Source organism: Trichosurus vulpecula, chromosome 5 (genome assembly GCF_011100635.1).
Source record: "Trichosurus vulpecula isolate mTriVul1 chromosome 5, mTriVul1.pri, whole genome shotgun sequence".
In the NCBI taxonomy this organism is placed as follows: domain Eukaryota; kingdom Metazoa; phylum Chordata; class Mammalia; order Diprotodontia; family Phalangeridae; genus Trichosurus; species Trichosurus vulpecula.
This window is the reverse complement of record NC_050577.1, coordinates 66921430-66988091: the sequence shown is the minus strand read 5'-3', so window position 1 is coordinate 66988091 and position 66662 is coordinate 66921430. Positions and strand designations below refer to the sequence as shown.

Genomic DNA, 66662 nt, shown 5'->3' with positions numbered 1-66662 from the left:
TTGCCGTACTCAACAACGTGACATATCATCTGAAAAGCTAATGCCATCCTAAGCTAAATCAAAAGGCATAATGCTTAGAACAATGCTGAGCATTGCCTTTATCAGACCACACGTAGAGAGTGTTTTCAGGTCTGGGGGGTCACATTTTAGCAAGGCATATCCAGAAGATGATGATCATGATGGCCAAAGATGAGAGAATTTGCCACACAAGACTGAAAGATGGATGTAGGAACATTTAGTCCAGAGATGTAAAGACTTAGGGAGAAATGACAGCTATCATTGTGTCTTTGGAAGATCTATCATGCAGTAAAGTGATTAGACTTTTAAAATTTAGCTCCAGCAGGTAGACGTAGACAGAAAATGGGGGTGGTATTTGCAAAGAGGGAGACTTTGGTTTGATGTAAAGAAGTTGCTGACAATCAAGGTTGTTGAAAAGTGGAATGGCCTGCCTTGGGAAGTAGAGCTTTTCCTGTCATTAAATGTCTTGAAGCAGTGACTGGATGAATATTTCTCAGAGGTAAATTGCAGGGGATTCTCTGTTAGGTTCAGATTGCCAAGATGGCCAACCAGCTTTTAGATTGTTTGATTCTATGACTTAAGCTTTCTAAAAAGTCAATGTCAAAGAACATCATGCGACTTAAAATTCAGACTACTACATTTGCAGGAAGCTATTGCCATAAATAAGAGGTACTTCCAACTGAAATCTTGAGTCTCTTTTCCTTAACCTGAATAAAATCTTATTAACTATTACAATGGCATACTCCTTGGATTATAGCCACATAAGCCATAGCTAAGCTGTATCCTGTCTCCAGGTAAGCATTCAACCATCTCTATACCTTGTCCTTTCAGTTTCAGTTTTGCCCAAAGTCCAAGAGATAGTCCAGTGATTGCAGGATGGACATAAGAGCCTCCCAGACTGTGTCCTGTCCCTTCCCACTTACATGGTCCAAGAAAGAGCAGAAGAAGCAAATGGCCTCTTGTAACCAAAGCTATTGAGCTAGAGTCATAAAATATGGGGATCAAAATTTCAGTAGTTTGGATTTGTTTGGCTTTTTTCTGAAAAAACAAAAAAACAAATGAAAATTCAGTCACTTTTATTTCAAAATTTGAAAAATTAAATTCTTTGTTTTCAAATTTTAAAAAGGACAACTTAAACATTACTTTTCAAATTCCGATGAACTATGATAGTCCTTCCATGCTGTTCCCTTTTTTCTTCTAAACAACCCCAATTGTCTATATCCTTTTCCATTGAGTTACATGGCTTGGGATTCAGTACCTGCAGCACACATATAAGGATGGGCAGTGGCATCGTGGTGCAGTGGAATGAACCTGGGTATGGAACCAGAAGGTCTGGGTTCAAATTCCAATGCTGCAAAAGATGACCAATATCAGACTGATCATTTAGCCTTTGTGCTTTCCATTGTTTTATTTTTAAAACCAAGTGATTGAACTAAATGATCTTTAGTGTCTCTTCTAGTTCTAAATCTAAATTTTAGTTCTCTGTTCATTGAAGGTTTTTAAGAATCTTCATGGATTTTTTTAAAACTGCGCATATACTAAAAACTAACCACCAGGATGGCCACAGATGACACATTTTGCAGCCGTAAGAACTCTGGAAGACCTTCTTCTACGTCTTCCAAGCTATAGAGGAATGGTGGTCTCTGCTGGTGCAGGGACTATGCATGGACAACCAAACCCCTGGTCCCTGAACAAACGGTGACTTAGGTGCAGTGCTATATAGAATTCAAAGGGGACACATGTTTAAAATTAAATAAGATAACTCATGAAGTATAACTGGAGAGGATTTAAAAAAAAAAAGACAGCTGCCTTTAAAAAAAAATAATGCTTTCAAAAGGATAAATTCAATGTAAATCTAAGAAGGAAGCTTACAACGACGCACCTTAGAAAAAAAAAATGGAACCTAAAGAAAGCTTATTGAGAAGAGGAGGAAAATTGAACTGGCAAAAAAGGGTTAACACTTTTACCAACTCGTAGATTTTTTGATTCTGTGACTTAAGCTTTCTAAAAAGTCAACGTCAAAGAACATCTTGCTGAAATTGTAAAAACAAGCACGGCCCCAAAGAAGAGAAATGACCCTTCCTCCCTCCACACACAACTCTGAAGAGGTGAGAGGTCCGCAGGTATGGAATATTAGATCTATTTTCAGATTCTTTCAACATACTGATTGGGCTTGCTGATTTTTTTTTCTTTTCTTCCTCTTTAAAAAAAATTATTTGTTTTTGGGATGGCTCTCTGGAAGGGAGGAAAATGTATTTGCTAGAATATCAGAAAGGAAAACAATCTCTCCCAACGCTTCTGAGAAATTACTTTTCCCACAACCTTTGAAGGTTTCTCCTAATATTATGACTTTCATTGGTGATGGAGGAGGGGAGGATAGAGAATTTGGTTTTGGTTTAATGAGATATTAAATTCTAGAGTTATAAGGAACCTCAGAGGCCATCTAGATCAAAATGTTGATTTTACAGATGAGGAAACAGGCCAAGGATATATTACTAAATGTTTAACAACCAGATTTCTGGAAGGGAAAATGTATGCATGACACACTTAATCTTCATTATTAACATTTTCTCCATCACTTAAGTCTAGACAATTAACAATACAACAAATCAAGCCCTGACTTATAGCCTTTGCTGATTTCTGAAGTGTAAATGCTCACACTGAAAGTTTAACAATCATCAGCTCTGGAAAGCTGGTTTGAGCTGGCTCCAGCAGATTCCTGAAATACACCTAGAAAGGTCAGCCTAAGGTCACATAAGGAAGCTAAGAAAGAAAGCCAGGATTAAAATTTAGTCCTTTAGATTCCTCCTCTACTGTCCTTTCCCTCACATCACTATCTATCCTAGTTCTACGTGTGTGTGAAATATACGATTGTATAGGATATTCAAATATTTGAATTGCATATTGAAAATTCTTTCTTGGGAAGAGTACAAAATCTGTGATTTCATCAGTGTAGACACCCCCTTTAACCTCTTGACTTTAACTTACAGTCTTAGAGAGTTGCTCAGGGGTACTTTTTTAAAATCTTTTTTGTTTGTTTTTGTTGTTGTTGGAGCAAGGAAGGCAGGACAATTGGAGTTAAGTGACTTGCCCAAGGTCACACAGCTAGTAAGTGTGTCAAGTGTCTGAGGCTGGATTTGAACTCAGGTCTTGCAGACTCCAGGACCAGTGCTCTGCTCACTGCTCCACCTAGCTGCCCCGGGGCATACTTTTTGGTTAAATGACTTGCTCATGATGATATAACTAATATGCATGTGAGGCGGAGATTGAATCCAGATCTTCCTGGCTCCAAAGCTAGCCCTTTATCCATCATGCTGTACCAGATGTTGTTACTAAAATGTTGCCCAAGCATCAGACTGGTCATAGGATACCCAATCACAGAAAACAAAACCTTTCTGCCATCCAACAATACATTCCTTGAAGTCTCATCACCCTGGGAGAGTGGGTGGGAAAGAGCAGGAAGCTGTTAATATAGGATGTGATCAAATTGGGGGAAACTGAAAATGACTCACAAAAGTACATTTACACATATTCCTATGGAAAAGAGATCATGGAAGAGGAAATGCCATACACCTACATATTCCCAATGATTTTTCCTGTTTTTCTCTATTATCCAAATGTCCTCAGAGTCAATATCACCTTCTATGGGTCTCCATAGACAGTACTCCGCTGAATTGCAAATGATGTTTTCTAAGGAATGAGAATGAATGGGCAAATAGAGAATACTGAAGACTATTTCGAGGGAGTGACTGAAAAACCATCCTGATATTTTTTGCATTGAAATACGTTCATTGAAATATAAATAACAAGTTCAGCTCATTGTGATGATGTTCAATATTTTTAATAAGAGAATTAAGAAATGATGAGCAGGATGATTTTTAGAAAAACACAGAAAAACTTGCATGAAATAATGAAGATTGAAATGAGCAAAATGAAGAGAACATTGTATACAGTAACAGCAATATTGTTTGAAGAACAACTGTGAATGACTAAGCTATTCAAAGTATTATAAATATTCAAATCAATTACAAAGGACCTATGAAGGAAGATGCTATCCACCTCCAGAGAAAGAACTGAAAGATAGAAGTATGCATAGTATGGTTTTAAGCACACACATGGATACACACATGTGCATCTGCATGCACATGAGCGATGAGCGTGTGTGCGTGTGTGTGTGCGTGTGTGTGTGAAATGGTAGACTTCTCTAGTCCGGAATAGGGAGGGAGGAAGGGAGGGAGGGAGACAGGTCAGAACTTAAAATGTAACAAAAAAGTAAGTTAAATTAAATGTTTAATAATCACTAAAAAAAAGATGTAGGGGTGCCCCTATATAAGGCTGAGAACTAGAGGGGAGTAAAGTATCAGAAAAGGAATCTATTGAAATATTTCCCTAGTTCTACCATATTAATTTTATATCAGTCAATTAACAGGCATTTATTGTTGCCTTTGTCCTTCGTTTTCAAAGAGGACCATGACATCAAGAAAATGATGACACGACTGGCAGATGACTTTGATTTGAATGAGGGAGGGCTGTACAAGGTCACCAGCCTCACAGACATTTATTAAGTACATTCCATATGCCAGGTATTGTTCTACACAGAGATACAAAAAGAAGGGAAAACAGTTACCTCTCATCAAGGATCTCCTATTCTAATGGGAGAGACGATGTGGAAATAAGTACGTACATACAAGATATATACAGCATAGATGGGAGGTGATCTCAGATGGAAGGGACTCACAGTGAAGGTTGGGGGATGGCTGAGGAGCTGAGAAAAGACTCTTGCAAAAGGTGGTATTTGAGCTGTCTTGAGGTAAGCTTTGGGAAGCTACATGTTGCAGGTAAGAAGGCAGAATATCCAGGCATGGAGGACACCCAGTGCAAATTCATGGAGTTAGAAGATGGAGTATGATATATGAGGAGCAACAAAAGACAAGCTACTGGACTATACGTGAATGGAAGGGAGTAAAATTCAAGACCAGAAAGGCAGGAGAGAGCCAAGTTGTGTTGTTGTTTCTGTTGAGTCATTTCATGTTTGTGACCCCATTTGGGATTTTCTTGGCACAGATACTGGAGTGGCTTGCCATTTCCTTCTCCAGTTCATTTTGCAGATGAGGAAATGGAGGCAAACAGGGTTAAGTGACTTGCCCAGAGCCACCCAGCTAGTAAGTATCTGAGGCCAGATTTGAACTCGCAAAGTTGAGTTTTCCTGACTCCAGGCCTGGCACCCTATCCACTGTACCACCAGGTTGTAGAGGGCTTTAGATGCCAAACAAATGCTTTATATGTGACTTAGCATGATGAACCCAGTAAGCACTTTTAAAAAGGCTTATTTACTGACTGACTTATTCTGGAGGTAATAGGGAGCCACTGGAGTTTATTGAGTGGTGTTGGGATGTAATGTAATCAGACCTGTGCTTTAGGAAAATCTCTTTGGCAGCTTTTAAAAGTTTTAAGTTTAAAACTTCAATAAGACTTTAGAGACAGCCTTTATTTCAGGTGAAAGGTGATGAGTGCCCGAATGGTCTGGTAATAAAGTTTTTGACAATGGTGGGGAGGCTGTGGGAAGGAAGCCTGCTATTTTCTAGTTGTTTCAAAGCCTCCTGAAGGACTTTCATCTTGTGCTCATTCAAAAAAAGCAAAATCCACTTTTTCAGGACTCAAGGTAACTGCATACAGAATAGCTATCCAAGGGAAACTTCCCAATGACTGGTTCCTTCTTCCCGGCCTTGTCCTGGCAAAAGTCTCCAAATATCAGGAGTGCTCCACTTCAGTAAGCCATGCCTGTCAGCGGACTTCAGGATGTTTGAAGGATCCCAACATGGAGTTTTTAGCAGTTGTTGGTGCCATTTTAGTGAAACTCCTCCTTTCCAACTCATAGAAAGAAGAGAGAAAAAAAGAATCCCATGATAAGACACTAGCTAGAAATGTTATGGAGGCATGGGAAGATTTTCCAAGCCTCACCATAGCACTTGGCCCTAAATGTTCTCTCAAAGTTTGACAGAATCAGTGACATGCCAGGCACTCAAAAAACCATAATATTAGACAGGCCTTTAATCCAGAATTTAAAATGAGGCAAATGAAGAGATCTTGGGAGAACACAGGCATGCACTCCACTCCAAACATGTGCCCGCTCTGGCCCTGGGCTCAGTGCCGAGGACACAAAAGCAAAAATGCCAAATAGCACCCCTGCACTCAAGTAACTTAGAGCAGACAATCATATCTTCCAGAGGCATCCAATTGTCCTAAAGCCTTCTTAGGGATCTTTACTGGAAACACAAGGTTTGGGTTTCACTCACCCTAGGGAAATTCCAAATGGCATGCTAATGATGCCAAACCCACAAGCTTTAAGCTTAAGGTAAGGCAAACCTAGGTGACAATCCAGGACCCCAACAATAAATAGTCCAGATAGCACATGCAGGGAACTTGCCAACAGCCTAATTGAAAAGAAAATGGAATAGAAGGCAAAAAAAAATTCTCTCCCCCTCCAACACAAACACACACACACACACACACACACATACACACACACACACACACACAATATTCCAGGTGTTAGACTGTTAGTAGAACCCATAAAAGCTAGTGGTCAATCGGAAAAACATACATATCATCAACAAGAACCCTGAGCCAACTCTGTTTGAGCCAAGAATCTCTTGAAGATCATGATTAAGCTGTGGAGGCATGCCTTTTTTATCCCTCATTGTAAAAACAGACATTTGAAATAGGACTCTTCAAGCCCAGGAAAACTCAGTTCCTACTCAACTTTAAAAGTTCAACCCTAGCAAACCTGCATACTTTTTTTGAAACCATGTTTCATTACCATTGGAGATAGCAGCAAAAAAAAAAAAAATGCAACTCTGTCATTCTTAAAAAAAAAAGGAATGAAAGAAAAAAAATATTATGACCCCAAACTAGATTCCCAGAATTAACAAATACTTTGAGGCTTTACTTTCCATTTTTCTTTCTTTTCTGTAACAGGGGTTTTGCAATCCCCATCTTCCATTCAGATATTATATTTCTCCTAATTAGGCAGTCTAATGAAAAAAAAAAACTTTTTTCCCCTTACCTCGGCCTCTGTCCCACACCCATTCTGAATCATTTCCTTCAAGCGGTCTTTCATAGCATTACTCAAAATAACAGGCCACCAGATATTGTCTCCTTTGGAAGAGCACCTGCAACTTTCATCAGGCTTAATGGGAATTACGTGCAAAAGTACTTCTCCCATTAGATTCAACACTCACGGAGTGGATAGGTGTTATGAATCTGTCAAATTGCTGACCAAAGAACATAGTTCAGGTCATTAATTACCAAAATTATGGACAATGGAAGGCACGCTTTCCATAACAGAAGCATGTGCGTGTGTGTGTGTGTGTGTGTGTGTGTGTGAGAGAGAGAGAGAGAGAGAGAGAGAGAGAGAGAGAGAGAGAGGGAGAGAAGAGAGAGAGAGAGAGAGAGAGGGAGAGAGAGAGAGAGAGAGAGAGAGAGAGAGAGAGAGAGAGAGAGAGAGAGGCTGCTGAAGCTGACTACATGGCATCAGTTGGAGGGTTTTTTTTTTAATTGCACTGCTACAGAGTTCTTGCCAACAATCCAGAAATAAAAAGAAAAAAGTTAGTGCATTACCAGGTTCCTTTGCCAGTAAGTAGTGAATAAGTATAATCCATCAATTTTGATGCCCATTTCAATAATGTCCTCACCCTTTCAAATCATTTAACCAACACAACTGACAGTCTAATTCATCCCTACCCCAGCCAAAATGTTTTCAAGACTTAACCGTTTTCCAACTACACTTTGGAGATTCCTTACTGAAATGCCATTAAATGAGCACAGTTTAGGGTCAATGTCAAGAATGTTGGATAAGGCTGGAAAAGTCATCTTTCCTTTTTGGATCCCTAAGAAAAATCTCCACAACATTTCTTTCATATTTATTCCGTTCACAATCAATCCGCCTTTGGAGTCAATTCTGGAACCTGAAAGCTTTTAGGGAAATGTTTTTTCCAGGGGTCAGCTACTGAGTATCGCACAGTGGATTTTCCTTATTCTTCAGGTCATGCCAACCATTAGAGAATAAGGAGGATTTTCGCTAATAACAATCCAAGCAATATTTACTTCATGCTTCAGGTAAGAGTTGGACTAGATGACCACTGAGGTCTCTTCCAGCTCCAGGATGTTATGATTTACCAATTAATTCACTTGGCCACTTACTTCAAATTTGATTATGAAATGTCAAGCCAAGATAACAAGTCAACAAGCACTTATTAAGTGTGTGCTATGTGCTGGACACTGTACTAAGTGCTAGGGATATAAATAATAGCACAGAGAAAGCCAGTCCCTGCCCTCAAGGAGTTTCATTCTAACAGAAGAAGACAACATATAAAGGGAAACAGAAAAGGGGATGAGGAGGAAGAGATGAAGGCGCACTTCCCCCCACCCCCAAGGGAGAATGACAAAGTCCTGTGGAGAATCCGAAGTACTGCTTAGAGAGGAGTAAAGATGGGACTAGCCTAGGACTCCTCCCTCAAACTGAGATTCTGTGTGGAACCATTCAAGTATTTGAGTAACTCAAAAAAAAAAGAAAATTTAACATTCCTGTAAATGGGATGAAATTAGATTATCTTGCCTGGGACCAGTTGGTCCATGAAGAGTCCACAAAGAGAGAGGGGACCTGATGAAAAGAGCTGAAGGACAATGCTCCTTAATCCTTCCCCTAAGGAAGAAGGAGCAGAAGAGGATTATCGTATTTTTGAGCTCATTAATGAAACACATAAATCAGCAACACAATGATTGACCATATGAAAATTAAAGAAACTCTAAAGAAACAGAGATATCAGTCCACAAGCATTTAGTAAACATTTACTATGTTCCAGGTATGGTCTCCAGTGCTGGGGATACAAAGAAAGGAAAAACGAGGGAGACATGACATAGAGATGTATTTGTGAGATACATGCAAGGTGGATGGCAGGTAATCTCAGAGGGAAGACATGAGCATTAAGGGGAATTGAGAAAGGCTCCAAAAAGAGCCACATGTCTTCTTGGGACAGATGGAGAGAAGGGAGAGGAGGGGAGTGAAACCTCACCAATACTGGTCTCAGAAGTCTGAAAGGTTCCAGCAACCCAGTATTTGTTCCAAGTCTCCTATACATGACACAGAGACACAGTCCCTATTTGGTGTTCTGCACACCAAAAAGAAAAATTAGTGCATTACCAGGCTCCCCTGCAGATGATCTCTTGACTGGCACCCTCCCGCCATTGTTAGCCAGGTTGCTCCTCTTGGTATTTGTCACACAACTGCCTCTCCAAGGGTACCTTGTTCCCCTCATGTTTGTCATTAATGCCATGGAGCTTTAGCTGCTCACGAACTCTCTGAAGCAGAAGGCGATGGCTTGTCAAAGTCTGGTCATGTCAGTCCGGGGTCAAGACAAACCCTAGGGGTCAACGAGGGAAACACTGGGAGATTTCTGTCCTAGCAAGCAGATGTCCATCTCCAGTGGCTATATTTCCTGGGCACTACACTAGGATCATATTAAAAGTTTCCTAGATTGTGACCTACCACAGAGGAGAGTGGGATTTACCTCTTTTGTACAGACACTTTGCCTCTCTGAAAGTAGCTTAAGACAGCATGAGCTACTAGGGAAGCTAGGTGGTGCATGGATAGCACACTGGCCCTGGAGTCAGGAAGACCTGAGTTCAAATGCTACTCAGATACTTCCCAGCTGTGTGACCCTGGACAAGTCAGTTAACCTCAGTTTCTTCACCTGAAAAATGGGGATAATAACAGCACCTACCTCCCAGGGTTGTTGTGAGAATCACATGAGACAATAATTACAAAGCTCTTAGTACACTGGCACATAGTAAGTGCTATATTAATGTTAGCTATTGCTATCTTTTGCTACCATGTCATACTTTTGAGACACTGTTGTACACTAAAACCCCAATAATATCACTTGGACAAGGTCTTGTCTAGCCAAGTTTCCTCCCTCTTGTACTTACTTAATTGATTGTTAAAATAATCATCATCATAACTAATATTTGTAGAGTATTTTATGAAAAAGTTCTTTACACATATTATCAAATTTGACCCTTGAAACAACCCAGTGAGGTAGATGCTTTTGTGATCCCCATTTTACAGATGCAGAAACTGAGGCTGTCCTGCCCATAAGGATCTGAGCCAAGATTCAAATCCAGGTCAAAGTCCAGGTCTTCTTGGCTCTGAGTCCAGGGCTCCATCCATGGACCAAGCTGTGGAATCGTACATTTATCCATATTCAAATATTCAGTTCAACCCATCTTTCCAGCCTGGTGAAAGCATTTCAGATTTGAACTGTGTCATCCAATTTGTTAGCTATCCTGTTCCACCTCTGTATCATCTGCAAATTTAATAAGCACGTCACCTTTACCCTAATCCAAATCAATGATAAAGAATGTTGAATAGCCCAAAGCCAAGGACAGATTCCAGAGGCATTCCACTAGAGGATATCCTTCAAGTCGACATTGATGCATTAATAAGTAATCTTTGGGTCAAGCCATGCAGCCAATTCCAAAGCCACCTAACTCTCCTATCGCACAGCCCATATCTTTCCATCTTGCTTACAAAGACATCACGAGGGACTTTGTCAAATAATAAATAGAGAGTAATTCCATTTGAGGTTCTTACCTTTAGGGATATGGAAGCAAAAGGATAGATGCAGGTAGTAATCAATCCATGGACCAACCAAAGGAAGAACCATGTTTCTCTATCTCTTCATCAATAATGACGTTAGTGGTACTTTTTTATGTAGAACAATAAGGACATGAAGACAGAGAGGCAAGACAATGTGCTGTGGTAATGATAATAATTGTAATGTCTAACATTTATATAGTGCTTTAAGGTTGGTACCAGGCATGGTGCTAAGTTGTGAGGATACAAAGAAAGACAAAAAACATTAGAGCCCCTGCCTTCGAAGAGCACACATTCTAATTGGGAGACAACATGCAAACAACTAGGTAGTTATAAAATACATACAAGGTAGATGGAGAGAAATCTCAGAGGGAAGGCGTGAGAGGTAAGGGACTGAGAAAGGCTTCAGAAAGAAGCACGTGTTTTCTTGGGATAGACACAGGGAAGAGAGAGGAAGAGTGCAGCCCCTCACCAGTCTTGGTCTCAGAAGTCTGAAGGGTTCCAGCGACTCATTGTCCCTTCAAGTCTCTTGTGCATGACTTACTCATATAGCCCCTATTTGGGGGTCTGGTGCAGAAGATCTCTGAGCTGGTATTCTTCCACCACTGTTAGCCAGGGTGCTCCTCTTGAAGGCCATTGCAGCCATCTGTCACCACAGCTGCCTCTCCAAGGGTATCCTGATCCTCTTATGCATAATGCTAATACCATGGAGCTTTAGCTGCTCACACACTTCCTTAAATGGGAGGGGATGGTTCACCAATTAAAGTCCATTTATACATTTATATGGTGCTCTAAGGTTGGTGAAACATTTTACACATATTATCTTATCCGCACAACAGCCCTGAGAGGTAGGTTCTACTATAATTCCAGAAAGGAAACTGAGGCACAGAGAGGTTAAGTGACTTGCCCAGGGTCATAGGCTATTAAGTGACTAAAGCAGAATACAAACTCAAGTCTTCCTGACTCCAGGACTAGAGCTCTAGACACCATGCCACCAAACTCGATTTGGTGGTTAGAGCCCTGGAATGCCACCTTGTGATCTTGGATAAAGCACTCTCTGGGGCTTACTTTTCTTATCTGTAAAATGAAGTGGTTGGGCTAGATGATTTCTAAGGACTCTGCTAGCTCTACGATTCTATAATTCTATCTGTTATTCATGAACTTTGTTTATAGGGAAAAGGGCTTCTCCTCAAATCTGCCTTAATGGTGCCAAATTTATGATTTCTTTGAGCTATGATTGATATTTAATACATTTGTGGTAAAGCAATTAAGGTCAGGGGCATTCTTTAATATTTAATGCTTGTCTTTCTACAAAGGAAAAAAAAGATAAATAGGGAGGTCTTCTGGGAGTTTTGGAGTAAATTTGCCTTTTCTCTCAATTGTTTATGCTTGTGGTAGCTATTTTGTGTCTGATAATGCCATTAGAACTATGGAACCTCCTATGAATTTTAGTCTCCATGGCTCAAGATAGCAGTGACCTTAAGAGACTAGAAATTAGTTTGGAAGCGAAGATGCTCCTTTTCCCTTTAGCACTTCATATGACTGCCCATCCTCAACGGTGTATAGGGAATGATATTATCTCCTTTGATGCTTGGCCAATTCAAGTCAGTTGAAGACCTTCTACAAAGCTATCCCTTTAGATGGAAGTCCCAAGGTCAGTATGGGGAGCTCCTCCTAACTCATCCCAATGCTATTAGCTACCCTGAAGCTGGGTAGAGAAAGAAGATAGAAATAACAGCTCGTTTCTTTAGAGGAATCAAGCAATTGTATCCCTACAATGTCCTGCTACCTTAACTTGTTTGTACATTAGAATATCTAAAGGACCGCTAGGTGGTGCAGTGGTTAGAGTGCTGAGCCTGGAGTCAGGAAGACCCACCTCTCTGAGTTCAAACCCAGCCTCAGATACTTACTAGCTGTGTGACCCTGGGCAAGTCACTTATCCCTGTTTGCCTCAGTTTCATCATCTGTAAAATGAGCAGGACAAGGAAATGGTAAACCACTCCAGTCTCCTTGCCAAGAAAAACCCAAATGGGGTCACAAAGAATCAAACAAAACTGAAAACAACCAAACAACAACAGACCATCTAAGCTTCAAGGTGAGTAGCCCCTGAATATGGACAGCAAAAATAAAACAGTTTAGAGAAACATGGATTGGAAAACAATATACCTAATATTTTTACCCATACTCAATCACAATTTTTTGTATATTATAAATAAAATTTTTGTTGCTATTATTATTACTAGCTAACATATGTAGATGTAGATGTAGAGGTATGTATATGTGTATATGTATGTGCATATGCATGTTTATGTGCGTATGTATATGTATGTGTACATGCATGTGTATGTGTATATGTATGTGTGCACGTGTATATGTATATGCTCATGTATGTGCATATGTATGTGTATATGTATATGCATGTATATGTGTATGTGTACATGTGTGTATGTGTATGTGTATATGGTAGCTTAAGGTTTAGAATGAGCTTTACCAATATTTGCTCATTCGATCCTCACAACAACCCCATCAAGCGGGTGCTGTTATTATTCCCATTTTAAGGTTAGTGACTTGACCAGGATCACACAGCTCATAAGTACCTGAAACAAGATTCGACTTCAGGCGCTCTTTACTCCAAGTCTAGCACTCTAGCCTTACGTCACCTAAAAGCTCTCTTTTTCCAGTATCTCAATATGCATTTAGAGGATAAAGAGCTCACCTTTTTTGCTACCTATTGCGCATCTGTTTACATACACGTCATCTCCCCGCTGAAACACATGTTTCACAAAGACAGGGACTGTTTCTTGCTTTTCCTTTGTATCCCCAGTGCCCAGAACAGTGCCTGGCAATCAATCCGTCTCTATTAAGCACTTACTGTGTGCCAGGCCCTGCCCCAAGCACTGGGGATACAAAGAGGTGAAAGACAATCCCTACCCTCCTCTCAAGGAGGTTACAATCTAAGAGGGAAGACAAAATACCAACAAATAGATGTTTATATATGTATGATTAACAGAGAGAAGGCACCAGGATTTAAACGGGTTGGGGAAGATGGGATTTTAGTTGGGACTTGAAGTCAGAGCAGAGTGTTCCAGGTATGAGATACTGCTACATTAAACCCATAGTGAGTGCTTAATAAATAAATACTTGTTCATTGCCCAATCAACTGATTGCTCAATCTAACTGTGGGAATAGGGAGCATATACTCTAGTGAGTTAGGTATATCTGCAAGCTCCCTACCTCTACCCCAGCTAAGTGACAGGTGTGCTTCTTGTCTCTTCAGCTCTCAAAGGGTCTTGGGATATTGCCTTAGAAGGTCTAGAGTGGCAAAAATCGTGGCCTTCTCCCTGAGCCCAGGCTGAGAAAATCTTTTCTTCCTTTTGTTCCCATTACCTAGCGGGACTGTAAAATAAGGAAAAGAACAGTGAGGAGTTGTCCCAATTGGGGGAGTCAGTGACAAAGGGACCTTTGAAACCACGACTGGATTTTTCCCATTGTTAAAGTGCAGGACTCACATCTCTGCCACACTCTGTGTGTGTGTGTGTGTGTGTGTATGTGAAAGAGAGAGACAGAGACACAGAGAGAGGAAGAGATAGAAGAGAGAGGGGAGAGAGAGGGAGGGAGAGAAAGAGAGAGAGACAGAGACAGAGAGACAGAGACAGAGAGACAGAAACAGAGACAGAGACAGACAAGAGAGAAACATAGAGACAGAGAGAGTGTGAGAACCCAAATACTAAGCAGTCTGTCTGAACCCAACTCTTTCCACAGAAGAACAATTACCAGGGCAGATGCCAAGGGTTAGAGGCTCTGGACAATTCTCATAAGTAGTACTGGAAAGTGTGGGCCGACTAGTAAATTTTCTGGCCTCCTGGTGCACTTTATAGCTACTTCCAAAAACCAGTCTCTATTATTTACACGATGGAACAATACTCATAAGCTGTTCTGCTTTGTTTGAAAGGAGCCATCTTTCCAGAAACTCTGCTCAATACAGGAAAAGAGAAGGTCACTGAATTCCAGAAGAAGGAACAAAATGAAGGTCAGGAGTAAAAGTGCTGCTTCAATAGCTTTCACTTTCAGCCTTACCCTGCCCTGCCTGCCCCACGGGAGAGGAGAGGCAGAGGCGGAGGCTTTGGTTCTGAGATGAATGACTTTGGAGGTGATTTTTCCAGTCCCCTCATTTTACAGGTAAGGCCCAGACAGAGATTGCTGTGTCTCAGCATCCCTTCTTCTCCAGGCTTCACTCTGGACTTTCTCTTCTCCTGGAAGCTCACTTCAGCTGGAGAATTCACAACGTGGTAATGCCCTAGGCTCCTTTGGTCACTCCCTCTGATTGGATGACTCTCCCCAGAACCTCCATTTGAGGAGGATACCCAGATAAATCATGTCTCATTCCTCTCCAGACCGCACTCCAGATTTCTTCTACCATGCCCTGGGGTACTTCTTTTCCCCCTCCCCCTTCCCCTAGTCTTTTCAGCTTGCTTTAGTTAGAAACTTAGAGAGCTATTGGCTTAGTGGATAGAACACTGGGCCTGAAATCAGAAAAATTGGCATTCAAATCCAAAGCTGTGTGACCCTGGGCAAGTCACTTAATCTCTGTCTGCCTTAGTTTCCTCAGCTGTAAAATGGGGGATAATATTCAACAGGGTCATTGTAAGGATCAACTTTCGGGTCCTTGAGGGCAGCGACTTTCTTTCTGCTTGTATTTCTATGCACGGTGTTTTGCATATAGTAAGATCTTGATAAATGCTTGCTGATTTGATGTTTACTTGTTAACAATCCCGAAGAATGACTTGTCCAAGGTCATTGCTTAGTTAATAGTATAAAACCAGTATCAGAACCTACATCTCCTGTTCCCATTAAAATTCTCTTTCTATCCTCTACTTAAAAACCCCTAATCACAGAGAATTCACTCTGATTTGAGGTTCTCTGATTTGGGGCAACTCTAAATGCATTTTACTTTTGGTGACAGCCAGTCTAAATCTACTTCTTTTCTACATGCCCTTCCTACTTCTGTCGCCTGGTGGGGGGGGGGGGGCCGGCGGCTAAGAAAAATAAATGTGATTCTTTATGATAATTTATGATAATAATTCTTTATGATAATTAAATTCAACAACAAACAGTAATTGCCTGCTGAGTGCAAGACACTGAGAATACTGAGACAAATATTAAACAGTCCCTGCCCTTGGGGAGATTTATCAGCTTGTCTATCTACCTTTCTTTCTACTAGGAGTGGGAAGGGGGACACATAACATATAAATAAATAAGTAAAGCACAAAGAAAAATAAAGAAGGAGAAAACTTAAACAACTAGAGAAGAATCAGGGCAGCCATTATGGAAGACATAGCACCCGACTAGAGCTTTGAAAAAAGACACCTTCTAAGAAGCACAAATAAGGAAGAAATGCATTTCATTTTCCGTACAGATGCATGGGGTTGAGAGATGGAGTAGAGTGCAGAGGACAACTAGTAATGCTGTCTGCCTTGAACATAAGGTCTATGAAGGGGAATTGTATGGAATAAAACAAGTAAGGTATGTAGGAGACAGATTGTGGAAGGTCCTGAATATCACCCTAAGTAGCTTAGGCAACCCAGAGCCATTCAAGAATTTGAGCAGAGCATCACCATGATCGGTCCAATGCCTTAGCAAGATTACTTTGGCAGTGAGGTGGAGAATAGATTGAAGGAGGAAGAGAATGGAGGCCAGGAAAACAATTAATGATAGCATAGATAAGAGGCAAATACCCCCCTAATGTTTAAAGACAACTATATGTCTCTCTTAAATCTTCTTTTCTCCGTCCTAAATGTCCCTGATTCTCATATGGCACAAATCCTTTCAGAACCCGTCAACCTGCTGCTTTCCCTATTCTGATTGCAATCCAGCTTATAAATATCCTTCCTCAAAATGGGGCCCAGAATTTAATGCCATTCAAATCCTGCTGTTGTTTTGCCAGGACATAATACAGAGGGCCTAGAATCTCCTTCACTGTGGCCAAGGTACTTCTGTTTACTTAATCCAAGACTAAAATGAAAGGCAGCACTCTACAGCAGATGAAGAACTGGCCTCCAAAGAAGGAGAGGGCTGCTTCAAGTCCTGCCCCTGCCTTAGACTGGCTATGTGACCCTGAGCAAGTTACTGGATAGTGCCCTCAGGCAACTTTCTGTGATTGGAAGTTGTAGAACAGTTACTTATTGGCATCAGCAGAATGACCCTCATTATTGAAATAACCTATTTCGATGAGATCATAGATCTGATCTTTAAAAACTGTAATAAGAGATGGATTCATTTGGCTGGCTACTGAGACACACCATTGTTGAACTTCCAGGCTGTGAAAATCTCCAGGTCTTTTTCACAATGAACTACCTTCTTAATACTACTCTTCCTTCCGTACTTGCACAGATGACTTTTTTAAAAATTCAAATACAGGATTTTATGTTTAACTCTATTAAATTTTGCCTTATTAAATATAGCCCATTGTTGTAGCTGGTCAAGAGGTTTTTGGACACTGGTTCAGTTATGCAACAGGCTGGCTATACTGCTCAACTTTGAGTAATGTGCAAATTTGCTAAGTATAGCATCTATGACTTCATCAAGCTATTAATAAAAATTGCAAACAAAACAAGACTGAAGCCAGAGAATCCTATGCTACTGCATTAGAGACCCCTTTCCAGGATCAGCAATCATTGCCCATAAGATCTCAGGATTTAAAGGTAGACCAGGATAGAATAGAATGTCAGAGTTGTAAGGGATATCAGGGACCATCTCACACAACTTTCTCATTTTGTAATTGAAGAAATTGAGGCCCCGAGATGCAAAATGGCTTTCCTAAAGTATCTGATTGCTCAAAGTGTTGTGATAGGATTCATACAACTGAAACACAATCCCTAGACCCAATCCTTGCCCTCTAGATGCTTCTGTGGTATAGAAAATTATATCAACTATTGTAAAAAGAAAACAAGGGAAAATGGGAGACAGAATGGATACAGAAGGATAAAGGAGGTCAAGGAGAAGAGAGAATAGAAGAGGAATAAAAGGCATGGGAGGAATCTTGGACTGCAAAGTCAAACGGGAAGCCAAGGTTGGCACGCCTTTCTAGCTACTAGAGTCTTTTACAGTAGATGAAAGAACAAAAGTCATAAACTTTTGTTTTTTAAAAGGAATTTACATCCAAGAGATGATCTAAAATGGGTTTTTGCAGAAGGTAATATGAGGAAAACTTTAGGGGATAGAACAAAGTAACACGTAAACAACATTTTCTAAGAACTCTTCTTATCGACACAGGACATTGAATTGGCCAAAGCATTTGCCTCATTAAAGTATGACACTTCTCCTTTGTGGCAGAAATTAGAGGGAAAATAACTAAAAGGAGGTCCTTTTTTAAAAAAAAAATTGGACTCACTGGGTGGCCTTATAGACATTTGCATTTTTAGAGAGAACAGTCACTGAACATTAACACTTCTACAGAACATTTTAATAATCATGGTCATTTTAATTTTATTTTATGGAAGTGAGTTAAAGTATTCTTAATATCCAATAAAAATTTCTGGAAATTTACTGCCTGATTCTTCTCCCTTGCATGGAATTATTAGATCCATGGTTTCATGGAAAGCCATACTTCATGTGTAGAGGGGATGAGAGTCAGCTGAGGAACTGAAATGATAGTGATAATCATTCTTCCCAGCTCTGCTGTCTCTAGAATTCTGGCAATCATGGGTAGAAAGCAGGGATACAATAGGTATGTGACTATAACCCTATCAGTAATCACCATTAGCCTAATGGGCCTCATGACTCCCATGTGCCCTATAGAATCTGGGATAACAGAATGTAGGAACCAGAGATACTGAAGAAAGAAAAAAGTTTGCCAATGCCAACACCTCTACTTAAGCTCCTGATCATTTGTCCTCCTTCTTCCTCCTAGAGTTTGTCGCTTCAACCATCCCCTTCCTCATTCTAATTTTCAGTCTCTGATTGTCCTGGACCCTTCTCAGCCATGTATAAATATGATGGATCTCCCTGATCTTAAAAAATCCTTTAATTCTACTATTCCCTGATAACCAGGGATACTGTCTTAGATCTCGCCTTACTTTCAAGACTAAACCCCCAGAAAAAGCTATCAACATGCCTTGCCAGTATTTTCTCACTTCTCAGCCTCTTGAAATCTGGGTTCTGCCCTTACTGCTCAGGTAAAACTGTGCTTTCCAAGGTCAATAGTTCTCTCTTTATTGCTAAATCTGATGGTATAGGGGTCTTGTTTTGTTTTGTTTTGTCTTCCATTTCTCATATTTTTTGACTTCTTGACATGGCAGCTTATGACACCATTAACTGCAGTAGGTGCTTTAAAGATGTTTATTGATTAATTGATTGATTGCCAATGATCACCAGGTACATTAGTGGCAGGATAACAAACTTTTCATTCACAGCAATTTATGAATTCATTAAAGGGATTGTGATCTTCATTGGTAGAAGAAGTACCCAGGACCCACATTAATGAAATTTCAGATCCTTTAAGTATTAAAATATAATCTCATTGTTATTAATCCTGCAATAGGGTTGTGATTCCATTAATGTAGTGGTCTTTCAATAACACAGACTACAATCCATCCATACTTTGTTCTCCCGTTCAATTCCTATTGGTGTTCTTTCATGAATCTTTCACAGAGGATCAAATGAACATATTGGAGGCCTTCCTCAGGTCTTAATTCTGCTGGGTTCACTGTAGCTCTTTGCCTATCCACAGCTAACTTTTGCTCTATGATTGATGCAATTCCTTTTCCAAACATCTATTTTCTCAGTGATATCCCTTATGTCACCTCTTGCACATAGGTCACCTTTGGAAATATATTGCAGCTGATTTGCAGCTACGATGCATTTCTCCATTACTCTTTGGCTAACCCATAACTTTGGTTTCTTTAGAGATTGTATTAAGCAAAATCTTTGAATTTTAAAGATGGGTTTCTATGCCAAAGACTATCTTGAGATAATTGAAAGCACTGTATCATTTCCCCAAAGCAAAACAGCTCACTTCCTTTTTTCTGGGTTTTTTCCAGGCCATGTGTGTATATATATGTATACATATATATTATATGTGTATATATATAACATATTTACGTATATATGTATATATATAATGTGTATATGTGCGTGTGTATGTGTGTGTGTGTGTGTGTGTGTGTGTGTGTGTGTGTGTGTGTGTGTATCGTTCTTCGCTTGAACCGTATGTTCAATTCTGGACCCAGTGTGTCATCCATCTGAAGTGCCTGTCCATGGAAAACAGAACAGAACAGAACAGAAACCAACGGAAACATTTAAATATGAAAAATCAACAGGAAGATGAGAAAGGCATGGTGTCCAGGAGGAAAAAGGAATAATTTTTTACAAGATAAAGCAAACAAAAGTATCAGAAAGTAAGCCCCAAATCTAAGCAAAGTATATGTACTATGTGAACCAGGCAGATTCTAAAGCAGATTCTCAATAGGTCGCCTATGCAATTGTATGTTATCGTCTAGGCAACAAAGAATGCTCATCCACTTGGTTTGTAACATGGGGGATTCCTAGGTCAAATTCTTCGGAGTGGTCATGAATCATTCTTTATAGCATTCTGGTGCTGGATGCAATCAACATGATGTTATCCACAAACAGAACCATCTGGGAAACTTTACCATCTACCAGACTCTACCTTCCTTTGGACTCTGGGCCAAAGCCCCATTTGCCCCACCTTACTGATGGCTTCTGAAGCATCTCCTTTTACCCCATCTCTCTCTGTCTGTCTCTGTCTCTCTGTCTCTCTCTCTCTCTCTCTCTCTCTCTCTCTCTCTCTTTCTTTCTGTCTGTCTCTCTCTCTCTCCCCCTCTCCTGTCTGTCTCCTGTCTGTCTGTCTCTGTTTGTCTCTGTCTCTGTGTATCTCTGTGTCTCCGTGTCTCTGTTTCTGTGTTTTTGTCACTCTGTGTGTGTCTCTCTCCCCTTTACCCTTTACCATAGATACCAAAGTTATGGTTACAAAGTGATGACTCGTGACTTCTCAATTCAAGTCTTCTTCTTTCTTTCTCTCTCTTTCTCTGTTTCTCTGTCTTTCACTTGGTCTCTCTGTCTTTGCTTTCTTTCTGTGTCTCTTTCTATTTCCATCTATCTCTCTCTATCTCTCATTTCAGCAATTCTTTGACGACCCTAAAAATTTAGCTGCTATTTTGGTTACTTTTGTTTTTATTTCCTTTAAAGTTAAAAAAAATCTGATTCTTAAATTCGATTTCTCCTGCCTCAAAACCCAAAGCAACCTTAGAGACCCACTTTAATCTAAAACTTTCTTCCCCCTAATTGTCATCTTACCTCCTCTTTGCTTGAAAAACTCACAGCACCTGTCACATCTCTTTTACCTCTGTTCATTTACACACTCACTCTTTCACTCCCTTTTCCTTGTGTCCTCGGCATGAATGCTGGGGATTGAACCCAGATGCATCCTACTGAGAAGGGGACAGAAGAACAAGGGCACAAGGTGTCTGCCTATTCAATCTACACATTGGGATTTCCATTCTTTCTCTTCCCTGTTGGGAGGCAGAGAGGAGGGGAGAAAAGCATCAAATTCATATCAGACAGATAAGTGTCTGGGGCAGAGCTCATAGTAAAGAAAATTCTTTTTACCTCTTTTGGAAAGGTATTCTTTGAAGAGTGTGAAGAACTTACCTAGCTATGTTTTCTTACTCACTTAAATTTTATTTGCTATAGGTTAAACCTATTTGGTCATGTCCTTTCCTTTAGAGGAACTGAGAAATTTTCCCTCAGTCTTCCATTCTTTCCCCATCTAATCAGTCATAGCCTTTCCCAAATGTATGTGTTTAAGAGAGAGGAAGTACAGGACTGAGCAGCCAGAGTTTGAGCTGAGGGCACTGGTGTCTGTGGTAAAGAGGGTACCATGGGGTAGCGGACCCTAGAAGGTTAGATGAGGAGGTTTGTCTATTTGCCCCTTCTACAGCTGGCCTTGGCTAAGGAGATTCGTAAGGAGACTTGGTTCTGTGCCTTCTCCAGATCCCCTCTCAATTCTGTGATTCTCTGATATGTAACTTTTTGTCCAAGTAGCATTTTCAGAGACATGAGGAATTACCTCAGAACAAAGATTTTTCTAGTTCCATCATCCAGAAGGCTTCAGGAGGACACTTAAGAGGATTTGAGAAGGAAAGTGTAGTCAAGGCTGCCTTATCTAATGTGTCTCTCTACTACCTTCAGCCCCCCTCTAGGGGTCCCAGTATATGAAAACCAGCCTGGATGAGGTTCATAAGTTCAAAATGCTTTAAAACTAACATCATAGAGAATATGATCATAGGAGACTTGGCCAGAATCTGTTTCGTAGACAGCTTAAGAAGGCCAAATTTCTTATGTAGAATACAAAAATGAAAAATAAGAGAACCCAGCAGGACAGTAATCAGAGACAGTCTGCAGTGATGATCTGGACTTAATTCCCTAAACTCGTAAATACATTAGTAGTTTAGAGACAAGGAGTTGAGGCATAACCAGTTTTTGGAGTACATACCATATTTCTATTTGATATTTTTTAGTTTTCAACATTGATTTCCACAAGATTTTGAGTTATAGATTTTCTCCCCATTTCTACCCTCCCCCCACTACAAGATGGCATATATTCTGAATGCCTTGTTCCCCAGTCAACCCTCCCTTCTATCACTCCCTTCCCCTCCCCACCATCCCTTTGCCCCTTCCTTTCTTGTAGGACAAGATAAATTTCTATGCCCCATTGCCTGTATATCTTATTTTCCCATTGCATACAAAAACAACCTTTTTTTTTAGCATCTGCTTTTAAAACTTTGAGTTCCAAATTCTCTCCCCTCCTCACTCCCCACCCACTCTCCCTAAGAAGGCAAGAAATTCAACACAGCCACACATGTATCGTTATGCAAAACACTCCCATAAATAGCCATGTTGTGAAAGACTAACTATATTTCCCACCCTCCTAGCCTGTCCCCCTTTATTCAATTTTCTCCCTTGACACTGTCTCTTTTCAAAAGTGTTTGCTTTTGATTACTTCTTCCTCTATCTGCCCTCCCTTCTATTGTTCCCCCTTCCTGCTACTTTCATGCGGGGTAAAATACCCAATTGAGTGTGTATGGTATTACGTCCTCAAGTCAAATCTGATGATAGCAAGATTCACTCATTCCCCCTCACCTGCCCCCTCTTCCCTTCCAACAGAACTGCTTTTTCTTGCCACTTTTATGTGAGATAATTTATCCCATTCTATTTCTCCCTTTCTCCCTCTCTCAATATATTCCTCTCTCATCCCTTAATTTGATTCTATTTTTTATATATATCCCTTCATATTCAACTCACCCTGTGCCCTCTCTCCAAATATGTGTGTGTGTATATGTATATATATATATATATATATATATGTATGTATGTATGTATATACACGTATATTCCCTTTAGCTACCCTAATACTGAGGTCTCATGAATTACACATATCATCTTTCCATGTAGGAATATAAACAAAACAGTTCCACTTTAGTAAGTCCTTTATGATTTCTATTTTTTTGTTTACCTTTCCATGCTTCTCTTGATTCTTGTGTTTGAAAGTCAAATTTTCTATTCAGCTCTGGTCTTTTCACTGAGAAAGCTTGAAAGTCCTCTATTTTATTGAAAATCTATACTTTGCCTTGGAGCATTATATTCAGTTTTGCTGGGTAGGTGATTCTTGGTTTTAATCCTAGCTCCATTGACCTCCAGAATATCATATTCCAAGCCCTTAGATCCCTTAATGTGGAAGCTGCTAGATCTCGTGTTATCCTGATTGTGTTTCCACAATACTCAAATCATTTATTTCTGGCTGCTTGCAGTATTTTCTCCTTGACCTGGGAGCTCTGGAATTTGGCAACAATATTCCTAAGAGTTTTCTTTTGGGGATCTTTTTGAGGAGGTGATCTGTAGATTCTTTCAATTTCCATTTTACCCCCTGGCTCTAGAATATCAGGGCAGTTCTCATTGATAATTTCTTGAAAGATGATGTCTAGGCTCTTTTTTTGATCATGGCTTTCAGGTAGTCCAATAATTTTTAAGTTATCTCTCCTGGATCTATTTTCCGGGTCAGTGGTTTTTCCAATGAGATATTTCACATTGTCTTCCACTTTTTCATTCCTTTGGCTCTGTTTTATAATATCTTGATTTCTCATAAAGTCCCTAGCTTCCACTTGCTCCAATCTAATTTTTAAGGTAGTATTTTCTTCAGTGGTCTTTTGGACCTCCTTTTCCATTTGGCTAATTCTGCCTTTCAAGGCATTCTTCTCCTCATTGGCTTTTTGGAACACTTTTGCCATTTGAGTTAGTCTATTTTTAAGGTGTTGTTTTCTTCAGTATTTTTTTGGGTCTACTTTAGCAAGTGGTTGACTTGTTTTTCATGATTTTTTTTGCATCACTCTCATTTCTCTTCCCAATTTTTCCTCTACTTCTCTTACTTGCTTTTCCAAATCCTTTTTGAGCTCTTCCATGGCCTGAGACCAATTCATATTTTTCTTGCAGGCTTTTGATATAGGCTCTTTGACTTTGTTGACTTCTTCTGGCTGTATGTTTTGGTCTTCTCTGTCACCAAAAAAAGATTCCAAAGTCTGATTCTGAATCTGGGTTCATTTTCGTTGCCTATCCATGTTCCCAGCCAACTACTTGACCCTTGAGCTTTTTGTAAAGGTATGACTGCTTGTACAGTAGAGAGTACTTTGTCCCAAGCTTTAGGGGCCTTATGCTGCTGTTTTCAGAGTTACTTCTACACAGCAAGCTCTGCCACACCAGAGCTCCTCCTTGCCCAAGAACCGCCAACCTGGACCACAACTCAGATCCAGGCAGGTTCTGCACTCCCACTCTGATCCACCACTTAATTCCTCCCACCTGGTGGTCCTGGGGCCAGAAGCAACTGCAGCTGGAAGCAGCCCCAGAGCTGCACCACTTCTGTGCCCCCAGGGCTGGGGCCGACCATGCACTCCTTCCACTCTGTTCTAGCAGTTCTACCCACTAACCTTCTCTGTTGTCTTTGGTGTTTGTGGTTGAGAAGTCTGGTAACTGCCACAGCTCAATGATTCAGGGCCCCATGGCCTGTTCCACCTGGCTCCCAGTCTGGTTGGTCCTGGCATGGCTCATGCTGGGCTCTGCTCCACTCCACTCCCGGCTCCATGTGATAGACCTTCCCAGTGACCATCCAGGCTTTCCTGGGCTGGAGCCCTGCTTCCCTCTGTTATTTCATGGGTTCTGCAGCTCTAGAATTTGTTCAGAGCCATTTTTATAGGTGTTTGGAGTGACCTGGGGGAGAGCTCACTCAAGTCCCTGCTTTCCGGCCACCATCTTGGCTCCCACATACTGTATTTCTAAATAAACCATGATGATGCTGTTGACTTCCTATGATTGACTGTTGAACAATTTTAGTACCAAGCTTACTTTTTTCTTTTTTAAAATTTTATTTTCATATGCTTATATTCTGAGGAAATTTGATGATATTATGCTGGAGAGGCCCAGAAGACTGAGCCTGTGGCTCTATTTTGAAGAACTTCTTTGGAAATACACACTATTTTAGCTCCCATTGGCTATATAGGCAAAACATTTCAGCTTATGTATTTGTAGGGCTTAGCTCAATCATTTTCTCCTTGTGGCTACAGCACATAAATGAACCCACCCTATCTGTATTTTCCATCTGCAGCCTCCCAAGTTGATGTGTGTAGCTGGATTTGATTTTAGAGACAGAAAAAGTAATAAACATGCTTAAGTAGCATGTCCGGTAGATAGAGAGGTAATCTCACAGTCAGGAAGACTGGGTTCAAGTCCTACTTCGGATATATGCTTACTATGTGGACTCAGGGAGGTCACTTAAATTCTCATTGCCACAAGTAACTCTCCAGGACTATAAATTGCATAGCAGTTGACCCTTCTACATATTATGTATATATCCATTCTTGGAGTCCAATCAATCAACAGACATTTATTGTTGTGGCATTTCTTAAGTACCTACTATGTGGCAGATGGTGTACAAGAATCAGGGATAAAAAAAACAGTCTTTACCTTCAAGGAGCCTATATTCTTCCAGAAGAAATAGGATGAACACAATTAAGTAGAAGTTATATGTACAGGCTTATTTTTTAGGTAGCAGAAACCTAGATGCATTTGCTTTCAGGGAACAGAGCAGGAATCAATAGACAACAATTAAAGACTGGAGTTAGGGGATGTTGGTAGAGGCATTTTGTCTAAAGAGACTAAAGGGGATGAGAGCAAGGATGCTCGCTAAGGAGATGGTCACCTTGTCATCAGAGGCTGAATCAAAGGAGAGAATAAAGGATGACATCAAGCAGGAAATAATGGGAAACTCAAGGGCAAAAAGGACCATTTTTTCAGTAAAGTATGAGGAAAGGTCCTTAGCTAAGAAGGCAGAAGGAGAGAGAAATGTGAAAGGTTTAAAAAGAAAAGAGAACATTTAATCTCTGTAGGGAACATGATTGCAAGTCACTTAGGGAAGAGGAGAAGAGTAAAAAGATCGTCTTGCTGCAGTGATGGTCCAGTTGAGATTAGGAAACATAAATTTGTAGTAGACCCTGTCAGCACAGTTGCATGACTTCCCCCAAAGGCATTCAACAGCACATGAGCAAGAGTGGAAGAAGCAGATGGTGAGGGTTGTCCAGAGTTGACATTTGGCAAAGCATAAGTGCCAACAGGGGCAGGGGGCAAGGGATTTGAAAGGAGAAAACAGTATGGCATTGAGCTAGATTTCTACACCAATTAAATCATAGAACACCCCCACCCCCAAAGCACTAGCCTTTAGTTAGTATTATGCTTTAGCTTCTGAACAATAAGTACAATGAGATATAAAGTGAAAAGAGACGTCATGGAAAGAATACTGGATTTGGAGTCAGAGGACCTGGGAGGACCCTACTGTGCCACTTAGTATTTATGTGACCTTGTACAGGTCACTTAATCTCTCTAGACCTCAGTTTTTCATATGTAAAGTGAAAGAACTGAAAGTAGGTGACTTCCAAAGGTCCTTTCCAGCTTGAAAATTTGAGGGATGCTAATTCTCAGTTCAATTTACCAAGAGCCTTCAGCACATCAAGGTGGAGATTTGGCGCCATCTTGTGGTGCTTCTCAGGCAAAATGTATTTTATCCCAACGTGATTTTAGTCAACTTAGGGAATCCAAAGATTTAGAGTTGGAAGAGACTTAGAGATTATTTAGAGAAAGGGTTCTTAATTCTTTTGTGTCATAAACCACTCTGGCCGTCTGACGAAACCTATAGATGAACCCCTTCTTAGAATCATGGTTTCTAATGCCTAAGATACATTTTAGATTGAATCCATATTATACATATATTCTATTGAATTGAAAACACAATATATTGAAATACAGTTATCAAAATGCACCAAAGTGGGGCCTGTATGAGTGGAGAGAAAAGAATGTATATATGAGATATTGTGAAGGTAGACACAAGACTTGCAAACAGATTAGATATGTGGATATGTATGACTGAGAAGTTGAGGATGATATGTAGGATGGTGCCCTTGATAGTAACAGAGAAGTCTGGGAGAGGGGAAGGTTTGGGGGAAATGCAATGAATTTGGATTTGTTGAGTTTAGATGTCTATTAAGATCCAGTTCAAGATGTCTAATAGATAGATGGTGCTGTAAGACTGGAGGCTAGGAGAAAAGTTGGGCTGGACAAATAAATCTAATCATCTCTATAGAGACAAAAATTGAACCCAGGACAGCTGATGAGATCAAGAGAAATAGCACAGAGGGAGGAGAGAAGAGAACTAAGAACAGATCCTTGATGGACATCCATGGTTAGTGGACATAACCTGGCAGAAGATGCACTAAAGAAGACTGAGAGAGGTCAGACAGATAGGAGAAGAACCAGGACAAAGCAGCATCATGAAAACCTAGAGGGGAGAGAACTTCAGAAGAGAATAATTGACAGTGTCAAAATTGTAGAGGGCAAGGATTGAGAAGAAGTTTCAGATTAAGCAACTAAGACATCATTCATAACATTGGGGAGAGCAGTTTCAGATGAAAGATGAAGTCTGAAGTCAGCCTGCGCAGGGTTTAGAAGACAGTGAGAGGAGAGGAAATGGAGGTATTTACCATTAATGGCTTTTTTCTAGGAATTTTACTGAGAAGAGGAGAAGAGATACAGGCTAATCGCTAAGGAGTAAGAGAAAGCGATGACAAGATACTACAGGCAAAAATTCTAAGAAGTGATCCCAGTGAGCATGCAAAACTGTCAAAAATGAAGTTCTTTAAGCACAAAGAGAAGCAAGCTCCATGAAGAGGAAAAAAAGGATATCTATCTAAAAAGAACTTTGCAAATGCACAGCTAACTCTGCAACTAATAGATAGGTTGAAAAGACACATATAGACAATGGAAGCAAATCCGGGTAAGGGTGAAGAATACAAAAATGTTGCATGGTCTTGTGGAAATACTGAAGTTCAGATTGAACTGAGGCAAGGCTGAGGAGGAAAGCTGAGAGCAATAAATAAAGGATTCTCTAGTCAGGTTGGGGAAAAGACAATGGATTAAAGGGAGGGAGCTGCTGCTAAGGGTGAATCCAGTGAGACCTACTCTTATTTTTGCACGTCTGTTTTTTCTGCCAAGGAGAATGATCCTCTGATTGGGAAAGAACTGAACAAAATGACCTTCAGATAGTTCATACCTAGCATAAGGAATGAGATAGTAGTAGAGCATCTGTCTGTCCTTGATGATTTCCAGACATCTGGTGCAGGTGAATGACTGAAAGATGTGGCAGACATGGTTTCTGAGCCACTGTCATTGATCTCTGAAAGCCCATGGAGAATGGGAGTGGTACTTCCCAACTGGAAGAAGGAAGATGACGTGAATTTTCCAAAATGGAAGAGATGGAGTCTGCAAACCACGTAGGCCAGCAAACCTGATTTTGTTTCCTGGTGAGATTCTAGCAAGCCACAGTAAAGGCAGATAACAGTTACACAACATAAGATTTGCTTGATGTAATCAAAAGTATTTTGCCTCCAGGTGGAGCCTGTGAAACAGTTAAGATCTAAGAATGGAAATAGAAAGACTTCTGTGGATGACATCCACATGAGTTCAGCCAAGAATATATTAACAAGAAATCATAAAACAAGTAATTGGGTGATGCAGACAGAAATGGAGGCGTATGTAAGGGCAATTCAGGGCCAGGTCATTGCTACCAGAATGACAGAAAAGTTATCATTAAGGAATACAGGCTTGGTGATCAATGTAGCTTATACAAGGAAATGGTAGAAACCGTCCAATACATTACTACAGACTGGAAAAGGATAAATCTGCCAAAAATAACTAGCAAGACATGAGCTGGTGATTAAGACTTCAAAATACTCACCCAATAAATTGTACTGGCACCAGCTTATTATCACAGACTAAACAATTGCCCACAATCACCCAGACTTAACAACGATCCATAAAGAAACTAGGGAATAATATTTTAAATAGATGTCAACATATCAAATATTCATGATCTCCAATTTACTTGGAACAAAAAGCTTTCAAAATATCTTTTGCAGAAAAAATCAAGATTACACGGTAACTAAGTCAGATGCATGTTATTCTGCCATTTCATCTACTCCCAGAATTGTCATGAGTATACTTTCAATGGGTTTACAGACGATGAGATTACATCTCCATTTTGTTGTTCAGTTGTGTCTGACTTTTTGTGATCCTGTGGACCATATTGTCCAGGTTTGGGGGTTTTTTTTGGCAAGGATGTTGGAGTGGTTTGCCATTTCCTTCTCCAGTGGATTAAAGCAAGCAGAGGTTAAGTGACTTGCCCAGGGTCAAACAGCTGGTAAGTGTCTGAGTCCAGATTTGAACTCATGTCTTCTTGACTCCAGGCCCAGCACTCTATCTACTGAGCCATCTAGCCTTTTACATCTTAATATTTGTATTCAACTACAAAAAGCAACTATTTTATTTACTTGTATTGTCCACAGGACATTATAAACAAAAGAATAATAGAAGGATAGTGGCTAATTTCAGGAACAAATCTATTTGAACTTCACTCAAAAAAAAAAGATGAAGACAGATGCTGCTGACACCAATATTGAGGATAGCTGACATTTATAGAGCCTCAAGGTTTTCAAAGCACTGTGTGTATATGTGTATGTCTGTACACTCACTATAGCACATAATATAAATGTATTTACATACATTATGGTAGATAATATAAAAGATGACATATACTATTTGTAGTTGATATTCAGTTATTTTCAGTCATGTACAACTATTTGTGACCCCATTTGGCGTCTTCTTGACAAACATAATAAAGTTGTTTGCCATTTCCTCCTCCAGCTCATTTTACAGATGAGGAAACTAAGGTGACCAAGGTTGAGTGACTTGGCCAGGGTCACACAGCTAATAAATGTCTAAAACCAGATTCAAACTCAAGAAGATGAGTCTTCCTCACTCCAGGCCTGATACTCTATCCACTGAGTCACGTAAGTGTATACTATACATTATGTTATGTAAATGATTGTATAATCTGACCCTACAAAAAATCCTCTGAGGTAGGTGCTATAATTATCCTCATTTTTCAGATGATAAAGATTAGATCGATATAGTGGAAAATGACTATCATTTTTCTAAAGGCCATGGTAATAATCACCTTGTCTTTTCAAACATCAGGTTTTATTCATTTGTCTACATGGTTTACCCTTGTGGAAGATCTTTATTAGGACAATGGTGAGTGAATCAGTCCAGATCTGACCTGATCATAGGTAAGAGGGGTAAATGCCCCAGTAAAATTAATTAGTCAAAATCAATATTTGAAGGTTACAAGCATATTAGCAATAGAATATATTTGGCATTGCAAGTCCAAATAGTTTGCCTATGGTCTTTTAATTGCCAAATCTAATGACCTTTTCTAAATCCTCATCCTTATTGACCTCTGCTGAAATGACTAAGATAAAGTTGGATGGAGCATGAAGAAAAAACGAAAAAAGTTAAGCCAGATTAGAGCACACAGTAATTGGATTACATAAGAGGAAAAGTCAGTATAAATTGGGGGCAGCTAGGTGGTGCAGTGAGTAGAGCACAGGCCCTGGAGTCAGGAGGACCTGAGTTCAAATCCAGCCTCAGACACTTGACACACTCACTAGCTTTGTGACTTTGGGCAAGTCACTTAACCCCAACTGCCCTGCCTTCCCCCCTCAAAAAAAAAAGAATAAATGGAAAAAGAAAGCCAATAAAGACTGAGATGGAGTGATTGAGATGTCATTATAGATTGCATTAAAATTCACTCATTTATTATGTAAATAGATGTAAAACCAAGTTTAATTAGTTTCATGTTTATTGTGTTTATAATAACTCATTTAAAAATATAGACTTACATAAAGTGATACCAACCAAAGAAAGTAAAATGCAAATACACATTTTGACTACAATGATATAAAGAACAACACAAATTCTTAAGTACTCAGATGAAAAAGATCACAAAGGGTTAAGAGCGATAAGTTATTGTTTTGTTAAATTTTTCATTTTATCAAAATTTGGATAATTCAGATTTTTGTCATTTTAGTTGGGTTTTACTCTTCCTTACTTGTTTTTTATTTAGCTTTTGCAGAGATTAATTTTAGAAATTTTTTCAAATCCTACACTAACCACCTTCCACATCTCTAATTTCCTCAACAAGGCAGGGTACCACAGCTTAGGGAGTATCTCTGGGCAGTCCCCTTTATACTCACATGCCCCATCTATGTGCTCTGCTACTTCAACCTTGGAAGTCATCTGGTCCACCCTCCTTAATTTACATGTGAGGAAACAGACCCAGAGACATGAGGTGATTTGTCCAAGGTCACATAAGCATTCAGTGGCAGGTCCTCCAACTCTCAAGCCAGGGCTCCTTCACTTGTCTTAACCCTTGAGATCTAGAGATCTCCAGACTTGGAAGCTCTCTCCTACCTTCTGGTCCACCCCAAGTATTCTAGTTGGTTTGAAGCAATTCCTCGGGCTATTCTCTATGACTATTATTGTTCCTGTTGGTGAAATGGACTTCTTTTTTAAAAATTTATTTATTTAATATATTTAGTTTTCAGCATTGATTTTCACAACAGTTTGAATTACAAATTTTCCCACCATTTCTACCCTCCTGCCCACTCCAAGATGGCATATATTCTGGTTACCCCATTCCCTGGTCAGCCCTTCCTTCTGTCACCCTCCCATCCCCTTTTCCCTTACTTTCTTGTAGGGAAAGATAGATTTCTATGCCCCATTGCCTGTGTATCTTATTACCTAGTTGCATGCAAAAACTTTTTTTTTGAACATCTGTTTTTAAAACTTTGAGTTCCAAATTCTCTCCCCTCTTCCCTCCGCACCCACCCTCCCTAAGAAGGCAAGCAATTCAACATAGGCCACATGTGTATCATTATGTAAAACTCTTCCACAATACTCATGTTGTGAAAGACTAACTATATTTTGCTCCTTCCTAACCCATCCTCCTTTATTGAATTTTCTCCCTTGACCCTGTCCCCTTTCAAAAGTGTTTGTTTTTGATTACCTCCTCCCCCTGTCTGCCCTCCCTTCTATCATCCCCCCTTTTTTATCTTCCTCCTTCTTTCCTGTGGGGTAAGATACCCAACTGAGTGTGTATGTTATTCCTTCCTCAGGTCAAATCCAATGAGAGCAAAATTCACTCATTCTCCCTCACCTACCCCCTCTTCCCTTCGTATGGAACTGCTTTTTCTTGCTACTTTTATGTGAGATAATCTACCCCATTCTATCTCTCCCTTTCTCCCTCTCTCAATATATTCCTCTCTCATCACTTAATTTCATTTTTATTTTTTTAGATATCATCCCTTCATATTCAACTCACCCTCTGCATTCTGTCTATATATATATATATATATGTGTGTGTGTGTGTGTGTGTGTGTGTGTGTATACACACATAGATATACATACATACATACACACACATATATGTATATACATATATATATATGTATATTCCCTTCAGCTACCCTAATACTGAGGTCTCATGAATCATACATGTCATCTTTCCATGTAGGAATGTAAATGAAACAGTTCAACTTTAGTAAGTCCCTTGTGAATTCTCTTTCTTGTTTACCTTTTCATGCTTCTCCTGATTCTTGTGTTTGAAAGTCAAATTTTCTATTCAGCTCTGGTCTTTTCACTGAGAAAGCTTGAAAGTCCTCTATTTTATTGAAAATCCGTATTTTGCCTTGGAGCATGATACTCAGTTTTGCTGGGTAGGTGATTCTTGGTTTTAATCCTAAATCCCTTGACCTCTGGAATATCATATTCCAAGCCCTTCAATCCCTTAATGTGGAAGCTGCTAGATCTTACGCGGCCGGCAACAATCCTGATTGTGTTTCCACAACACTCAAATTGTTTCTTTCTGGCTGCTTGGAGTATTTTCTCCTTGATCAGGGAGCTCTGGAATTTGGCAACAATGTTCCTAGGAGTTTTCTTTTTGAGATTTTTTTCAGGAGGCAATCCATTTTACCCTCTGGCTCTAGAATATCAGGGTAGTTCTCCTTGATAATTTCTCGAAAGATGATGTCTAGGCTCTTTTTTTGATCATGGCTTTCAGGTAGTCCAATAATTTTTAAGTTATCTCTCCTGGATCTATTTTCCAGGTCAGTGGTTTTTCCAATGAGATATTTCACATTGTCTTCCACTTTTTCATTCCTTTGGCTCTGCTTTATAATATCTTGATTTCTCATCAAGTCACTAGCTTCCACTTGCTCCAATCTCATTTTTAAGGTAGTATTTTCTCAGTGGTCTTTTTGGACCTCCTTTTCCATTTGGCTAATTCTGCCTTTCAAGGCATTCTTCTCCTCATTGGCTTTTTGGAACACTTTTGCCATTTGAGTTAGTCTATTTTTAAGGTGTTATTTTCTTCAGTATTTTTTGGGTCTCCTTTAGCAAGTCATTGACTTCTTTTTCATGGTTTTCTCGCATCATTCTCATTTCTTTTCCCAATTTTTCCTCTATTTCTCTTGCTTGCTTTTCCAAATCCTTTTTGAGCTCTTCCATGGCCTGAGACCAGTTCATGTTTTTCTTGGAGGCTTTTGATGTAGCCTCTTTGACTTTGTTGACTTCTTCTGGCTGTATATTTTGGTCTTCTTTGTCACCAAAGAAAGATTCTAAAGTCTGAGACTAAATCTGAGTCCATTTTTGCTGCCTGGCCATGTTTCCAGCCAACTTACTTGACCCTTGAGTTTTTCGTCAGGTATGAGCTGTTATTTTCAGAGGTACTTCTACACAGCAAGCTCTGCCACACCAGCACTCCTCCTCCCCCCCAGAACCACCAACCTGAACCTGACTCAAATCTTAAGCAGGCTCTGCACTCCTGCTCTGATCTGCCACTTAATTCCTCCCACCAGGTGGGCCTGGGGCCAGAAGCAACTGCAACTGTAGTTCTGTAGCTGCACCACCCTCGCTGCCACCAGGGTGGTGGCCGAACTGTGAACTCCTTTCACTCTGTGCCCTATAGCTTTTCCCACTAACCTTCTCTGTTGTCTTTGGTGTTTGTGGGTTGAGAAGTCTGGTAACTGCCACAGCTCACTGATTGAGGGCACTAGAGCCTGTGCCTCCGGCTCCAAGTCTGGTTGGTCCTGCCACCACCCATGCTGAACTCTGCTCCTCTCCACTCCCAGCTCCATGTGTGATAGACCTTACCCAGCGACCATCCAGGCTGTCTTGGGCTGGAGACCTGCTTACCTCTGCTACTTCATGGGTTCTGCAGTTTTCTGTTGTCTTTGGTGTTCGTGGGTTGAGAAGTCTGGTAACAGCCACAGCTCACTGATTCAGGACACTAGGGCCTGATAGATGTTACCCAGCGACCATCCAGGCTGTCCTGGGCTGGAGCCCTGCTGCCCTCTGCTATTTTGTGGGTTATGCAGTTCTAGAAGTTGTTCAGAGCCATTTTTATAGATTTTTGGAGGGACCTGGGGGGGAGCTCACGCAAGTCCCTGCTTTCCAGCTGCCATCTTTCACCCCCGAAATTGACTTCTAATAACAATAGCAGAATTTACATAATGATTTATAAACATTACAGTGAATCATCTCAACAACTCCTGTGAGCTAGACAGAAATGATTAGCACTTCCATTTTAGAGATGAGTAAATCACCCTTCAGAGAAATGGAGTAACTTCCCAGAGGAAATACAGATGGTAACCAGCAGAGCTGAGACTCAAGTACATTCTTCACCAGTTTTCTTTCGACTATACCAGACTACCTCTGTCATTTCTTTTTATAAACTAAACTAGCATACAAGTCCTCTTTTTTCTGGAAGTATTGTAACCCTTGGAACTATATAATCTAAGCCACTGTGATTCTCTCAAGTTTCCATGATGTTCATAGGCATGGCCCCCTTCTAGACTGAATTCCTTTTCCTATTAAAACACCTGTGCCCTTGGGTGACACTGCCAATAAGTACACCTTTAAGTCTTCCTTATGGCCAGTTCACTGATAAAGCTACAGTGACAGATATGCTGAAAGGTGAATTTCCCGGGAAGTCCTCTTTTGAGTCTCCCTTATAGCTAGTTCAGGGATAAACCTATCTTCACAGACACACCTAGGGTAAGTAATAATGGGTGCCTTTATTATTATATGTCATATCATATCATTTCATATTCATATTATAAAGGCACAAGCCTTTTCCCTGTGATTTGGTTTTTAGAGGTTTCCCAGTAAGAGAACCATGACAAATGTAAAAAGGTGTGGTAGTTTAAATGAAGAGGAAGCATTTGCTAGAATCTCCAGCAACTATCTCAAAAACTAGATGACTAGTAATTTTTTAAATGGAAACATCCAGAGAATAGAAATGAGCAATTCCTCAAGTAAATCTAACTTGATTAGACTATTCCTTAAGAAAACCCAGCTCCCTGGTTTCATTTAAAAAAATAATAAAGTAGATAAACCATTGGTTAACTTGATTAAAAAAGAAAGAAGAAAATCAAATTACTGGTGTCAAAAAAAAAGGTGAATGTCATCAGTGAAAATGAAATTAAAGCAATTATTAGGAGTTATTTTGCCCAATTAGATGCCAGCAAAACTGACACTCTAAATGAAATTAATGAACATTTGCAAAAAGTAAGCTGCACAGATTAACAGAAGAGAAAAATAAAATACTTAAATAACCCTGTCTTAGAAAAAGGAATTGAACAAGCCATCAATGAGCTCTCTAAGGGAAAAATCCCCAGGACCAAATGGATTTACAAATGAATTCTACCAAACATGTAAGGAACATTAATCTCAAAACTATATAAATTATCTGAAAAAATAGGTAAAGAAGAAATCCTATTAAATTCCTTTTATGACACAAATATGGTTTTGATACTTAAACCAGGGAGAGTAAAAACAGAGAATGAAAACTACAGACCAATTTCCTTAATGAATATTGATGCAAAAATTTTAAATAAAATAGTAGCAAGGAGATTATAGCAATATATCACAAAGATCATACACTATGACCAGATGGGATTTATACCAGGAATGCAGGGCTGGTTCAATATTAGAAAAACTATCAATATAATTAAGCATATCAATAACAAAACCCAAAAATCATATGATTAAAAGCAATAGATGCACAAAAAGCATTTAACCAAATACAACACCTATTCCTATTTTAAAAAAAACACTAGAAAGCTTAGGAATTGATGGAATCGTTCTTTAAATGATAGGTAGTATCTATCTAAAATGAAGAGCAATTATCATCTGGAATGGGGATAAACTTGAAGACTTCCCACTAAGATCAGGAGTGAAGCAAGGGTATCCATTGTCACCATTATTATTCAATATTATATTAAAAATGCTAGCCATAGCAATAAAAGGAGAAAAATTAATTAAAGGAATAAAAATAGGCAATGAGGGAACAAAACTATCACTCTGCAGATGATATGGTGGTATAATTAGAGATCCCTAGAGAACAAACTAAAAAACTAGTGGAAACAATCAACTTCAACAATGTTTTAGGATTCCCTTAGAGAGCTCATTGATGGCTTCTTCAATTCCTTTTTCTAAGAAAGGATTATTTAAGTATTTTATTTTCTCTTCCATTAATCTGGGCAGCTTACTTTTTGCAAATATTCATCAATTTCACTTAGATTGTCAGTTTTGCTTGCATGTAATTGGGCAAAATGACTCCTAATAATTGCTTTAATTTCATTTTCACTGATGATACATTCACCCTTTTTATTTTTGACACCAGTAATTTGATTTTCTTCTTTCTTTTTTAATCAAATTAACAAATGGTTTATCTATTTTATTATTTTTTTAAATGAAACCAAGGAGCTGGGTTTTCTTAAGGAATAGTCTAATCAAGTTAGATTTACTTGAGGAATTGCTCATTTCTATTCTCTGGATGTTTCCATTTGAAAAATTACTAGTCATCCATTTTTTGAGATAGTGCTGGAGATTCTAGCAAATGCTTCCTCTTCATTTAAACTACCACACCTTTTTACATTTCTCATGGTTTTCTTATTGGGAAACCTCTAAAAAACAAATCCACAGGGAATAGGCATGTGCCTTTACAATATAGATATAATATGATAAGATACGACATAATATGACATGATATGATATATAACAATAAAGGTACCCATTATTACTTACCCCAGATGTGTCTGTGAAGATAGGTTTATCACTGAACTAGCAATAAGGGAGACTCAAAAGAGGACTTCCCAGGAAATTCACCTTTGGGCGTATCTGTTACTGTAGCTTTATCAATGAACTGGCCATAAGGAAGACTTAAAGGTGTACTTACTGGCAGTGTCACCCAAGGGCACAGGTGTTTTAATAGGAAAAGGAATTCAATCTAGAAGGGGGCCATGCTATGAACATTATGGAAACTTGAAGTTAAGAGAATCACAGTGGCTTAGTTTATATAGTCGCAAGGGCTACAATACTTCCCGAAAAAAGAGGACTTGTATGCTAGTTTAGTTTATAAAAAGAAATTTACAACACAATAACAAAGGGGCCATTAAGATATTTCCTTCTAAAAGTACTCAAGGAGACAAGAGTGAAAGCAGAATTTAAATGGAGGAACTTATGGTGGAAGAACATGCCTGGAACACCATGGACTGCACATCACACTACCTTGCCTACAGGTCAATCAACATATTATGTAAGACTAAACTGTAGAATGAGAGGTACATCATAAGGGGAGAGAACAGGAAGTAGATAGAAGGGAATGTATGATGTATCTTAATCGAGTCAATGGTAAGCAATGAAGAGAAGATAACTCTTGTTATTTTCCCTCATATTTCCTCTTAGAAAGAAGAGGGCCTACATGGGAATTACAGAATTAGATCACAAAGCAATGTATTGGAACAAGGGTAAACAAAGGATGAAATCTTGATTCAGTGGTGGTTGGAATTTCCACTGATAAACACTCCCATGAAAGGAGAGCTATGTTCTACAATGGGAGATAGGGACCTTATGTTAGGTATGATCTTCAGTGACTTGGTGCTTAGAGAGAACACAACCACTGAGGGACTTATACTTCAATGCACACCTCCTGACTCAGGAGAAGAGGAATCAGAGCTTCCGGGGGCAACTGACATTCAGAAAAGTGAGACAGCATGAATTCAGAAAGGAGATTTATAGAAAATGAGAAAGAAAGAGAGAGAAAAGAAGGGAAGGAGAGATGGAGAGAAAGAAAGAAAGATATGGAAGATAAGAAGGAAGAAAGAAAAGAAAGGAAAAAAGAAAGAAAATTAAGAAAGAAAACCTATCTCCCTCATGCCGTTTGAGAGTTATTTACAGTAACTTGTGAACAGTAACAGTAAGCGAATTTATCAGAGGTTGACTATTAAACTGGATTGCTAATTTATGACTTTACAATATAACATATACTTAGGTACTTGGCAATATTTCATCCCCACCCCACCATAAAACTATTGATTTCATAACTTGATGGACTTACCGTAAGAATGTCTTCATTTAGCAAGAAGTGATAACTAGTTTTCATTGCCAAGTACTTGATTATTTCTAAATGAATTTAAAACATCGGTTCCTGAAAATCCAAAGTAGAATTCCAAAGAACAGATATTGTGCAGAGGCCAGCCTTAGCAGGAATCAACCAACCACAAGATATTCTCACTGACTTTTCACCTCTTTTTCTCTCTGTCACCTGCAGTAGAAATCCATTAAGTGGCTTATAATGTGCAGAGAGAGGACATTTTCATTCACTCAACAAACATTGAGTGCACAGTGTGTGCTATACATTGCAATTAAAAGGTTTTGTTCAAGAAAGGGCTCTCATGCACTCAACTACTACTTATTCGATGAATTAAAGTCTCCAAACTGTAGCCTTATGTTGTAACATTCCTCCATAGAATGAGTCAACTACCGCTGCAGAAAGGTAGAAGCTGACCAGTCCAAGAAAAGCACAAAATCCTGTACATGACCTATCCCCACTCCAGTCCCCTGCGTGTGCGTTTATGGGTCACCAAGGAAGGCCAGGCTTGTTATCTGCCACTGGAGAAGTAAGTTAGGTCCACTCTGTTGTAGGAATCCAAATTTCCTCCATCTCCTGAACCTATCTTGATAGGGACTTAAGGGTTCCCCCAAAGACAACTTTTAGTAGAGAGAGGAAGATAAAGTATGAGAGTAATTTCCTGAGCAATTCTCATTTGCCTAGCCTATGTTTGACCCAAAAGAGGCATTAAGTAGGTCATTGTAATAATTTAACACTACACACAATCGGAATTCTCCCAAATGCATCTTAGTTTCTTGGATTCTTCCTTCCTGAAGGAACTATTATGTCCCAGGTACAGTGATAGGTGCTGTAGACTGAAACTACAAACCCCAAAACGATCACAGAATCATAGCTTTAGAGCCAGAAAGAAACTTAGAGGTCATCAAATGCAACCCTTTCACTTTACAGATGAGGAAATTGAGAAACAGAGAGGTTTAGTAACTTGTCCAGGATCACATATTTAATAACTTTCTGGGGTGAGAACTGAATCCAGTTCCTCTTTACTTCAACTCTGGTGCTGCCTTGAATGAAATGAAGTGAAACAGTCCTTACCTTCAAGGGGATTACAATCTATTTGTGAAGACAATATATGTATTAGTGAGTATATACAAAATAAATACAAGGTAATTTGGGGTTAGAACAGGGCTATCAATGCAGGGGAGGCATGGAGAATAAGGAAAAACCTCCCACAGAAGATAGTGTTCGAGCCAAGTTTTGAAGAGAACCAGGGATTCTAAAAGGCAGAATATGTAAAGTGATTTGCTAACCTTAAGGACCTATATACATCGGCTATTATGATGATTCTGGTATAACTAGGTTAGAGTGATATATTGATAGATGGAATAAATCCTAAAGGTAGAGAGATTGACAAATGATTGTTGTTGTTGCTCATCCTTTGTTCTCGAGAGGACCAAGCACATCAAGGGAAGTCCTAGAGGTGACAATGAGAAACAAGCAATATGGCTTCTTCTCTTCCTTCTCCTGGTCCAGTATGCTGGGATTTAGGAGAGAGGGTGCGTTCAGTACTGGAGACATTACCAAGGGATGAAGTAGTAATAATAATAGAGGCTAAGCCAAGAGGTCAGAGTAAAGGCAGGGACTCACCTGAACTCTCCCCCAAACCCTTTCAAATGCCTGTAAAAATGACTCTAAATAAATTCTAGAGCGGCAGAACCCACAAAAAGATGGAATGAAACAAATTTCCAGTCCAAGACAATTTGGAAAGTCAGCAGGAAAGGTCTGTCAGACCTGGGTGAGAGAGGAGCACAGTCCAGCGCAGATCGTGCTAACACAGCCCTGGACCCAGCAAACCAGGAGCAGGCTTTGGGAGTGACTGAAGCAGCAGTGGCAATAACAGTGGCTGCTTCCAAGGCTCTCAGCCCACAGATAGTAAGGGGTTTAAACAACTGGTCAAAAGGAGATTATAAGGGTCTTTTTGCTAGCACTGAAGCAGGACTCTGTTGCTTTTCCCATACTTGGATCCAGGTCCTGAGTGGCAGTCCCAAGGTGAGAAGGAGCACTAGCATAGCAGAACTTACAGCCACAGCAGAGGAGGGACCCTCCTCACAGCTCCAGGGCAAAAAAAATACTTATGGTCTCTCACAGACCAGAGCACAGGCCAGGAGAGTAGCAAACACCTCTCCTTACATCATACCACCTTGGAAGAACTGAAAACTTATAGGTTTCTAAAAGTATCTCTGAAAACAGCTGCAGAAACCCCCTGAAACTTGGGACAGTGTACCCTCCACCCTGGGAGCAGAGCCCTATTTTAACAAAGACTTAAGAGTAAACTAATAAGCTGGAATAATTAGCAAACAACAGAATAAAATTCTGACCATAGAAAGTTATTATGGTGACAAGGAAGATCAAAATACATACTCAGAAGAAGACAACAAAGTCAAATCTCCTACGTTCATAGCCTTCACAAAAAATATGAATTGGCTGTGGAAAAGCTCAAAAAAATTTGAAAATCAATTAATAGAGGTAGAAGAAAAATTGGGAAGAGAAATGAAAGTGATGCAAGAAAATCATGAAAGACAAGACAACAGCTTGGTAAAGGAAACACAAAGTAAAATACTGAAGAAAGCAAGACTTTAAAAAAGAGATTAGGCCAAATAGTAAAAGAGGTACAAAAAGCCAATGAGGAAAAGAATGCCTTAAAAAGTAGACTTTGCCAAATGGAAAAGGAGGTCCAAAAGCTCACTGAAGAAAATAATTCCTTGAAAATTAGAATGAAGCAAATGGAAGCTAATGACTTTATGAGAAATCAAGTAAGGATAATACAAAACCAAAAGAATGAAAAAAAATAGAAGACAATGTGAAAGATCTCATTGGTAAAACAACTGAGCTGGAAAATAGATCCAGGAGAGATAATTTAAAAATCATTGGACTACCTGAAAGCTATGATGAAAAAAGAGCCTAGACATCACCTTTCAAATTATCAAGGAAAACTTCCCTGATATTCTAGAACCAGAGGGTAAAATAGAAATTTAGAGAATCCACTGATCATTTCCTGAAAGAGATCCCAAAATGAAAACTGCCAAGAATATTATAGCCAATTCCCAGAGTTCCCAGGTCAAGGAGAAAATATTGGAAACAGCTAGAAACAATTCAAGTATCATGGAGCCATAGTCAGAATACCACAAGATTTAGCAGATTCTATATTAAAGGATTGGAGGGCTTGGAATATGATATTCTATAAGGCAAAGGAGCTAGAATTATGACCAAGAATCACCTACCCGACAAAACTGGGTATAATCCTTTGGGGAGAAAATGGACATTCAAAGAGATAGAGTACTTTCAAGAATTCTTGATGAAAAGACCAGAGCTGAATAGAAAATTTGACTTTCAAATACAAGACTCAAGGGAAACATAAAAAGGTAAACAGGAAAGGAAAACCATAAGGAACTTAATTAGGTTAAACTGTTTACATTCCTTCATGGGAAGATGATATTAGTAACTCATAAGACCTTTCTCAGTATTAAGGTAGATGGAAAATAAAATTAAGGGGTGAAGGAAGAATATGCTGGGAGAAAGGGTGAGGTAGAATGGGGTAAATTATCTCACATAAAAGAAGCAAGAAAAAGCTTTTACATTGGAGGAGAAGAGGGGGCAGGGGAGGGGGAGTGAGTGAACATTACTCTCATTAGAACTGGCTCAAAGAGAGAATAACGTAAACACTCAATTGAGTATAGAAATCTATCTTACTTACCCTACAGGAAAGTAGGAGGGGAAGGGGATGGTGGGGCAGTAATAAAAGGCAGGGCAGATTGGAGGAGGGATAGTCAGAAGCAAACACTTTTGCCAAAGAACAGGGTGAAAGGAGAGATAGAGAATAGAATAAATGAGGGAGGAATAGGATGAAGGGAAATACAGTTAGCAACATTAATTGTGAAAAAAAATTTGAAGCAAATTTCTCTGATAAAGGTCTCATTTCTCAATCATATAGAGAACTGAATCAAAGCTATCTATAGACATATGAAAAAATACTCTAACTCACTATTGATTGGAGAAATGCAAATTAAAACACTTCTGAGGTACTACCTCATACCTATTAGATTGGCTAATAGAACAGAAAAGGTAAATGACAAGTGTTGGAGGAGATGTCGGAAAAATGAGACTTGAATGCACTTTAATTGGTAGAATTGTGAATTAATTCACAACCATTCTGTAGAGCAATTTGGAACTATGCCCAAAGGGCTACAAACCCATTCAGACTTTTTGACCTAGCAATACCACTATTATGTCTGTATCCCAAAAGAGATTAAAAAAAAAACAAAAAGGAAAAGAAGCTATATGTACAAAAATTTTATAGCAGCTCTTTTCTGGTGGTAAAAATTAGAAGTGAGGGGATGCCCATCAATTGGGGATTGGCTGAACAAGTTGTAGTGACACTCAGTCTCCTCATTCTAAGAATTTACATTAGCTCTTCCTCATATCTGCGATCTTCTTCCTCCTTATCTTGACCTCCTGGCTTCCTTCAAGTCCCAGATAAAATGCCTCCTTGTGCAAGGAATTCCCTTTAATGCTGATGTCTTCTCTTTGTTGACTGTCTCTAACTTATCCTATATGTATTTAGTTTGTTTGTGGTTGTTTGCATGTTGTCACTCCCATTTACCTGAGAGATCCTCAAGAGGAGGGGAGCTGTCTTTTGCCTTCATTTACATCCCTAGTAGTTAGTACAGTGCCTGGTACATAACAGGTTCTTCATAAAATGTTTATTGTCTTGACTTGGAAAGAATAGAGTCAAATATCATTGACTTGCACTAAATATGACAGAATACATTTAGAAGTATAAGTCTCATTTGAAAGAAAGAGTTAGGTAATTATGCTCAATGAAGAGCAATCTTTTAAGGCTGAACCTATATCAGCAGCTAGATTTAAATTAAATTAAAGTCATTAAAGTAGGAGAATGACATGGTGTGGCTGTAAGAATGCAGGGGAAAGACACTTCTGGACAAGATGACTGTTTAAATAGGAGGCAGACCATCCAGCTCTCATCTATCTACTCCAGCAAAAGTTTGAAGTTTGGACCAGACTGAATAATGATCAAAAAACCTAATGAGAAACTAGAATAAGTGACTTTTTAGATCTTAGAACTGCATGAGAGGTCTGTCAGATGTCCAAGGGCAATAGGAAGGTCAGTAGCCATGCAAAGCTTTGTGTCCAAAGGCAGTAAAATCAGAAGACTCCCCCAAGAAAGCCTCAAGGTGGTCAGAAAGCCCAGAGGAAACCCTCGAGTGAGGACCTTGGAAGTGCCAGGGAGCTGGGGAATGGCCACAAAGGTTATGCAGTATGGCAGTGCTCAAACTGCTACATTCTAGGACCTGGGACTCCAGGATACTTAGCACCCTGTCCTAAGATGCCAAAGAGGGTCTTGAAGACCTAGTGCTCTGAACCTCCAAGGTCCAGGAGGGCCAAAGATACAGGAGATGGAGGCCAGTGAAGGAGCCCAGGGGACCCCAGGGCAAGACCTAGCAGAGATCATTATACCTGACAAAACACAGACAGAAGTGTCCTTTCCCCTAAATTCTGACAACTATCATTTCACTCTCCTACTTTTATGACTTTAATTTAGTTTAAATTTAGCTATTGTTATAGGATCAACCTTGAAAGACCATCGCTCTTGCAACATAATTAACTAACATCATTTCTTAAAATGAGACTACTACTTGTAAATATATTCTATAATACCTGGTTCAAGTGATTGACATTTTATTCTTTTCAAGTAGAGTCAAGTCATATATTTTTTTTCACATGGTCACTGTGTGAATTCATTTTGTTTGGCTATGCCTATTTATTATAAAAATTTTGTTTTTCCCAGTTTTTAGTGCGTGTTTGTGTCTATGTGTCTGTGTCTCTCTCTGTCTCTCTTTCTCTGTCTCTCTGTGTCTCTGTGTCTCTGTGTCTCTCTCTCTCTCAGAGACTTTCATCTGCTGCTTCCCTGTAAAACTGCTGCAATCATCTATTGCTGAATTTCTTCTTCTTTGCTGAACTACTGGTGTCATCTGTTTCTGCATGTCTTATTTTCTCCCAAGATGTCACCACTTTCTGGAGATGCCTTTGGCACCTGGGGCTGTTTCTTTCTTATGTTGTAGTTATTTCAACCCTTTTGATACTCAAGCCCATAGCCCCATCTAGCCAGCACAGAGAGACAGAGAGAAATGGCAGCTGTGGAGATGGAGTAGGGGTAGCCAGTAGCATAAGGCATAGTCAGATAGGTACTGGGAACCAGAACCATAAGAGATGTTCTAGTAGGATCACATCCCTAGAATGATGAACAGTTTGAGAATTGTTCCATCTTCCACCAGTTATTTGGGAATCTGGGGAAGTTTGTTTTCCTTTCTGTGTTGGGGAAAATTCTTTGTTGTTTAATTTGCTATTCTATTTTCATTACATTCCTTTTGCCTTCAGAAACAGAAAAGTGATGCTATGGATAGAACTGGGCCTGGAGGCAGAGAGTTCAAATCCAGCCTTAGACGGTGAGAAAGTTTAACATCTGCCTGCCTCACTGTAAAATGGCAACGATAAAAGCAACTTTTAAAAAATTTACCAAGAAAAGTTTTATTTTTATTGCTTTGTTAATTGCACAAAATCATATTTCACTTTGACATTTAAAAATCATCACAAAATCCTATTCCGAATAACAAATTTTAATATAAAAACAAAACTAAAAATTTACAACTTCACATTACTTGAACGGTTTGTCACTGAAAGGGGCAAAAAGGAAAAACGCTTCTATGATAAGCTTTTCACAAATGTCACATTTTCTCTTAAAAAAATAATGGAAATTGTCACCAAAAGAAAGTTGTTAGATAAGAACCGTGGATAGCGAATTAGGTCTGGCACATGTGCAGATGCCATTTGCTTGCTTGGCTGATAGAACTGCTTCCACTAAGAAGTAACCTTCCCACCCCCCATCATCTTCCACATGAAAGTTATATCACCTGAGCAAAGTGAAGGGTCTGTGCATATGCTAGACCCCGATAATAGTAATATTAGCTTCATCTTACACATGCGGAAGCTGAGGCTCAATGATATCAAGTGACTTTTCAACGGTCCTGCAATTAGTGTCGGGTTCAGGATTAGAACCCAATTCTTTCCTGACTCCAAGGGTAGTGCTCACCCTATTCTACCATGCTTCCTGTCTTCATTTACTCTTTCCACAAAGCATTGATGGAAAACATGATCCTAGGTGTAGAAGTTAAAAATCAGAGACTGAATGGGCCCACATTTTACAGATGAAGGAACCAAAACACAAAGAAGAGAATGATTTCTATCATAAATATTTTTTGTAATGCCATTCAATGCCATAAAACTCTCTGAGATAAAGGAGAGACTAGAACTTGTATCTTAAAAGATAAGAAGGAGAGTCATAACAACAGAAAAATTACTCAGAGCTTCCAGTGTCTGGCCAATCTACATTCTAGGTTTTCACATTAAATAATGCATTTCACCCCTTCTTATAGGGAAGAAAGTCCAAGGGAAATGATTTACAGAATCTCAGTTCACAAGAAATTCTCTGGTAACCTGGAATGCCAGTTTATTAATTTCCAATGGGAGATATGCCTGGCTAAGAAATGAGTAACCACTGTTTGCGCAAGTACTTGTTTCTGGAAAGCAGGTCTATTTAAGAGACTAAATTATAAATCAAGGGGGCATTGGGGATTATGGGTGATCAGGGTAATTTCCACCAAGATAAAGTCCTGTTCACATGAGTCATCACAATGAGGTTGCTAAGTCAACAAATGTTTATTAAGCACTTGCAATAGCCAAATACTGAGCCAAGCATTGGGAAACAGAGAGAAAGAAAAAACAGGGTGCCTGCCATCAGAAGCTTACAATCTAACAGGGGAGACAACATGCAAATAACTATGTACATAGTAGTTATATAAAGTGTAAATGAGAGGTAATCCAAGAGGGAAGGCACGAAGAGATGGTGACAAAAAAGGAATGGACCGTGTATGAAAGGCCTGTTGTAGAAGGTCAGATTTGAGCTGAGTTTTGAGGAATCTGGGAAAGCCAAGATGTGGAGATAAGTAGGGTCAACATTTCAGGAATGGAGAATAACCAACAAAAAGGCCCAGAATCACAAGATGGGGAGTTGCCAGTATAGCTGAATCATAGAATATGTTGAGGGGAATAAAATGCAAGAAGATAGGAAGGTCAGAAGAGGCCAGGCTGTGAAGGGCTTTAAATGCCAAACAGAGGACTTTATATTTGGTCCTGGAGGCAATAAGGAAGCATTATAGTTTATTTATTGGGCTTGGAGGTGGGGGCAGAGAGTTATATAATCAGACTTCCACTTTGGAAAAAAACACTTTGGCAGCTAAATGGAGGCTGGACTGGGGTGGTGAGACCAGCCATCAATAGTACTGTTACCAAAGTCCGTGCATGAGGTGATGAGGGTCTTCACTATGGTGGCGGTCGTAGGAGTGGATAGAAGAAAACATATATTAAAGACGGCATGAAGGTAGCACTGTGGGACTCTGTGGAGCATATAGAAAGCTTGGCCCAAATGCCAGCCAACTCTAATTCAATATCAAAAAAGCACTATTGTACATACTTAAAATGTGGCTAGTATCTTCCATGTAGACTACATAATGTCGTGACTGTTTTTTCATCTCCAGCAATGGTGATGTTCAGAAATTACTGTTGTCTCCCACAAGAAGCCTCTTGATATAATAGGCTTATTTGTGTTTTACATGATAGGTCACATAGTGGCTGAAAAAGTCAATCTAGGTAGGTTAGGAAGAATAAGAGGATGGGAAATACTTCAAAGCAATCACTGTTATGAAAATAACCCAAAAAGTGGGGTGATTCCTGATTAAATTTGGAAGAGGGCAGAATCCTTATGTATAACTAAAGGCACTGGATCCATGGATCGAGTTTGGGGTGTCTATGAGCTTCAAAAGGGAAAAATATACATCTATTTACACCATTCTTTTTTATCCTTTGTAATCCTATGTATTGTATTTTATGCATATAAAAACATTGTGAGAGGGACTTTACTAGACTGTCAAAGGTGTCCATTACCCTACATTTGACCCAACATAGGCATAAAATAGGATGTTGTTTGTACTTATACTTCACATGATCTGTCTTCTTTCCACTGTATCTTGGTTTCCTGGCTCCCTCTGAATAAGAATTTTCAATGATCATTATCTCATTTTATGCTCATAACTACCTGGAAGGTAGGTGGCATTGTTACTTCCACTTTACAGATAAGGAAACTGAGTCAGATAGAGGTTAAGTGACTTGCTCAAGTTAACAGCCAGTAAGTATCTGAGGAAAGATTTAAATTCAAGTCTTCCTGACTCTAAGTCCAAAACTTTATGTACTGCATCACCTAGTTGCCTAACAAAAATGAAATCAAAAACTGTAATTATAATGAGCGACCATGGACTCAATGAAAAGAGGTGGAATACTCTGAGGGTTGAACATTACATACGCTGTCAAATTTTAGTTTTTTTGGTCAGTCTTTTTTTTGTTGTTCTTTGCAATCAATCAACCAGCAAGAATTTACTAAGTACCAAGTGCCAGGCACTGTGTTAAGTGCTAGAGATACAAGAGAGCCTCCAAAGTGTCTTAGTAAGCATGTCATTTACTAGCTAAATGCAGAGAGATGACTGCCAAATGCAACACTGGAAAAGAATATAAAAGTATGTCAAATAAAATACCCCATATATGGAAATTAAGATGCATTTTTCCATTTCCAGGTTCACAGACTAATCTCCTACTCCCCCCAACCCCTGGCCAGTTATCCACAGACACCAAGGCTGTGCATCCTAGATTAAGGAGTTAGCTGCCCTGGAGTCAGGAGGACCTCAGTTAAATTTCTGGCCTCAGACACTTGACACATGTACTAGCTGTGTGACCTTGGGCAAGTCACTTAACCCCAATTGTCCTGCCTTCTCCCCTCCAAAAGAAAAAAAACAGAAATAGATTGAGGAGTTAGGGACAAGATGACTTCTAAGGTCCCTTCTATCTTTGACATTCTGTAATTCTATGATTCTATAGTGTTAAACAAATTATAATCCTTCTGGACCTATCTTTCATCTTCCTTGAGATATGATGAAAGGAGCTACATAAAGGGGAAAATGACATTAGGTATTTTCAAGGGTTATAATATTTCCTTAGGGCTGAGGAAGAGCCTTTACAAAAGCAAAATTACGAGAACATTTAGCCAGACAATAAGAGCTAGCTTGGTGTTTGGGAGGCTCCAAAGGAGTGTGGGAGCAAAGAGGTATTAGACTGCTTACCAAACTGAAAATCTATAGAGCCATCGTGCTGACCTCATTGTTATATGCCTGTGAAACCTGGACAGTCTACCAGTGTCATGCCAGGAAACTGAATCACTTCCATCTGAATTGTCTTAGGAAGATTCTGAAGATCACCTGACAAAATAAGATACAGGACACTAAAGTCCTTTCTGGAGTTAAAGTGCCAAGCATTCAAACTCTACTGTAGAGAGTGCAACTCTGATGGGCTGACCACGTTGTTCCAATGCCAAATGACTAGTTTATTGAGAACTCATACAAGGAAGGCGCTCACAGGGAGGTCAGAATAAGTCATACAAAGACACTTTCAAGGTCTCTTTGAAGAACTTTGGAATTGATTAGGTGACACGGGAGACACTGGAAAAGGACCACCCAGAATGGCATGCCCACATCAAAGAAGGAGCTATGAGCAAAGCAGAATTGCAGCATCTCAAAAGAAACATGAGATGCACAAATGCAGAGAATCCACCTCAAATATTCACATGGATTATTTGTGCCTGATCTTCGAGAGAGCATTCCAAGCTCATATTGGTCTCTTCAACCATAGCCAGACACACTGTAACCTGACCCTAACATAGTGATGTCATTTTGGTCCTCTTCGAGAATGAAAGACAATAACCAATCCTATCCTGTCCACTTTCCAGTTAGTTTTTAAAATTTTATTTTAATTTCCAAATTCTTTCCCTCCCTCCTCTCCTTACTCCATCCACTAGGAAGGCAAGACAAACAAAATCTATCCATAGTCGCACAAAACTGATTTCCTCATCGACCATGTCAAAAAAAAAGAGAGAAGAAAATATGCTTCAATGTTCACTCTATGTCCATTGCTCTCTCTCTCTCTCTGGAGGTGGAGAACATGTTTTTTCAGGAGTCCTTTAGAATATTAAGCAGAATGTTACAAATTATGGCAGGCACACAATGACTCAAGGGCAGTGATGTGGACTCAAGAAAAGAGACAGATTCAGGAAGCCCGGGAGATTAAACTGATAAGAGAATGCCAACAAAAAAGTCACCTGCAGAGGAAATAGTCCAGACTAAACATGGCTGCTGCTTCTCAAGCTGGCAATAGAAGAGCTGGCCACACTCTCTCATTTTGCCAGTAGAGATTTTTTGTTTTAAGGGTTGTAGACATAGAGAAAGATGGATCCAAAGCCATCCCTAGAGTAGAGTGAATCAGGACAATTACCCTTCAGCTTTCTAGTTTCAGGGATTGGTGATTTTGAAAGCTTATGCAGAGACTGATGAGATGGGGCCTGTGCAGATGAAAGTAATAGCTCTTTCAGGGGTGCTTAAAAATACAAGAACAAAGAAAAAACAATGAAAAAGGCCTCCTGTGTATATAATCAATAAATCTACACCTCTCCCAGTCCCACAAGCATCACCCAAGAAAAACCAGATAAAATTTTTCCTTTCCCTGGTTACACCCAAAGATAATAGCCCTTTTGAACAATCTGTATAGTAGACCAAGTAGGGTGTAAGCTCCTTGAGGGTAGGTGCCATCTCAGTACTGTATTTGTTGTATTTTTTAAGTAGTATTTTATTTTGTATAACATTTTATTTGCTAGTAATATTATTTTTACTATTATTTATTACTAATAGTATTTTACTATAATAAAATAATATTTTATTAGTAATAGTATTTTATTTATGGTATTGTATTTTTTAAAAACAGTATTTTATTTTTCCAATTACATGTGAAAAGTTTTCAACATTCTTTTTTTAAATAAAATTTTGATTTCCAATTTTTTTCCCTTCCTCTCTCTACTTCCTCCTCCCTAAGACAGCAAGCAACTGATATAGGTCATACATGTGCAATCATGTAAATATATTTCTACATTACTCATGTCGTAAAAGAAGGAACAGAACAAAGGGAAAAGACATGAAAAAAAACAAAAAAAGTGAAAATAGTGTGCTTTAATCTTCATTCGGACTCCATAGTTCTTTCTCTGGAGGTGGATAGCATTTTCCATCATGAGTCTTTTGGAATTGTCTTGGAACATTGTATTGCTAAGAAGAGCTAAGTCAGTCATAGTTGATCATCACACAATGTTGCTGCCACTGTGTACAATGTTCTCCTGGTTCTGCTCACTTCACTCAGTATTAGTTCATGTAAGTGTTTCATGTGTTTCTGAAATCTGCCAGCTCATCATTTGTTTTGCACAATAGTATTCAATTGCATTCACATACCACAATTTGTTCAGCCATTCCTCAATTGATGGGCATCTCCTCAGTTGCCAATTCTTTGCCACCACATAAAGAGCTGTTATAAATATTTTTGTACATGTAGGTCCTTTCCTCTTTTTTATGATAACTTTGGAATAGAGACCTAGTAGTGGTATTGCTGGATCAAAGGGTATGCACATTTTGATTGCCCTTTGGGCATAGCTCCAAATGGTTCTCCAGAATGGTTGGATCAGTTCACAACTCCACCAACAATGTATTAGTGTCCCAATTTTCCCATATCTTCTCCAACCTTTGTCATTTTCCTTTTGTGTCATATTAGCCAATCTGATAGGTGGGGGATTTGTTTTAATTTGCATTTCTCTAATCAATAGTGATTTGGAGCATTTTGTAATGTGACCGTAGATACCTTTAATTTCTTCATCTGAAAACTGCCTGCCACATCCTTTGACCATTTATCAACTGGGGAATGACTTGTAGTCTTATAAATTTGACTCAGTTCTCTAAATATTTGAGAAATGAGGCCTTTATCAGAAACTCAGTGTTATATTTTAATCCCCAAACATCTAGCCCACTGTACAGTGTATAGCACATATTAGGAAATGTGAAATAAACCACTTTCTTCAGACAAAATTTGCTCAAAGCTTTTTTACACTAAAATTCACTTGAGCAAGCTGGGGGAAATGACTTCTTCCAGGATCAAAGTGCCTTACATCAAGTAGTGAACAGAAAAATTCTTATAGGGGAAAGGACAGAATATTTGTTGGTTCCAACAATGTCTAGCCTCCTGTCACAAAATACTGTTACTGAGAAAGGGCATGAAGTTAATTACTTAATGATCACTTTGATTTGATTTTAATGGATAGACAATATCTTCCTGGTCACAGGAGTACCCAATTGGTGAGAAAAGGTAGAAAAAATGAGAGTTCTGAGAAACATATTTCTCACGAAAGGGAAAGGGAAATTTTTAGATGGAAGTAGTTAAGCTGGCTTCTAGAGAACTAAAAAAAAATGCTTGTTGATTGGATATGTTTCATTTCCAATCTGTTTCATTTCCATGGCAAGAAAGATGACTCATTGGTTGGAGTAGGGGAGGAAAGATGTTATGGGAGGGACCTTAGCCAGGCAGTCCCATGGTAATTACTAGGGGACTGCCTGGCTAAGGTCCCTCCCATAATATCTTTCTTGTCACTGAAATGTTTGCTCATTGTAACCCATTGGCCAAATGTTAGAGTAAAGCTGGAGCTCCTCCTTGCAATTTTTGAACTCAGAAAACCAGGAAGTGGTCAATAACCTGAGTCATTAGATCAAGTCTCAAAATTGGTTAGAGTGCATGGTGTTGGGAATGAGGATCCTGCACCTGCCATAGATGGTATGGTTATAGAGGGAAGGAAGGAAAAGTACACTCATGGAATTGAGGAGGGAAGTGTTAGGAGATATTACTGTGAGAGCAAGTAATTTAACCCAGTCAGATAATGCTTCTTATGGTAACAGATTTAAAAGGTGAGCACAAGAAGGATTTTGATTCAAATCATGCAATACATTACATTTGGGAAATATGGACTTCAGGTTAAGAAAAAATGCATTTTATCACCTCCTTTAATGACATCATTTACAAAAGAGCATAGTAATTAAGGGCAGTCAGAATCTCTACAAGGAATCTCTTCATGGGCTCTGCTACAAATTCCAAAAAACGTTAAAAACACTGGGATGAAGATGAGGCCATGAGCAGCCCCAAACAAGATAACCAGAAACATAATCTTGAAGAAAGTCCTGAAGATATAAGCATTTGCTGCAGCTAAGGCGACCACCCCTATTATGGTAGAAGCAGCACCTTGTACCACTGGGTAGCCCAGGAGATCCAATGCCTCAATTACTTTTTGATTTGCACTCATACTGTCACTAGAAACAAATGCATAAGAAATATGAGCAGAAAAGTCTACTGAAAACCCAATACAAATGATAAGGTTGATCATGGATATGGAATCAAGATTGACATCCCAATATGACATAAAACCTGCCACACCCACAATCACAGATGAGATAGCAAAGGTGACCCACAAAGAACATAGTGGATTGGGAATGAACAATAAGGAAACTACCAACATGGCAGCAGCTGCAACAGCAACATTTTGAATAGTGTTGTCTACGATCACAGTATACTGATCAAAATAGATAAATGCAGAGTGATACAGAGTAAGAGGAATGTCACACTGCGCAGCAATACTTCTTAGTTGGTTTAACATCGTCTTTTCACTCACCGCAGTACTGACATTTACTGACTGAATGAAGAACCGGGAAGACAATATTTCTCTTGCAGTTCTATTAACTTGAATATCCCACTCATACTCTGGAAAGAATTCTAAAAATTGGTCTAAGTGTCTGATAAAAATAGTCCTATTATTTATATCTTGGTGTATAGCTTCTAAATATTTCTCATATGCCCTTAACCAAGAATCTGAGAATGCTTCATTGACATACTTATTCTTTTCTAATGATTCAATACAATTGTCCAAATCGTTCCGAATGAGTTCATCCCAATATGATACAGATTTAGTGACAAAAACCATGATCCTAGGACCAAATTCTGAAAAATATTTCTTTTCCATAGAATAATAAGGAACAACATAGGAGTTATCACTGGCCAGGTTTTGAAGGTCTATACCTTCCTGGATTTGAAAACACCCATAGATACTAGCAGCCAGGTAGCCAGCATAGAGCAGCACCACAAACAACTTAGACCACATGTTCGTGAGCAAGGGGCCATAATACTTCCTAAAGAACGCATTCATTGCATGGATTTCTTCTTCACCATTTGGTGAGATATAAAGGCCTTTTCTACAGAGAATCTTTTTTGCAACTGAATATCTGCCCTGCTCTTGTTGAAAGGCAAATTTGTTCAGATAGACTTCAGCTTTACCATTGAGGGCAAGAAATGCTCCAAAATAGGTAATGTTATATAAAAAACAAAAAAGAAGGGTTGTTCCTGTATAGATACAAAAGGCCTGCACAGATTTGAAAGAGGTCATGATCCCGACAAAGAAGGCAAGGACATCAGTCAGCGTGGTGATTGTAATGGACACAGCTGCCTCTGCATAGGTATCAGCCAGCCTCTCTTCAACGCTATGGATGAGTCTGGTCCGCTGCCAGGCAGAAACCATGATAAACATGTCATCAACACCAACTCCTATAAAGTAGGGGGAAACAACTGTAGTTTATAACAGTTCATTCAAAATTAAACAGAATTATCCAAATTTTTTATCTATTACAATCTGTACTATTTTCTCTTCTTTGCAGAGATGAGGACTGTATATTTGTACATTACACATACTATGGGACTTGGGTGATTTCCTGGTTAGTTCTACTGAAGTGCTTTTTGCTCTTCCTTTCTCATTCTTGGTAATAAAGACTGCCTCTTTGGGTAGGGCAAGGGGAAAATATACGTTTGAGAATTAAGATAATGATAATGTAAAAAATATTAATACAATTTTTAAAAATTTATATATTTTTGAAAACAATTACGAGACGTACCCATTATGACAAGCTGAATTGGAATTCTACAATTTAACCTGATACCATCATAATATCGTGAGAAAAAGATCCTGCATTATATGGAATGTGTCACCCTTCTCAAGGGTGCTTGAGTCACAACCCTAAAATCTCATAAACAGACATTAAAACATGATTGTGTAGGCTACGTAGCAGGTGGGTTTGAGATACTACTAGTCCCCTGAGTCTCAACCTTAGAAGGTGATTAATCCACATTGCGAGTCCCATCAAACCATGAAAATGTACCAAGATACTCTGCCATGAGGCTCCAACCTCCAAAGGCATCTCAGGACCAATAAGAGAGTAGCTCACAACCCTGCTATGGGATCTGATATGTTTCTTTTAAGGGACCTGACCTAGCTGTGATGTATGGCCAAAGCAGAATCATTGAAATTCAGTTGGAAGGGATGCTAAATTTATCTAGTCCAACCTGTCCTGGTAGATAAATTTCTTTATAACATCTCCAAGCAGTCACCTAGTTGTCAATTGAAGATCTAAAGAAAGGAAGAACTCACCGCCTCTGGAGGAAGATAATTCCACTTTTAGATTACTCTGAGCGTTAGAAAGTTTCTCGTTGCACCAAGACTAGTTTCCAACCACTTCCTAATTCTACCAGCTGGGATCAACCAAAACAAGTCCACTGACTCTCACATGACTCTCTTTAAAATATTTAAAGACACCTTTCCTTTCTCTCTTAAATCTTCTCTTCTCCAAGCTAAATGGTCCCATTCCCTTGTCTGTCAGATAAACAGGACACGTGTATTGTACTAAATATAGGTAGGAGAGTTATAATACTTGAATGCTTAAAATAAATTGATTATATAACAGAAAATCTATATATTTTAATAGGTCTTATACAGATATGAAAAAGAAGAAGTTTCTTTCTCTGGTACAATTTGGGCAAACTGGAAAGATCTTTTGCCTTGAAATCTTTCCCTTGCTGTTTAATGTCTATAGGCATTATGGTAGGTAGGAAGGAACTCATGTAGCCAGGTATGGGCCCTTTCCTTCTGCCAGGAGAAACAAGTCCTTAATGCTCTGCTACAAGAAGAAAAACAAAAAAATAAATAAAATTTACATGAAAAAGCAGAGGGGAATCCTAACCTTTGTCAGGGGGTTAAAAGAGGGAAAATGTGATACAAAGAAGGAATGCATGAAGAAAAATGGAAGCTTTGGAACAACATAAAGTTGTGATACTCTTCCCAAAGAGGCAAGGTTCCTGACTTGGGGTTCGTCGACACCCAAGCAGTCCATAGATTGATTTCAGGAGGTCTATGAACTTGGATCAGAAAAATTAATCTTTATTTTCACTAACTTCTAACTGAAATTTAGTACTTCCTTCAATTATGAATGTAGGCAATAAACACATTATTCTGAGACAGGGCTTCATAGGCTTCACTAAGACACTCAAGGGAAACCTTGACACACACACAAAAAAATATTTAAGAATTACTGCCTTAGATGGTGGAATTGAACACTAGAAAGAGAAAAAAAGTTTCTCATGTTTTAAGTAATTATAATGAGGACTCAAAGAAGAGATTCATCCAGCACTGGTCAAATGAAAAAGAAACAAGTAGTGGTTATTTCACCACTAGAGGTGCTCAGTTAGTCAAAGGTCAAATTGGCATGAATAGAGAGTTATATCATCTTCTTGGGTCTAATATCTAGAGTGTGACAGCTAGCCTCCGGAGATTTGTCAAAACCTGATAATCATTCTCTATTTCTGAAAATTCACATAGAGACAAATGACTCAAAAAGAACAAGGAGTGCAGGAGAAACCTGCTGATGTGCGTGAGTCTAACCAGATACACAAGGAAAGATACCCATAGCAGATCCATTATAGATAAAATATGATGGGAGACAGTGATCCAAAAGAAAGGCAACAACTATTACCAGGTTGCTGAAGCCTAGATAAAAAATCAGGGGAGGGCAGGGAGGCAATAAGAGATATTAGTAGGGATTTGAGAGTTAATAGGAATTATAACTATGGAATGGCATACATTATTGAAAATGAATCAGTAGAAGGAGTGGTAGAGTATCATTGCATAATAAGATCTACTCAGGGAAAACCATGTATTGGAGTGGTGAAATGAGTTGGAAAGAGGATTGTGTGAGGATCAATAGGTAGAGAATCAGAAGTGATGTTGGGGTAGAATTATTCAACAAACCACCCAGCCAGAAGGAGATGGATAACGAGTTGAGGCAATATCGCAAAGGAGTCAGGAAAATATATCATAATTCTAAAGGACGAACTCTTTGGGCTTCTGTTTGAAATCTTGCTGTCAAAAGCAAGGCAACTAATAAATTCCCAACTTACACTAATGATAGTTGCATTCTATTATCATCATCATCATGATGTCTGTATTCTCCCATCTGGGTACTACAATGAGTAAATAAAACCTGGACTTCTACTATTCAAGCACTGGGGAATATAGCAACTACTTAAACATCATGCTCTTTATATGTAGAACAATCAATTACATGGGACCATGAGTTCATATCCTTCACTCGTATCAAAGGATAAAAAATATACCAATCTTTTATCACTCTGCTTGTGAAAGATGTGGCTTAAATAAATAACTCTTACCTTTAAAAGGAGAATGGAGTGAAAGACAGTTATAGAATGATGTAGACCCTAGATTCTGAAGGAAAAAACCCCACCAGATTTCTAAGGGCTCAGAGAACCTCCAATAGACAAAAATTCTACAGGGAAAGTCAGTCAGCCCAGGAGAGATGGAAAGCTGTCAAGAATGAAATTCTGAAGATACCCATTGGTGTCCTCAAGGAAAGAAATGGGGAGTAGTGTAAAGATTTCAATGTGTACTCACAAGAAATTCATCAACCAACATAGATTTTAAAAAGGCATACACAGGAAAAAAAGACAAGGACAGATAATAGACCATAAATACAAAATGATATCATCCTATAAGGAACACTAAAACACAGAGTGAACAAGGCTGTGAAAAAAAGACAAAAAGGAGAATTTTTTTAAAAACCTGTATCAAGAGGAATGAGGAAGATGAAAGACGGGACATGAAAAGGTAGCAAAGGCTACATGACTGCTTTGAATGAATGGATGAATACACACTAATGAAGAGAAGTAAGGCTGAGCTCCACTCCTGTTTTGTTTCAATTATCCTTGGGCTGGAAAGGACAGAACAGAAATAGATCAAAAGGTCTTGAAACCCAACATAAGAAGGAAGATTGTAAAAGATCACCTACCTGTCTTTGCTAAATTAGTTTCATTAGGCCAACATTAACTAAAATTCAAGAACTGGCAGCTGTGTTTGCTGTGCCCCTTTCACTGATCTTTACGAGAACATGGAGTAAAGAAGGGGCACCTCAAGACAGAAGAAAGGCAAGTGCTTTCCCAATATTCACCAACAGAGAAGAAAGTAAAATCTTCAAAATATTAGGCAACATGCCTGACATTGATCCCTGGCAAAATTTAATGACATGTTATTGAAGGGATTGTTAGCGAACATCAAGGAAAGCATATGATGATCACAAAAAGCCAGGATATCTTCATCAAGAACAGCTTGTGTCAGCCTACAAAGAATAGGCATAGAAGAAGGTTTTTTTGTTTGGTTGGGTTTTTTTTTGGAGGGGGGAAGGGCAGGGCAACTGGGGTTGTGACTCGCCCAAGGTCACACGGCTAGTAAGTGTGTCAAATGTCTGAGGCCAGATTTGAATTCAGATCCTCCTGACTCCAGAGCCAGTGCTCTATTCACCTCACCACCTAGCCAAGCATTTCTTAAGTGCCTGCTATGTGAAAGGCATTGTGATAGGCACTTTGGGGTATAAAGGAAAAAAATGAAACAGTCCTTGCTTTCAAGGAAGTTTACATTCTATTAGGGAAGGTGGTGCAGTGGGTAGACCTGAATTCAAATCTGGTCTCAGACGCTTACCAGCTGTGGGACCTCGGGTAAGTCAATAGCCCCTGTTTGCCTCAGTTTCCTCATCTGTAAAATGGAAGCAATGATAGTACCCACCTCCCAGGGTTGGTGTGTGGATCAAATGAGATAATAATTGTGAAGCACTTAGCACAGTGCCTGGCACCTAATCAGAGCTGCATAAATATTAGTTATTATTTTCAACGATGATAACAAATACAAGATAAATGGGGGAGGGGAGTTGAATTGACACCTGAAGGAAATCGGGAGAGGTTTTATGTAGAAGTCAACACTCGAGGAGAGTTTTGAAAGAAGATTCTAAGAGTCACATGTAAGAAGGGAATGCTTTCCATGTACGGAGGACAGCCAATGTGAAGGCACAAGAGAAGGAGTCCCCTACATGGGGAAGGCTAGTTTAAGCTTGCTGTGTCTTCAAAGTAAATTTCCCTTTGTGTTAGTTACTTGATGTTAAATGGTAAAATGGAACTGGGGCACTAGTCATTGGCGCCTAAAAGAGAGGGGAACACAGCCAGTGCAGGTTTGAACCAATGACATTAGATAAGACAGATACCCCGTAACATTTCAGGGTACTCTACACCCTGGTTCACTATCTCAGAACCAGGCTAGTAACATCTTACTCTCAAGGTTCAAGGGCCAGCCAGGCCTCAGTTTCCTCATATGTAAAATGAAGGAGTTAGGTTAGATGACCTCTAAGGTCTCTTCTAGGTCTATATCTACGATCCTAAGATGCTGCACTGTTTAAAAGAATTGTCAAGGTGAAAGTCACAGGAACATAAGATCATTGAACTTCTGAATCATGTCGTTGAATATTTTTAAAGTATGTTTCATTTTTGTAGGATATTGCTCTGAAATTTTCCCAAGACTGTATTCCTTGATTGATATACAAATAACTCTAAATCTATTCTACCTGCCCTTTTCAATACCCAACCTTCCATCTCCTGCCTTCCTATGATTGTACAAGCTACCTCTCTGAGTACTCCCTCCATCTCAAAGAATGCCTAGCTTCCTTCAAAGCTCAGCTCAGTTGCCATGTTGCTTTTTCCAATCATCAAGTTGTTGGTACTCTCTCTACCAAAATTACTTTGTAACTATTTAGTATTGATTATTCATGTTATCCCTCCCACACCCCAGTAAAATATAAGCTCCTCAAGGACAGGGACTGTTTCATTTCTGTCTTTGTAGCACTAGTGCCAAGAACATTGAGACAGACAGACAGCAGACAGACAGACAGATAGGTAGATAGATAGATAGATAGATAAACAGATAAATCATTAGACAGATAACTTAGTAGATAGACAAAAAGACAGACATATAGAGATAGATCAATAAACAGATGGATAGAATGGATAGATAGATCAATAGACAGAAGCAGAGAGATCAGTAGACAGATGATAGAGATAGAAATAGACTTATATGTATATAGATGCATAGCACGTCCTCAAAAAGTGTTTATTAAATGAGGACAGCTGAACAAAATAAATAATTTTGTGCCGTAAGTGTGCTTATTTTGTTTGTATGTCTGTATTTACTGGTAATAATAAAAAAGGAAATAATATTGTATTGTGTAGGCCTGGTGTACAAATTCAGAAGTAGATGAGAAAAGCTTAGAGGAACCTAATCAACTTTTTCTTTCCAGATCTTTTAACTTAATTGAAATAGATTTATAATCCTATTTCTCTTTTGCTTACCTAGAATAAGAAATGGTGCATTGGAAACTGTGACAACAAATGGCACCCCACAATACAGCAAGAGGCCAAAGCTGCTCAGCACTGCTAAACCAGCTGAAATGACTCCAAATGCTGCCACCCACATTTTGCTGATTATGTGATTCATCCTGAAAAATTTGAAGAAAAACATTAATGAAATAGTAACCCATCTATTTAATTTCAGCTAATTCAAACACATTTTCTTCGAAGTCCGTAAGATAGCACTAAATAGTGAATTTATTCACAGCACTGATTTTAAAGATACTTATGAACTTATTCTGGTTTTTGAAGGTTAATACCTCCCTCAACATTGATCTGCAGAGACAGATGCAAGCCTCTTTTTTTTTCCTAGGTGTAGGCACAAACATGGCCCACATCTTCTTTCAAGAGAAAGCTATTTAGGTTTTTTCTGTGGTCAATAAGTGGCATAGGCATTCTCTGAAATCCTCCACAGGGTAAGGTCCAGAGTTTTGAGCTAAATCACAGAAACATAGAATTTCAGAGTAGGGATGGGCACCACTGAACATCTAGTGCAACCCATTCCCCACTGTGACATACCAGTCTTTGCTTGAAGGTCACTTGTGTGGTCTATTCAAAATGTCTCCCACTAAATGCAACATGACTTGGACCATTAAAGAAGGGAATGAGGTTGTCAAGAGACAGAAGCAAAGATTGAGAATCTGGGAAAATACCAACAGTAAAGTATGAAGAAAGAGCTCATCAATCAGCGAAGGATTCAGAGAAGGCACAGTTAGAGAAGTAAGAGAATAACAAGAGTACGGTGCTTCTGAGGCCAAAGGAAAAGAATTTATGTGGTATGAGGGGGGATGGTGAAGAGTAGACAATTATTCAGAGAGGTCAAAGAGAAAAAAATAGGAAAGGGGAATTCACCCGATCTTTAGCTAGATGTTTGGTGGCCTTAAAGAAATTTCAATAGAGTGATGGAAACTGAAGCCCAGGGCTTGAGGAAAGAGCAGATACTGAGAAAGTAGAGGGCAGAGTATAGCCAACTTTTATCATGAAATTTAGTTATGAAAGGGTGGAAGAGGAGGGACGGTCGCTGAATGGGATAAAGAGATGAAAGAAAGGTCTTAAAAAAGAATTGGGGGAGGGGCAGCTAGGTGGAGCAGTGAGTAGAGCACTAGCCCTGGAGTCGGGAGGACCTGAGTTCAAATCCGGCCTCAAATACTTGACATACTTACTAGCTTTGTGACCTTGGGTAAGTCACTTAACTCCAATTGCCCTGCCTTCCTTCCTCCAAAAAATAAAAAAAAAAGAATTGGAGAGATCTGGAAATGTTCAAAGGCAGATAGGTAGGAGCTTATGGTGAGGGAAAGAGTGATGGTGAATGAAAAAGAAAAGTCCCAATAGAGGCATAGAAGAATGAGCCCATGGGCATAGGTAGAAAGGAGTAGAGACATCTCTTCTTCTGTGATCAGAGGTAAGCAAAAGATTGTAAGTGTCTTGTTGGAAGGTTGACGTCTTCTCATTGAAGTAGGAGGCTAGGCCAACTGCTATGTGGGGTGACAATTGATTAGAATAGGGCTAAGGGCTAAGGGGGAGGTGTTATGGGAATGTCATTTGTACCCAAGGTAGTGAGACCAGATGACCAGACTTGGGGTACAGATAGAGGAAGACTGGGGTAACAAGCACCACTGATGGAGGATTTACAGAAATAATCTGCCTCCAAGTACAAAACTGAATTTGCTGTATTGGCATTTGAAAGGTCTCCACTTAGCCTTTGCTTCAAGGTTCTAGGCAGGGGCAAGGCAAAGCAATGCTGACCTGACGGTGAGCTTCCACATGGTTTCAGTGTCATTCGCATGCTCACAACTGTCAGTAGTTCTGTATTCTCTAACAAATGCACTCTAAGCTGCTCAATCGATCTCTAGTTCCTTACCTGTTGCCTACAAACATACACAGGTTTCCCATCCTTAAGAACAAAACCAAAAAAAGCAACTTCTTGACCCTATTAACTGTATTTCTTTCCTCCATTTTATAACCAAACTCCTAGAAAAAGGCTAATAATGGCTAACATTTATTTAACACTTTATTGTTTGCAAAGCACTTCATATACCGTATCTCATTTGATCTGCACACCAATCCTACAAGGTAGGTGTTATCATTATCCTTTTGTGTAGATGAGGAAACCTAGGCAGACAGAGGTTAAGTGACTTGGCTAGGGACAAACAGTTAGCATCTGAAGCAAGACTCAAACTCAGGTCTTCTTGACTCTAAGTCTGGCATTCTATCCCGTATGCTACCCAATTGTCTACAGTCAGTGCCCCCACTTACTCTCAGCTCACCTAATTCTCAATTCCTTCCAACCTGACTTCCAACCTCACCACTCAACTGAAATAGCTTGTTCCAAAGTTACCAATGATCTTAATCACATCCAGTGGCCTTTTCTCAATGTTCATTCTTCTTAACCTTTTTGCAGCATCTGACACTACTGACCACCCTGTCTTCCTGGACATTTGCTCCTCTCTGTGATTTTGGGCACCACTCTCGCTTGATTTTCCTCCTTCCTCTTTGGCTCTTCCTTTTCCATCTCCACAGCCAAACATTTATTAAGTGCCTATTATGTGCCAAGGGCTGTGCTAGGGGCTGGGGATGCAAAGTTAAAAAAAAAGGAACATCCCCATACCCTCAAAGAGTCTGCAACCTATTAGAGAAGACAAAAGGTGCAAGTTGATCAAAAACAAATATAGGGCAATTCTGGGGGTGGGCACTAGCAGGAGGTGGAGATAAAGAAAAGTTTCATGGAGAAGGTGGCATGTGAGGCAAGTTTGGAAGGAAAGGGGGATTTTTAAGAGTTAGAGGTGAGGCAAGAATGAATCTTAGGCATAGGAGATAGTCATTACAAAGGTCCAAAAATGGGACATGGAGCCAGACATGAGGGACAACAAGGAGTCCAGTTTGGTTAGAGCATGAATTAAAGAGTATGGGAAGTGAACTAATACTGAATAAGATTGGAAAAGGTAGGTTGGGGGCAGTTTGTGAAGGGCTTTAACAGCACAACAGAGGAATGGATGCTGGAGGTTACAGGTAGCCAAGTCATCAAAATCTTCCATGTTCCTAACTGGGTGTAGTCCAAGGCTCTGTCCTGGGCCCTCTTCTACACTCTCAAGGTGATCTCATGATGATTCAATTATCATCTCTATACAAATGACTCCCTCATCTATACATCCAGCTCTCACTTTCCCCAGCTCTCATCCCACAATATCAACTGCGTATCGAACATTTCCATTTGGATGTTTTGTAGACATTTTAGACCGAATAGGTCCAAAATAGTATTTGGTATCTTTCGTCTAAAAGCCAAACTTCTGTTGAAGGCAGTGCTATCTTTCTAGACACCCAGGTTTACAACCAAGAAATCACCTTGACTTAGTACTCTTCCTAACCCTCTCCTTTCCACATTCTCATAGCACTTTTATTGCACTACTTTTATACATTTAGCTATTAAAAAAGTAAATTATGATAAGAATTACGTACAAAAATCTCTTCTGCCAGATTGTAAGCTTTCTTAGGGGAGGCACTGTTATTTTCCTTTTGTGTCTCCCCCAAAACCTTTAATATGCTTTGATAAAATAGGCGTTTAATAAACATTTATCGAATTAATATACGATGCTAAAATAAATGGTAGAAATGGAAAAAAAATTAAATCAAACTAATTTGGGGTATCACCCAGATATGGCAAAATATAGTTGTTTTGCTCAATTCAACCAGTATTTTAAATTGGATTAATTCAAACACTTTTTGTGCACAACTTATATTCCTTGCAAGAATGATGGAAATGCCACGATAATTTTAAACAACCCCACCCCCAAGAATACATAAGGACTTTTTATCTTTGAATTCTGAGTTCAAACTTCTGTTTTATCAAAATAGCCAGAGAACAATTTATAACCGGAAAAACAAAGATTCTCACAGTGGAAAAATAAACTCATTTATGTTATAGTTATGGCACACACTTTATCAGTGATTCCTGCTGTAATGTTTTAAATTTAACATAAAATCAATGACTTGCTTCAATGACTTGTTTCACTGCTCTCTCTTTTTTTGTTGTTGGGTTTTTTTTGGGGGGGGAGAGGACAATTGGGGTTAAGTGACTTGCCCAAGGTCACACAGCTAGTACATGTGCCAAATGACTGAGGCTGGATTTGAACTCAGGTCCTCCTGACTTCTGGGCCGGTGCTCTATATTCACTGTGCCACCTAGCTGCCCCCACTGCTCTCTTAATATAAGATTATATTCAATACAAATACAAAGGACCATTAAGGCAGTGAATAAAGTAAATATGATGGGCCAATTCTAACTTGTACCAGTTTCTTTGCTTCTAAGCTTACTTATAAGCAAACGGTGATGGGAACAAAAGAGAAGATACTATTTAATTAAGAATTTAAAAAATAAGAAGCACAGTTACCTATAACATGAGACCACTGAAAAGAATATGATGAGAAAGTAGGAGACAGAAAACAATGGAATTACTTCCTTCACATTTCCTTCGAATTCCTCTTGTCTGGATAGTGATGTAAAGTAGGACACCTGACAAAACAGAACCAGGCAAATTACATTTTTTTTATTTGTACATAAATTTTAAAGGGCAAAATACATCAGTTTACAATTTGAATATGTAAAAATTCTAGGAGAAATTTAAATATACAGATTCTATTTTTTGCTACAGAAAAAAAATGCAAATTTGCTAGCACCATCCTCTTCTCCCACATTCCCCACTGAGTCACAACTTCCTTTTTTTTTTAACATGACTATTACCTTAGGAGTGTATTTCCAAAGTAAATTTTGACCCAAGAAAAAATGAGGAAAATGAGGGTTCCCAAAATGAACAATCTAATACCAGTGAAGTGGGCAGTTTCTTATTGTACCCAATTCTAAATGCTTCCATACCCTCTCAGCGACAAACTCTACAACCTAGAGCCCCTATTTCACTCTGGTGATGAGCCTAGATGGGTCTTTAGTCAGCTTCCACCCTGATGGTTTGAGACTACTGCAGGGAACTCGGAGAAAAACCCAGCCCGTATGAAGGAACTCTGCATTTAAAAGTGTTTTCTCCGGAAAGCGTAGTGAGTGGGGCTGGAAGCCACGAAGACCCAGATTCAAGTATTGCCTTTGACACGTGTTGGCTGTGTGACCCTGGGCAAGTCACCTAACCTCTCCCAGTGCCCTGGGCAACCCTCTAAGGCCCCAGAACAGGGAAATCCTGCGCTCCATCCCTAGCCTTGCCTCCCCATCTCCAGCCGCACGCTCCTGTAGGTACCTCCAAGTTCTCCAGCTGCAGGCTCGGTAGCTTCAACGGGAAGTCCTGGAGGAAAGTGCTCAGCCATTTGCGGCTCATTTCACGGTCGTGCTCTGCGTCTTCACGCAGGTAGTACACCAGCTTCAGAGCCTTAGCCGACTCCAGCCTCCTGTAGGGGCTTACCCCGGACCCGAGTTCCACGCCCCCGACCAGGCTGCCCAGAAAGACCGAGAGGGTGCCATTTACCTCCAGGACGGGGAAAGTAAGACTCGTGGGCACAGTCTGAAATTCCAGAAGCGGGTTAGGGAGACTGCACCCAGAGAGCGTCTGGGCGCACAGGTTTGCGTAGGTGGAGACCCCTTCTCCTTCTGTGTTCTTTACACTCAGGTTCCTCACGGTGGTGTCCAGCAACCTGACCTCCTCCCAAGCAGATGGTGTCAGCAAGTCCGAGGAGGTAGAGACCACCAGGAGCGAGGCGAACGAGCCCTCTGTTATGAGCCTGGACTCCGAAAAGCGCCACGAGTCATTGGTAGGAAAATACTCCTGGGCCAGGCTCCTCTCTCCCTTCGCCGGGCCCCCAACGGGCGTGAACTGCTCCTCGATGTCGTCTGATTTGCGCTGTTCCAGGAATATAAAGCCACTTCCCAGGCCGGCAGACAGCAACACCGGCAGCAGCAGGAAAACCCAGGGGTACTTGGCCACTAAGCGCCCCAGCCGGCGGAACAGCCGCGACAGGGGGGCCTCAATGCAGTCGGTGTGGCACTGGGGTGCCCTGACCTGGGAGGCGCGGTCCTGGCTCTTGCTGCAAGCGACCGACTTGTCTGCCTCTTTCCGTAAAAGAAATTCAGGCTCCGGCGGTGGAGACCACGGACGGCTATCGGAGGGTGACTTGTGGCCGCTCTGAATCATCCTAGGAATCGGCTGCATTGTGAACATATTGAGCCCTAAGAGAGCTGACGGGCAGCAGCCTCCGCGGGCTGCTCCCGGGAGAAATCAAAGGCAACGCAGCCTGGAGGAGCTGCCCGGACCCCTCGAGTCACTCCCTAAAAGTTCTGTCTGACTACTCTACACGCAAGTCCCCCAGGCCCTGCAGGTTCCGTGGAAATCACACCCAGACCCAGCCTTCACGACAGGCGTGG

General features: G+C 39.6%; 1 protein-coding gene across 1 annotated transcript; it reads right to left on the bottom strand.

The window, feature by feature from the left end:
* Positions 1–52728: 52728 nt before the first annotated feature.
* Positions 52729–66450, bottom strand: PTCHD3 (patched domain containing 3). Its single transcript, XM_036760527.1, has 4 exons — positions 65545–66450; positions 64693–64814; positions 60249–60394; positions 52729–54284 (listed from the first exon to the last, which is right to left on the bottom strand). Exons 1-4 carry the CDS (start codon positions 66448–66450, stop codon positions 52729–52731), a joined length of 2730 nt encoding a protein of 909 aa, XP_036616422.1.
* Positions 66451–66662: the final 212 nt, after the last annotated feature.

Coding starts and splice junctions, on each gene's coding strand:
- PTCHD3 (XM_036760527.1), bottom strand. CDS start 66,450: ATGCAGCCGATTCCTAGGATGATTCAGAGCGGCCACAAGTCACCCTCC. Junction 64,815..65,544: donor TGCAGCTGGAGAACTTGGAG/GTACCTACAGGA, acceptor CTGTTTTGTCAG/GTGTCCTACTTTACATCACT. Junction 60,395..64,692: donor TCAGTGGTCTCATGTTATAG/GTAACTGTGCTT, acceptor CAAATTTTTCAG/GATGAATCACATAATCAGCA.